This window comes from Mytilus galloprovincialis, chromosome 2 (genome assembly GCF_965363235.1).
Source record: "Mytilus galloprovincialis chromosome 2, xbMytGall1.hap1.1, whole genome shotgun sequence".
NCBI classification, from domain to species: domain Eukaryota; kingdom Metazoa; phylum Mollusca; class Bivalvia; order Mytilida; family Mytilidae; genus Mytilus; species Mytilus galloprovincialis.
Window position 1 is genome coordinate 78,132,943 of NC_134839.1, and position 72,089 is coordinate 78,205,031.

Here is a 72,089-nt window from a genome sequence, read left to right on the forward strand (position 1 = left end):
GCCATTTGTTATTATAGGGACTTTGTTTTGAATTTGTTTTTCTGTTATTTTACTTTTCTTTGTCAATGCATCTGAAAGTTTAATCACATAATTGTTTAAATCTCTTTCATATGATTGTTTGTAAATCAAAACCATCAGTGACTGTCTGTATATATTTAGCAATTTCTGTGTGAAATCGGGTACCTGTTGGAAAATACCTTTTGCCAATAAGTCTAGGAAGTAACAATATTTTTTTCTTTATTGTTACTTTTTGCAGGTAATCATAGCCAGTGCACAACACAAAAGCATACCTAGATATATATGTATCTGATGGAGTGCTAAATTTGACATGTTAATTGCAGTTCTCCTTTACCAAAATGATTTTCAGTATCAAAAGGTTACCTGATTGGAAAAACACCTTTTTGGAGTACATACTTATTTAATCCAAATTGTTTTAACAATAGAACACAGCAGAATTGCTACATTGACCTCATGATTAATATAGATATTGCTCCATACAGATTAGCTGTATTATAAAAAAAACATAATTGACAAGGGATATAACAAAACATGACAATTCTGAGAAGAGAACAAACAGATAACAGATATTCAATCTGTTAATTTGATTTATTCTTAAATACCATAGGAGCATATTTTTTCTTCTTTTTTCTCTGATTATACAGATATTGGCATATGGAAGTCATGTATTGTTTGGGATTTATATCACCATAACATGTATTTTAACCATTAGAGGGGACAAAACTTTCTTTAAATTGTATTTGTACCATTCTGACCCAAATAGCTACCATCATCCTGAGGAAGTAACTGGCAAGTTGGAAGAGGAATTGTTCAACATCTAACAAGAAAAAAAGTGTTTTCAAGGAGATAACTCTTATAAAGGTTTGGTCAGTATTTGAAACAGAACTGTTAATATCTGTATAAAACATTTTAACTGTTTACAACCTTTTCCAAAGTCCAATCAATTAAGTTTACTTCCAATTATGTTTTTACATAACAGTATTATTAACTGAAGAATCTTCTAAGTCATATGATATACACAAAGCATATGCATTTTTCATTATACACTGAACTAATTAAACAGGATTTAATACTTTTATTTTGAAATCGAAAATAAATAATTATCAACACTATAAAATATGTCCATTGATCTGGTTACTCTTTATTATCAGGATTTCAATCCATGAGTATTGTCCACTTGATGATCTTCTAAAACTTCAATGAAGAAAAGACTTCTGGATATTTCTCAAAGAATCCCTATAAAATTGAAAAGCATTTAATGAAACAATGAATTAACACTTATTTTTTTTTACTGACTTTTAAAAATTCATTGTATAATCTTTAAGTTTGACTATCCTATCACCTAATTAATAGCATAGTATTCAGAGCCTCGGAAAATAGGCAGAGCTGCTACCTCATAGCACCATTGGTTCAAATAACTGTTGATAGAAGAAAATTTGCTGATGCAAATCTGCAGTTCTAACAAAAAGTTTGTGTAATGTGTGGTACTAGCCCTGTATAATATGTTATCCTATGAAAAGGTCTGTCATAAAATTTTCCCTTATTTAAGAATCAAGACTAATATTTATAGAATGATACTTTTTTTATTAACCATACATAATTGACTATCCAATTTAGGATAAAGACATTATCACCTGATAGGAGATGAAGGCATGAAAGTGATATTCAACTGTGTCATACAAAATATGAAATGTGAAATGTATTCAATACATTTTTATTAATTTTTCTATAATTTAATACAAAATCTTCTTACTTACCTTATACAAACAGATAGCTTGAGATACACTTGAAGTACAGCACATCTCTCTTATAGAGTGCATACTTAGTTGTGGGGCACCAATGTCTATTGTTGGTATTCCTAGTTTAGCTGACATGATTGGTCCAATTGTAGATCCACATGGTGAGTCATTCCTTACAACAAAATCCTGTAAAAAATATAATTGTACAATGAAATAATAGAATAATGACAAAAAAAACAAACAAAATTTGTTTCTTTTAACAAATTATAATAACTCAGATTTAAGAAAGATTAATTTATAGTTTATATTATCTTTGTATCTTTGTATGCTTGTATGAATATTTTAAGTGAGCGTTTCATTAGCATCTAAAGACTAACTTATTTAGTATACTTTTGCTGAGGTATCAAATTGTAATTGTGGTATTAAGTTATGTATATTGTATCAGGATGCTCTACAAAATTGAATAAATCTAACGTTTTGTATAAATTAGAAATATGTATTATCTATCCAAGCAGCCTTTGTCTTGCAATCATATTCTGCAATGTGTCAAACTATTCAATAGCTGTCTATTAAATGTGATGCACATTTTCTGTCTTTATCTTATACTATGCATAAAAAGTGTATACCGTTAACTTACTTTGATGTTAATGTGCAAATAAAAAAAACTCATTATATAAAAAAGTTGGTCTTTCTCTATAAATTAACACTATTAACCTTGCATATTTTATTACTTTTTTTCTATCACAGTTTTTCCCTTGCACTTGCACTGGGAGGTTGTCAAAGTTCCATTTTAGCATAGAAAACATATTCAAGTTTTTGTTTTTTTGAATTTGAAATGTCATGACTTTCAATAGTCAAGCAATCATTACTTATCTAATTATGCTGTCAACCACTTATTCTGGCCTTGGCAAAAAGAACATACAAAAAAGTAGAACATAATAATGCATAGCTGTTACTTTGTAAATAAGTAAAATTTTGAGGTAATTTTGAATCAAATGATTATTTTAGAACCCTTGTTCAATTTCTTGTGAATAATAAAAAAAAATGAATTTGAAGAAGGGAATATTTTGCCTTCTTTGTAATATTAACGCTAACCTGTATTGCATGTTTTCCAGATTTTAGGTTTATGCAGTTTACAAGCCTTGTAAAAAATTGTTTCACACATTTGTACAGATCTTAATCTTTTTAATATTTTCCATTTGCACATACCTGTAACGGACATCCAGATTTGAATGCAATCTCTCTAAGTATAGTAGTAGTTATAGCTGTTGTAGCATACCTCTGGTTGGAATTAAATTTTAATACTATTCCCTACAATGAAATGATAACAATCATAGCCAGTGATTCAGTAATAACATAAATTATAATACTATTCCCTGTAATATATCTGCTAACCCTCTTGTTTCGAGCAGGAGTTTTCTGTGCAAACGACAAAATTCCAAAAATCTTTAGCTTTCAAATCCAATTCCACATGGGAGTTAAGAAACTCCCCTAGCTATCAAATATTTTTACCTTGAATGACCAGCTTTTGTAATTCTCTGGCTCTTTCTATACTTTTAGAAGAAATCAATAAATTGATTGATTGATTGTTGGTTGCTTTACGCTGCATTAGCACAAAAAGGCTATATCGCGGCGATAGCTAATTCGAATATTTTTACAATTTAAAGCATATTTTTAAAATAAGACAAAAAGTCCTTCAATATACTAAAATTCTAGACTAAAGCAAATGGATTATTTACAAATAAAAATCAACAGTAAGATAACGTGATAAAAATTAAAAATGACTTAAATATAATAACATTTTTATATTCTATAATAAATTCCAATTTCTTTTAAAAATGCAACAATATTTGTAAATGGAACATCATTATATAAATCATACATATTATTGACATTGAAATGCTTCTTACGAATAATCAGCAAAGTCAATACAATTAATTAAAACATGTTTAATAGTATACTTTCAGTTGCAAGGTACACATTGTGGTTCATCTTCATTTTTTAAAAGATACTCGTGTGTTATTCTAGTATGACCAATACGACATCTAGAAATAACACACTGATCTTTTCTGCACATAAAACTATTAAAAGGTTTGCCTTAATTAGGTTTAATTTCATGTAATTTACTATCATCTTTTACTCCATTCATTTTTCAATATATTAAAAACATATTCTCTAATATTAGATTTAAAATCAGTACATGGTATATCACAGTTAGATAAAGGGTCACCCAGGGCATTCTTTGCCTCAAGGTCTACAGCTGTGTTCCAAGGATTCCAACATGACTCGGAACCCATAGAAATATTATTTCTTTCAGAAGAATTTTTAAATTCCTCATTACATATAAAATTTTGAGAATTGTTTGGTTTTTAATTTTAGTATTTTGTATAGCTTGTAAGCATGAAAGTGAATCAGAACATATAGTAAATTTGGATTTATCTGAAGAAGCAATAAATTTCAAAGCCAAAATTATTGCTTCTGCTTCAGCAGTAAAGGTGGATGCATTAGATGGCAAACGGAGAGTTGCAGCTCTGTCCCTGAAGACAGCAGCAGATGCAACTCTGTCACCATCTTTTGATCCATCAGTATAATCAGTTGAAAAACCTAGATAATCGGCTTTAATTTCAGCATAGTGTTAGAAATCAATAAACAATCAGCGACCATTAAAAAACTTTGGTCAGTATTTTTTATGTTCAATATATAAGTTATCCAAATTCAGTTCTGCTATGTCAACTCCAGCAAGATAGATGTCTTTGTCTGGTCCAAATGGCAGTGTTATAAGAAGAAATGGATAACTGCAATTCGAAATGTCATGCAGATTTGAATGAAATATTTACAATTTTTACAACCAAGTTCACTTGGCATTAAATGAATCTTTTTGTACATTATGTTCAATCAACTTTATGGTTTCTTCTAGTTGTCTGTACAATGTTTGAAAGCATGCTAAGTGTAAGACTTATCAAAATATGGAATTATGAGTTATGAGACTTAGAGGTATTGAAAAAGGCTACCGTACACCACATAGTATAGATCCTAACCATGATTTGAAGAAATAAAGGGTATAAATCAAAATAGTGATATAAGCTTCTTAGCTTAGCATGATGGAAAACAATTCTACATGATATCAGAGCTTTCTGCTAAATGGTTTAAGAGATGCGAGTTTACAATGTGTCATTCTCATTGCTATATTTTTTGGTAAAATACATAAAAAAGTGAACTCACAATTCCCCCAAAACTATCATATCAAACTGACAATATTGAATGGTCAATGGAATATCACAGCAATGTGTTTATGAAGAAGACAGAAGAAAGAAGCTGTTTCCATATCCTCTGAGACAATACTGAACATGTTATGAAGAAACTGTAATTTGGTCTAATCAAATGTTAAACATAGGAGATTTAGAACTGACAAATGAGTCATACCACATAAATCATTCTGATCAAAATATGAATTTTAAAGTGAAATGCAGAACGTTTTTCTTTGGCAACTTATCCTTCTGCAGACATGAAAAGTTCATGTGTTTGCTAATCCCAATGAGAAAAAATGACAATGTACAATGTTTTAGTCCGAGCAAAAATGAAGTAAGGGTGCACAATTACATGTGGCATAACACTGACAAGTTTAATCATATTCAAATGTGTCAACTGTAGGAGATTTATGAAAGACAAAAAACCAGGCCAACAGATAAATGTTAAGAAAAGAGCCAACTAATATGTCATCATAGAGACAGTAAATACTAAAATTATTGACTGCATTTATTATAGCTATTTTTGAAAAATCGACAAGAATGATAGATTAATCATTTCAATTTAAGAAAAAGCTGTATACATATATATATTTCGCAAATTTTTTTTTTTTTGTTCTTCCCTCGACGGGATTCTAACCCATGCTACTGAGATATGGTGACACCAAATCGCCTGCACTGTAGCCGTCTAGCTAGACCACACGACCACCTGGGCTTCACTAAAATCAATTATCAGGATACTCATCCAGTTGAAATATTCACATCAATAAAAACCTTGCAATAATTTCTGAATTCACAATACATAATTCTAAGATTCTATACAAACCTTGTGAAGTGTTGCTTGATGATTAGTTTCATGTTTGTCCCTGTATAAAAAAAAAAAGAATTTCAACAAAGCTTGACAATAAGCAAAAATAAAATAAACCGATTTCTCAATGACAGATACAAGATTAGAAATTGAAACTATAATGTTGAGAAGCAGGTTCCTGTTGAAACTTTTAAATTGATGGGCTATAATATTAAACAAAGATTTGCCAGAGGTCTCATTTTTTCTTTGCAAACAGTTCTTCAGCTGGTATCTAAGATATCTTCACTTAATAGTTTGCACACACAAATAAAATGTTCGTTTGTCATAAATCTGGGCTAATAATTTTCAATATTTGTTGCTGTTCGCTATTACATCTCATGCAACAACAAAAATGAAAGAACATGATTTATTTATCGATTGATGTTTGCTTAATTTACAGTGGCAAATAGAACATGCATGTTTAAAAGGACAATGTATATGGAGATCTAATTAATACTATGGTTGTAAAATGTGTGTTGAACATTTCTACTTTCAACTCTCATGAATCAACCTTTATCAATGCATACCATACCATACCTCACAGCTCAGTCATTTTTCTATTTAACTTGGTCAACTTGCTGAGAGAATAAGCAATATTCAGGCTTTCTTGAAGGCCGCACAATGACCTATTGATGTTAATTTATGTGTCATTTGGTCTCTTGTGGAGAGTTGTCTCAAATGGCAATCATAAGAGATCTTTTTTTCATATTTGATCAAAGTTTAAGTTACGATTATGGATTTTGATTGAAGTTTTTATCAACATAAGTAAACAGCTGATAACAATCAAGTCATTACTAAAATTTCCATGTGAATGCAATAAATAGATCTGAGATTTATTCCTGTCCTTTAGTGAATAAAAAAATTTGATTCAAATAAACAGTGTATTGATATGTATTGAATAAACTAACGAGTAATTAGGATGAACAGCATGAGCCTGATCAGCACTAATCATGTAAGACTTTGGAATGGCTTCTTCAAAAGCTGTCTGACTGCCACCACTACTCAGACGACGTAATACAAGTTCCTGTAAAGTTGATGCTGCACCCTGGGCACTCTGTGATCCAACCTGTTCAAAAAATTGTTTTACCCCTTAAAATTTATTTAGCAATAATACATATCAAATGATAACAACTGTTTGTTTAGTTCTCTTATGTCTATGATATAGCTGAATTAGTCCTTGAAGATATGAACATAGTGCTATGAAATAAGAATACTTTTTGAAGGCTTTGGAAAAATATTTAATGTGCTAGTCACAATATGAACAGGTTTTTAATTTTTTTTTCTAACATCTAGTATAAATGATAAATGGTAATACAAGGCAAGAATAGCAGAGAAGCCTCTATTAAGCCAAATATACTAACCTCTTCATTATCAAACAAACATATTAGTCTGATGTTAGGGTCTGACTTTAAACTACTATCAGTTTCTATCAACGCCTGGAATGAAAAAAAAAATCTTAAATTTGACTGTTATGAATGAAGGACAATGTTTGTAAAAGGACCTCACCATTTATGTCATACTATGAATTGAAGAATTGATGTCTCCTTCCCGTATCCTCATGAATTACAATTTTCGTGAGAATTGTTCCTTTTTGTCTAACTTTATAGGGTTATTGTTATTCACTCTGTGATTAAGACCTTCAAAAACTGATGATAGGAAGAACAACAATCAAAGAAACAGTTTCATCAGTAGTCATAAACCACAAGAGCTTAAAAAATAATGAACTAATATTGGATGTAATTTCAACCATAGGAGTACAATGCCAGTTTGTTTATTAATCAAACTGGGATAAATGAAATATTGTAAACATGTGCTTTCAATTGAATTTTTAGTCCAATATGATAAAATTAAAAGCAGCACCTAGTCAGGCTTTTACTTCATCTCCTCGAACATAAGCAACAATTTATGTGGATTAAACGACTAATTTACCAGGTTATAATTTAAAATGATACTAAACACATGTGTTTTGCCAATAGCTGACATGCTTTTCTAATTCACAAACCTCTACTGCTGTGTAGGCATTAAGAAGATTGTCAAGTCTTGGAGCAAATATAAATTCATCTAATGCACCACCTATAGCCTGCAAAGTGAAAAGTACATTATAAAGAATAAAAAAAAACAATGGCAAAAAGAAACTAAAAACTAAGTATCAATTGCTTTTAATAAATAAAATTAAAAATCATTAAACAAAAATAATATGCAATTTTAGAAAGTAAATTTGATGAGGCCTTCCACAAGTGTAAGCAATATTATTTGCTTAGAGTAAAAATAAGTCAAAAATAGCAATTCAAATCTCAATGAAATGACTGAAACCATTTCCGTAAAAAGAAACTTTGTGACCTAAATCCCAATCTACCATTTAGGTCATGAACTTGCAGATTAGGTCATTTCTGGCAAGTGTGTCTGTTTCAAGATCATGTGATGTGTTTTGTTTGCCAGTAAGTACCTTTGCCATCCAAAAAATCTAATTCAATACACCAATAGGCTGACATTAGGAAGAAACACCAAATAACTTGTTTAACAAATGTTTGAACTGACAATTAGCCTATTCAAGAGTTTTCTAATGACTTCTAATAGGAACACATGAAGCAGGAGGACTGATTTCCGATATTTTACTCTTAACTAAAATTAACAATGTTTTTTGCTTACAGAATAAAGTATTATTATAATTCCAAATAACTCTCTAAATGTTGGTCCACGGATCACCAAGTTTAGCTAATGTCTTCCTTTTCCAGCACTTTTATTAAGATATTGTTTATAGCATCACATAAATGTTTATTTCAACTTCACCTTAAACATTGTTTTTTGGAGTGGAATCAAAATGCAAGATTCATTTATTTTGGAACAATTAAACATTTTTTGCAACCAGAGGAGGTAGAAAATTTTGAGACTAAATGTTTCTATTAATTATGATAGATAAATTGGCCTTCCTGTATGACAAAATATCCAGTTGAATAATCCTTTCCTGTACTTACAGCTGGTTGAGTATCTGCTACACAAAGTTCAAAGTCCATCATCTGATCAGGGGAAATTTTCAGTTCATCACATATTAGCTTTACTAAGGCAGGCTGGTGTTTATCACACTGAAATAATTCAAATGTTATGTATGGTATTGAAATAACATGTTATAAAATTTTGGACATTGAGTTTTTTGGTAATTTAGCGATTTGGTCCAGTTAAAGACGGTAAAAAACAAGAATATGTCCAAAAGTACATGGATGCCCTGCTTGCAACATAATTTTTTATGTTCAGTGAAATGTTAAATTGGGGCCATAACTCTAATTTGGGATTAAAATTTGAAAGATCATATCATAGGGAACATGTGAGTTTCAAGTTGATTGGACTTCAACTTCATCAAAATCTACCTTGACAAAAAACTTTAACCTTAAGTGGGACAAACGGACAGACAGACAGACAAATAGACAAACCGACAAATGGACGTAGGCACAGACTGAAAAACACAATGCCCCTAGGTGAGGTATAATGACATAGGGGCATAATGAGTACTGTATGTCTGAAGCTGTCAATCTGAGAATTGTCCATATTTAACTAAGAGCTGGTAGACATTTCTATAATTTTGACATTGTTTGTCCCATTAGACCTTTTCAACAACTCTCGACACAAACTATTGACACCTACAGTTTACAGGAGAAACAGAGGGGTCCTATCAAAGATAAAAATCATTCATGTATAACATGCATGTAACAGAAACATACATTGTAGTACATGTGTACTACATATTCTATTTAACGATATTATAAAAAAAAAAAAACTATTTTGCAAACAGCTTTTCTTGATTATCTGTGGTTTCCCCTTTTTCATATAATACTTATCATATGTTACAAAAATTAGCTAGCATTTAACCTTCAAGTTAAAAAGAAAATCCATTCACATCCCAAACTATTGCATCTCTGATAATACGATTATCAATATCCAATTGTACAAGTTTTCAATGCCGGAAGCCTGCTTCCCTTGCCAATAGATGTCAGCTCATTTTTCGATTAATATCTTATATGACAAGTAAATACATTTCATCATCTCCAAAGTAACAAAGTTACGGATAGAAAATTTTAACGGGACCATCTGACCCTTTTCTTTTCTCTATTTTTGTGCCTGATTCTATAGTATTGGTCCATTTATGTCTATTCTGTAAACCCCATCTAGACTCTTATTCATTCTCAATCCAAAAATAAAACAATATTGTTATGATAAATAAAAAAAGAAACATGTTTGTTTTCCCCCCTTTCAATTCAATAATTGATCAATGACAATAAAATACAACCATTAGTAGAGACGACCACTTACATTTTACCTGTTGTAGTTGTTGTCAGCTGTAGGCGTAGAAAATTGTTGAAAAGGTCTAATAGTAGAACACTACACTGTAAAACCTTTTAAGATGTAGTAGGTGTGATTTTTTAAATTTGAATTTATTGTCGAAACAAAATGCACTACGCAATAGCTACATACCTGGGCAATATGTTTTAAAGCTAGAATTTTAGAAACTATACTATAATGCCTTGGCAAATGACCTTCTAGACCTTTTTTTTGCCTTTTTTATAATAACAAATCAATTTACTAGGGATGTCAAAAGATCTAAAAATTAATACTCGGATACTCGGTCATGATACTCGAGTACTTGCGAGTACTCGGATGAATCTTAAACATCTACTCAAAAGTTTAGAATTTAGATGGGATTCAGTGTTTTTATTATTCCCTTTCATAAACATATGAACAAAAGACAAAGTACTGTAAAAATAGCTTGGTCCTCTTTTTTTGTTTCCATTAAACAATGAACTACCGACCGGCGTTTCTACAAATAACCTATCATAATAGCAATTATTGTTTGTGCACATGTTCAAATTCCAATAAAATCATAAATATTTGCATATAAAGTTCGACAAAGTAGACAATATATGTATCATCTGTTCCTGAGGATTTGGTATTTTTTATAATACGACCATTAATTTGTCAGCAATACTTTTAGGCTTTTTCGTGTTGCTCAGTCTTACTTTTCTGTGTGTTTTTTTTTTTGCAGTATCGTTTGTCTGATTTTCTGTTTTTTTTTAGACATGACGTTGTCAGTTTATTTTGGACTTATTGGTTTGAATGTGGCTCTCTTACTTTCGCCTATCTTTAAATTGTAAATTAAACAATTATAGTTAAGTTTCAAATACAGAGTAATTGAATTAATTCAAATGTACATCTCATACCCATCACCTTTACATAGAAGTCTTGATTAACAAACAAAGGTAAGTTTTTACGGCTTGTGATGAGTTAATTATTAATCAATGAAAGTGTTGATCCTTTTCAAACACGGTTACAAATGTCTGTAATCAGTTGTATAGGGTTCACTGCAGGTCACTTTGATTTTGTTCTTGTTTAGAAATATGATCTGGTCAACAAGTTCAGACAAAAGACTGTTCGACTTTCTATTTTTTTTCCGACGTAGTCGGTATAGTTTCGGTTTGTGCCCTTTGAACTTAAGGACGCTTAACTATGGCAACAGAATACGCATGCTCGAAAATCCTTTCTGTGATTGGACAAAATGCTGTCATGGTGGGTGATTTGGTTGTGTTTGAAACAACGTCTCGTTAATTATATCGTGATGGAAAGCAAGTGAAAAACTATAAATATTTGACTAGATCTTACAAAGATTTATATTTTTATTAAAATAATTGTTTCTTCAATAGCTCTTTGCATCCGTGACAGCTGTTGTCGGGACAATCAATTTTTAATGTAAACATTGTTGTACGAACGTACATGACTTTTAGAAAGCACCTACGCATGCGAGATTTCCGCGGGGTTTTGGTGAATGTAAACAAAAAGATACGAGGACCGAGAATACTGAACACAAACAGAGAAAACGTTATTTAAATGGTATCTTTGTGCTTCTGAAGGTTATCGAAATGATAATTTTAAACATATACACAAATTTAAATACGTCGGATATCTTTTTTAAAGATAGTTCTTGTTTACAAGTAGTTCACATGAAAACTTTCCCTCAGAAGGAAAGGATGTTGCTGGTACTACTATAACAAATAGTAGCCTCAGGATAAACACATTTATGTTATTAATTGATTTTATTTAGTAATATGAAGGGAATATTTAACGGAAAAATGAGTGAAAATGTGAGGAGAAATATCTCAAGATGTATAACAGGCAAATGAGTATCCAGGTACTAAAACTGTACTCGAGTACTCTGCCTTCCGTACGAGTACCCGAGTACTAGTGTACTTGTTTCCATCCCTACAATTTACATTTATAAAAAGTAAAAATAAATCTTTGCTATAATATATATGGAGAAGTATGCAGGTATTACAACTTTAAGAATGAATTCTATGAAACCTTACAATACCATACAAATATATGGTGACATAAAACATAATTATCTACCTGTTTTTCGTGACTTTCAGGTTTCTTATCCTCTTCCTGTTTGCTACCTTGTAACTCTAACTGTACTGTTGTAGCTAGTACTGGACATCTACAAAATATTACAAACAAAAACAATAAAAACTTGATGCATTGACTATGTTTAGGTAAACAATCAATGTCTTTATTAATGTATCATTGGGTTACAGATTCATTGACATGAACCCAACATATCTTTGCATTCAGTATAGGTAAAACAATTGCTAACAAGTGATGCAAAGACCAAAGACTCAAATGGCCATGATGCAATAAATATGGTTTGTTTTAGAAAAGCTACCTAAATGGTAGTGAGACTAATATTTGATATAGTAGTGAGGATATATACTGATTTCTGCAAATAAGAAAACCTAAACAAAACAGTCTCCTATGGCTATACTAGAAATAACAAAAAAAATGTATACATAAATTGAGATGTACATCTTCAATATGCATATAAACATGTCTGTGGCCTTTTATAGCTGACAATACAGTATGGGTTTTTCTCATTGTTGATGGCTGTATGGTGGCCTAAAATTGCTTACTATCACTTCATATAGTTGTCTCAATGGCAATCATACCACATCTCCTTATTTTTAAATTACATGAAAAAATTTGCCCAATACATTAATGATTTAAACATACACTTGTGACTCTTTGTTTGGTCCAAACTTTTCATTATGGTCTCTCATCAAATGGATAGCTATATGTGGTACCCTAAGTATAGGTTTCTGTATATGAACCAAACGATGTTCTATACTTCCATTGTTCTGAAGAGAGAAAACAAATATTTGTAGAATAAAACACAACTGAAATTTAAAGTTATGTAGACATTGCTCTTTAGTAAACATATTATCAAATTCAATTATTTTTTAATGAATTGAAAATATTTGGTACAAAGGAGTAGGTTCAGTAAGACCCCTTTTTGGCCCCAAAATATAACAGTTTTACAAAATTGTTAAAATGTAAACCTTTAGTTATTTATTGGACAGTAGAATGCTTCTGCTACATAAATATGGGCTGTTTTTGACAATACAATGCACATATATCCGGTACTAGCACCATTAAGTCATGCTAAATTACTGAAATCCTTATAATTCTAGCATTTTAGTTAAATTTTAGACGGTTTTCGTGTAAAACGAAAGTGGCCGCATTCGTGTTCATCCTTAATATTGAAATGTAAGTTGTATTTTATGATAATACATAACATATATAAAGGTTGAGGATGAACATGGATGCGGCCACTTTCATTTTTACCAAAAACCATCTGAAAAGTTACATTTTTCGGCATATCAGGTAGATTTTTCATATTTGAGCTTGAATCGGATCGTTTTTAATGACTAAATCTGTTAAAATCTTTCACATAAACTAATTAATTCAAATAAAATAGACACTTAAGTGTTTAAAAAGAGGTCAAAATCTTTCGTCAGATAAACCTGAAATTTGAGGCCAAAATCGGTCCTTACTGGACCTACTCCTTTGTATTTTCAAGCTTATATTTAAATAGATCAATACACTTACTTATAAATTCAGAATGCAAATCACTTGATAAAAAGTTCTGTTAAACAGATAAAATGTTGCTAATTTGAGAATAAAGAAATGAATCAGTCTTTAAGTTTTGATACATATTTAATCCTACTAAACTTAACTTAAAACAGATAATTGCACTCCCTTATATTTTTAAAATATGTATCATAGGTCAAAATAAAGAAATTCTATCCATACCTTAACTAGAACTCTACCTCCAACAGTCAAGTCTCTGTCAAACCATGTATGCCAAATACCACCTCCATAACATTCCACACCGACCATGGCATAACCAGATTTGTTGGTCTTAGATTTAGGTTTTACCTATCAGTTTTAAAAAAAAACCACTATATGTTAAAGATAAAACTTTTAAATATCTGATGATGTAATCTTATTACATTGGTTGCAATGAATTACATTGATTTCCCAGTTAAATAAAAACCGATAATTTCACATGTGAAATAAACGTGGTTATTTCACTCTCTGACGTCATACAACAATAGGCGTTGTCAAGACGTCGATAACGTCGGATCAAAACAAATTGTCAATGCGTAGGAAAAAGATATAGTTCCTTACATTTTCTACATTAATTTCATAAAAAAAAGCCATTTGCCAATGTAATAAAAAGAATAACTAATCGCCGTATTTAAATATAAAAAATAAGACAACTTGTGACCGAACGCTCACGCGTTGTCTTATTTTTGATATCCAAATACGGCGATTAGTTATACTATAAATAATGACATAAGTTCTGCATTCCTTGTTTAAAGGTAAGAATCATGTTAAAAATTCTTACTTATTTTTAAGTAAAAACTACACAATTGTTTAATTCATACATAAAAAAAGCATAAAGAGAGAAGAACTTTGTATATATGCTAAATGATTCATGCCAATCATGTCAATCTCATATACATGTACCACAAATAATTTTATCACAAAACATGCTACTGCTCACTCATGATACCCCTGTCCAAATACTTGCCAGTTAACAGAAAGTTGTCGAGTGATTTATCAGAAAACATATCATACGGTTTAAATGAGTCAAATAAACACTGAAACCAAATTTCAGAAATCCTTGTAATGTAGTTCCTGAGAAAAATGTGCAGAAAATTTTCAACTTGAATGTCATGTGTAAAATGATGTAAGTGTTCAATAAAGAGGGAGTTGTTGAGTAATGAATCTGAAAATTGTGACGAAAAATATTCATGTGTCAGATGGACAGACAAAGGTGAATCAGTATACACCCACTTTTGAATTTTCAAAATTGGGGTATATTAAATTAGGAAACACTTCTGCTATCATAATTTCATGCTCAAGACATACAGTAAAAGGACAGAAAGTCACAGCACAAAAAGTCACAGACACCATGAAGCCATTTTTAGTTCTAAGCCACTTTAACAAATTGTTTTCCAATCAATTATTGGATCATTATTGGGGGGTTTTGTTTACGAAATATATTTTGTTAACCAAGTTGCTAAATATATATTAACATGATTAAAGTTCTAAGAAAAATATAAAAATGTTTTAAAAAATAAGTCTTGTCCTTTTTACAGAAAAATAATCTTGAAAACTGAATTGTGATTTTGTTTTGTCCTGTGACTTTCAGCTCTTACTTTTAGTCCTGTTTTTTTCTGTCCTACACATAGAGAATTACAACACACTCATCATAATATGAAGTTTAAGTATAGCAGACAGTTTTTAAAAGAAATAACACACCCAACTCACTATCACACACAAAATGTGTGCAGCAAAACTAAAATTTCTTAACATAAATGTATGATAAACTAGTGGTAACATTTATCTGTACAAGTTCTTTTACTACATTAAATTCTAATTTATACAAACCTTTAGACAAGGACTATCTGTATGAGCCCCAACAATACTAAACCCATTTCCTGGTTTGAAATTTCCTCCAACAGCAAAGGCAATTATGGTGGATTGATTTCTTGTCAGGAAATACTGAAATTTATTTATTTAAAAAGAAAATCATGTTAAAAAGTGTTTTTTTATTGAAATTTACAAATAAAATGTCATACCGTAATTGTATTGACATGGAAATTTGGTATGGACTGCAACTCTTTGATGTTTACTGTTAAATTTATTTATTGTATAGACACCTGTCTACTTATAAATAATAAGATGTGGTATGACTGCCAATCATGAGTGAATGAGACAACTCATACAAATATAATTTCTTAAAGAAAAGTGATTTGGATCAAATTAGGTACAAAACAAGAATGTGTCCATAGTAAACGGATGCCCCACTAGCACTATCATTTTCTATGTTCAGTGGACCTTGAAATTGGGGTCAAATTCTTATTTGGCATTAAAATTAGAAAGATCATATCAAGGGGACCATGTGCACTAATTTCAATCTGAATAGACAAACTACCTTGACCAAAAACTTCAACTTGAAGTGCGACAGACTGACAGACAAGCAGATGAATGAATGAACAAACAACAAATGAACAGATGCACAGAATGGAAATCATAATGCCCTATATCGGGCATTTAGTAATGTTAAATTTATGATGTCTGGCACTTTTTTTTAACTTGGAAAATACCGGTACAATTTTAATATAGTTAATATTTCTCCAGTGTTTCAGAAAGTTTTTACAAACAACTGTGTTTGTTATACAATAAAATAATTTTGGTTTGTTATATACCTTATCTAGAGGTTGTATTGCCCATGGTGTTTGTTATACTATAAAGAAATGTTGGTTTTGGTATATACCTTATCTAGAGGTTGTATTGCCCATGGTGTTTGTTATACTATAAAGTAATGTTGGTTTTGGTATATACCTTATCTAGAGGTTGTATTGCCCATGGTGTTTGTTATACTATAAAGTAATGTTGGTTTTGGTATATACCTTATCTAGAGGTTGTATTGCCCATGGTGTTTGTTATACAATAAAGTAATGTTGGTTTTGGTATATACCTTATCTAGAAGTTGTATTGCCCATGGTGTTTGTTATACTATAAAGAAATGTTGGTTTTGGTATATACCTTATCTAGAGGTTGTATTGCCCATGGTGTTTGTTATACTATAAAGTAATGTTGGTTTTGGTATATACCTTATCTAGAGGTTGTATTGCCCATGTTGTTTGTTATACTATAAAGTAATGTTGGTTTTGGTATATACCTTATCTAGAGGTTGTATTGCCCATGGTGTTTGTTATACTATAAAAAAATGTTGGTTTTGGTATATACCTTATCTAGAGGTTGTATTGCCCATGGTGTTTGTTATACTATAAAGAAATGTTGGTTTTGGTATATACCTTATCTAGAGGTTGTATTGCCCATGGTGTTTGTTATACTATAAAGAAATGTTGGTTTTGGTATATACCTTATCTAGAGGTTGTATTGCCCATGGTGTTTGTTATACAATAAAATAATGTTGGTTTTGGTATATACCTTATCTAGAGGTTGTATTGCCCATGGTGTTTGTTATACAATAAAGTAATGTTGGTTTTGGTATATACCTTATCTAGAGGTTGTATTGCCCATGGCTCTGTCTCCCTCAGTTCCTTGTAACCAGCAGCTACCAAAAGTTTCTTCGTCTCATCAACAACTGTTAAAAGATGTGTTACATTATTTCTCAAATTCTCAAATGGATATGGGGTAACCATTCATGACACAAAGTCAGTACATGCAGAGCAAAAAAAACACACAAAAAGTAAAAGAGCTGCATTTTTATTGCTGATCTTCACCTCAAAGTCACAGTCCATCATTAAGATTCATATATAATGTTGTATTTGATGATTTAATAAATTCAGAGTTACAAATTTATATCTTTATTTTTAACCACGGCAAAAATCATGAGAGGTTAATATAAAGATTAGGAACAGTGTCCTTGTACCCAAATATAGATTTTCCAAGGCATTTTCAACGTCAATGATGTAGGTTTGTAACGTAAAGTTAATAACCTGTTTCTTCTTTTTTCTTCTTGTTTTCAGTGTTTTTTCTCCTCTACTTTTTTAGTAAACTTTATTGAAAATTTCGACTTAAGAAAAATTCTGAAAATTAGCAACTGCAAAAGCACATGATATACATATGTATATAGTATAAAACAGGGAGCAGTTTTAACAGTATCTTGAGCAAATACTAGAAATATACAGAAGGATAAAAAGTCATATAATAAAGCAATTGTTGACTTTTGATATCAGTTGATACAACAAATACAAAAAATGTATGCCATTCACCCTTGCCCGTTGGCCTCGGTGAATATCTTATCGTTGGGATTTATAAAGCATTGTATCAACCTCATCAAAAGTCAATAATTGTATAATGTTAACCAGACACCTTGATATGCTAGAACAACTTACCATGAAATGGTGATGGGCACTTGTTAACAAAGGAAATAAACTGTTTGGCTGCTCCCAATACCTTGTCAGTGGCTGCCTGATGATTAAAGAAGTAGAAAATATAATTGTAATTAATGACTAGCAAAGATTTTATTAGTTCAACATGTATATTTATTGATAGATTTTCATAAACTTAAGCTGGATTTTTAATAGAAGTATTTCATCATGTCAAGTTCATTGGTGTAAAGATAAGAACAGGACAAAACAATTTTCTTCTGTTTTTGCATCTTAGTTGTACATGTTGTAATATTTTGAGTAGTTGCATGACATATGTACATGCTTCCTATTGTCTATTTGAATATCAGTATACATGCATGACAAGTAGACACAGTTTCTAACAAAAATGTAATTGAAAAAAAAATAATCGATTTAATATTTTAATGCAAGTGTGCCACATTGTCATTTCTAGATTGGTTGATTTTAGGTTACATGAATCTGGTGGCATTGAAAAGACAATGTTATGGAAAAGCCCAATATGTCGATTATAGTTTGTTGAGAGATTTCATTTGCTTTCAGCAGTTTATTCCTCTATTAAACCAGGTGATTTGACTTGTGCTGTTTAGTTTCAATTGCTGGATAGTGGGACAAGAGTGAAAAGAAAACCTGTAAATCAACCATAAAACATTTATGGCCAACTATTAAGAGTTGAATCAGCAAAATATTTGGTAGCAAACATACACCATTTATAATCTTAACAGCATATATACGGCAACGCACATAGACTAAGTGGTGAGGAAAACCAACAACACAAGGATTTTCTTGCAGAGAAATATCTTTTAGTGCTAAGCAAGATCAAGGAACTCTGCTATAAGATCCTTGTCAGAACCTAGATGGAGTTATCATATCTGAGTAGATGAACTCTTTGAGAGATTTTAATTATAAATTTTAGTGTTTTTCTTAAATTGCACTTTAAAAATTGTTTGATTGCACCAAGCATAAGTTTGATAATAGGTCAGATAGTTGACTGAACTGTTTAAGGAAAAAGAGAAAAAGAGTGGACTTTACAACCTTAGAACTGTTTATCTGTACTTTATGTGAAATTACTTTTCTACATCTACATAATACTTCTTAACTTCAATATGTTGAAGATTACAAGAAGGTACATACTACAATGTACTAGGGGGGAATTTGAAATCTGAACACATTTACAAAAATTCAAATTTGTTAATTTTTTCAAATTTTGTTTTTGTATATATACAGATATACATGTACCGTTAGATATGTTGATCTAGCAATGTATATATGTGGTTTAGCACCAGACTTAATAATTTCAGATTAGTGTGTTGTTGATTTAAATGATTTTAGTTCACAAATATGTGATACATGGTTTAGGTGTGGTAAATACTGAGTGAAACTAATTATTTTGTGCTTCAGCCTGATCTTGAGGGTTTGTTTTTGTTATACATCATTGTACATGTATATAAATACCATTTACCTTTTTAGTGGTGACACACCTACATGTATGTTTTCACTTTTCTGGTTTTTTTTAAAAATGACAAAATTTTCTTTCTAACATTAGCATCTTTCAGTTCACTGTCTTCAATTAAAATATTTTCTATATAGTTCCAGTATGATGTTCTTAGATTTTGTTTCACGTGATGTTTTGATGATTTGTTTTTTGATAATATGATTTATTCTCTGTTTTTTGTTGACTTAATTTTCGTATACAGTCCGTCTCCTTTTCTTCATAGTCTATTTATTTCTTTTTTTAACTAGCATGACTAGCCAATGAATATTTTGTTTTAGATTCAATATTTTGGATGGAATATTTTTGTCTGTTATTTGTTGTATTTTGATTTTGATCAGCAGCCACTTTTCTTCTGTGGTGTTGTAGGTGTCAGACCACCAATTACTCCCTCCAATTTAGAACGTATGTAAAAGTAGCCCTACTCTGACATAAAATAGTGCTTTTGATGTCCTTGTTTACTTAAACTAACCAACAAATTTGCAGAAACGAAACTTTTGGTGAAAGAGAAATATATCTAGACCATTTTGAGCCAAAATTTACTTGTCTATGAGTTTGCATTAAAAATTGAGGATTAATGCGCTCCATAGTATACTAATTTAAGATTTCCAGAAAACCAGGGTTTAGTTTTGGAGTACCTCTGTTTGAAGGTCAGTTGTTTTGTTAGAAGGCTTTGAAGGTATGCTGAAAATTGGCATGTAGAAAGCTGATACATGTACAATTCAGGATATACCTGGTTTGTATGAAGTTAAACTTAAGGTAAAATTTTTAGAGAGCTGTGAAAATTTCAAAATTTGGTTGAACAGACATGACAGATAGGGATTTTTAATTGGTGGTTTGACACCTGTAGGTTAGTTTCAGAGAAAAGTATTCATCTTTGAAATTTTTCACTTCTGTGCCTAATTTTCCCAATCTACTTTTTTGTATTGATTTATTTTTCTTTGTGTCTTAATTTTTCTACCCATTGTTATGTTCATTTTTTGAAAAATAATGTCATGATCTGATGTTCCAACACTAAGTTAAGTGTTTCTGTTTTGTACAAGTTGTAAGTGCAGGCTGCTTTCGATAAACAGACTATTGTGTTTTCCTGTCTTGTTGGTATACATGGTATATTTTATGTACAACCTGTTCAAGATTATGGTCATTCATGACATAAAAAAAGTTAGCAGTAATTTTGGTGCATGACGATAACATGTACTACCCTCATATTAAGGTTCCTCATAACCTATGACTGTAGATATAATTTATTATTGGGACGAAGTCCCCTATAACAGTAGAAAATTCAATAAAAAAAAAAAAAAAATCAGGGAAATCTGAAATTTTCATTGTACTATATAATGAACTCAAAATCGTTTAATTTTTTTATGTCATGTTTTGAATTCCCGCATCTGCGCAGCAATCTACAATTTACTTCCATTTTCCGTTCTCGTTTGTATGAACATGATGAAACTTTGACTAAAATATATATATTTATCAGTCTAGTATAAAATAGGAAGGAACGCAATACCAATTTCATTTTTAATAATTCCTTGATATGAAAAAACGTTACCTGATGATAGTGTTTCTTTGTTTACATTGCATATGACGTCATATCTTAAATAACGTCACAACTAAAATCCCTAACAGAACCAAAATCGGAAACGTTAAGGTATTTCCGCTTCATTTTTTAACAAATATTTAAGTTACAAAAAAAATAATTCATACAGACTTCGTCCCCATTGACAGGTAATGCCTGCCTCATATTAATATGGATAGTCGACCTTCCAAATGGATAGAAACGAGTGACTGTGGAAGAGCCAGATATAATTTAGGCACTGGCTACGGTTACATGGAAATGTAACAATAATAAAAATATTATTGTTACTGTTACATTGGAGACTAATTGCCGGAATGCAAAGTTGGTTATGGAACTGATTAATTACGAATGTAACAATAATTATTGAGGCTACGGTTACATTGCGTTATTGTTACATGAAAAACAGCAATGTATATGCTAGATTTATTAAACTTAAATCTTCTATAGTTTTTTTTGCTTATTTTTTTCATATGTACTAAATAATACTTGTAATAATGATAAAAAATAAATATTACTATTCAACAAATGGTGTTTAAATAGTTTTATGGTTTTGATGTCCTTAAATATACTACTTCAGATTAGTAGTGCCAAAGGCGAAACAATATAGTTCAATGGTTTGTTGTTGAGAACTCTGACTGAGAAACATGAGAAAAGTGTTCACTTTTAAGTATCTAACTGCACACCTAAATAAAGTGTTCACTTTTAAGTATCTAACTGCACACCTAAAGTCTATTACTGTCATTATACTTTGAATAAAGTTGAGAGTGGAAATGGATGAAGATATTCCTATTACCAATTTTGTTTTGGGTGAAAAATTTTAAACTTGGGATGCGTTTAAAATTGAAACTGAAACAATATCAAGGCACACATTTCATACAAACGCAGTTCTAAAAATGATACACCAAAAGCAAAACTTATGTATACATGTATCCATGGAGGACGTTATATAAAAAAAATTAAAAAATTGTATGTAATACCTGTATATGTATTGTAAATATAGAATAAATGTCTTCAACTTTTATTATTTAGTTAGTCCCATCGTACATTGCTGATTTTCATGTAAGAATAATGCAATGTAACCGTAGCCTCAACAATTATTGTTACATTCGTAGTTAATCAGGTCCTTACCCAACCATGCATACACCTTATCACTATTTGTCCGCCATTGCTGGAAATCACACAGGTTCCCGTAAAATTTTGACATCATAAAACAAAATATCTGACGCCACAATGGAAAAGTGATTGTTGTTGACGTCAAAAGTTCAAGCGGCCGGGTCAGCCGGGATTAGCGATAAGGTGTATTCCGGCATTTAGTCTCCAATGTAACAATAATATTTTTCTTATAGTTACATTTCCATGTAACCGTAGCCAGTGCCTATAATTTACCTGTTTACTGTGTGTGTTTCCAAATTCTAGTTACTTTTAACTGAGACACTATATCATGTCCCAAATTCAATAAATCTTTATTTTTTTGGTTGACTTCAAGAATAAATGAATGGAATTTGGTGTCTTTTGGTTTACATTTTTAAAATGAAATATTTGTAAACTCACCATGGTCTACTTTCTGTTTGTTTTAACCGTTTATGGTTTTGTTTTTATAATTTAAAATTAAAGCGCTCAGAAGATAAAGATTAAAGCATTTTTGTGTTTTTTGTTCCCATGCATTTTTGAAAATTCTGGAAATGGAACTTTCCCATTATTCTCTGTTATTTTACGGATTATTATCAGTTGTGACAACATCAAAAGACTGTTTCCCACCAGAATGTACGACAATCATACATTGAACACATTTATTGTCATTTACTAAATCTTCCTCTAGTTTCAGTTTTAATGATTTTGCAAATTTTATACAAAATGAAATATTTCAGTGACTATAGTATAATACAATATACATGTAACAAAACTACAATTTTATATAAGCAGTCATAAATTTTTAAGAACAATTTCCACTTGGAATACACTACCAGACAATCACGTATGTGTCAAGTCAATAGAGAGCTTAAAACTTTGGTTACTCTGAACACAGCCACAGGGGCGCGTATCATACATGATTTTGGGCTGAAATATATACAAATCGTCTGGAATGGGTCATACATTGTGTTGGTTTGCTATTAACACAATATAAAATGTGAACCAGTCGACTGGCATATATATTTCAGCCCCAAATTATCTTGATGCGTGCCCTGTGCTCACACAGGGTCTCTTTTTCTTTAACATTAATGCCTTATACTGTCCCTGCAACATATTATATATGATATATGTGCATATATTCCGATTCAGATCAGAAACAAAAATAAGCTTTACCCATAAAACTCTGTTTTATATTGTATTACTAAAGAGCATATGACTCCTCCAGGACTCGAAACGGAACCCTGGACCTCTGTTATAAGGTATTTCTCTAATTGGCTGAGCTAAAGAATTACCTCTTTATCTCAAACCCTTACAGCTGGTTAAGTATCTACTACATGAACTAAAGGAAGCAATAACTTCACAATTTTATAATAATGCAAATTAACATCTGAGCTATCTAGTCCTGAGACTACTATCATGACTATAACACTATGTGTTAAAGTAGTCTCAGGCTAGCCTAAATAATTATGACGTCTTGAAAAGCTATTATACTTTTTTGCTTTGACGCCTTTAATACAGCGATGTTACGTGTCAAAGCAACTAAATATAATAGCCTTTTAAGACATCTCAATTATTTGGACTTCCTCTGTCATGTCTGTCACAGTCTGAGCAAAGTTAAAACTGCGTAAGTACAAAAAATGTAATAATATGAAATAAAGTCAAACACTCAAAGTCAATCCTACATTGTACATTTACATGATTTACATTGATTTAAGGATTAGGTAATTAATAATATCAATAAAATTGAGAATGGAAATTAAAAATATCTCAAGGAGACAACAACCTGACCATAGAGCAGACAACAGCTGAAGGCCACCAAGCTAATGGGTCTTCAACACAGCGAGAAAATCCCACACCTGAAGGTGGGCCTCAGCTAGCCTTAATAAAACATATTATTTGTCAAACAGTAAAATATTTGTTATTTTATAATAATTTTGTTTCCATTTAGTGATTAATTGTAATGCTGGCATCTCTTTCCCACCTCTTAGAATAAAACTAACAAGACTAAGGTATTTGTAATTGAGTGTTACATTTTGTACATGTACATTTAGAAAGCTTTCCTTGTCTGTCTAAAGAAGCCCTGGCCTTATGAAGGACACATACACTGGACACATATATACAATGATATACATGTACCTTTAGCACGGTCTACAGCCACTTGACATATATGTCCTTATTTAAGTTGGTAAAGAGTTAAACAAATCTTTAGGACTGGACCAATCTTGAATGGATAATTATAACTACATGTAAACAACCTGTATGTGTTATAACTGTTAAGCACAGTAAAGCATAAAGGGGCACTAGCTACGAGATAAAAAATCTAAAATAGGATTGTCTTGGTTCAATCATCAATAAAAGTGAAATAGTGAAATAATATTTAGATTTAGTACAGTACACACAGAGAGGACATAATCTCATACTCCCAGCACAGATTCTGGTGTACCACAATGTCACATTGTGAAACACAGATTTCTCTCCCAAAAAACACCAAGTAATTACTCCCATCTGGGAGGGTTTTATGACCAGGTTGATTGCAGGTAAATAAATAATGATCAACAAAGCATGACTATGGTCTGACACTGACAGGTAAAAAATGTATGTTTCAATTTTGACAAAATAGGAGAGCTAAGAAACAATGAAGATTAATTATTCACTTGCAAATGAATAATTGGACCTCATTGAATTCGTAGTTATGTGAACTACAATTTAATCCCTTAGCTAGAGATGGATAACACATGAATCATGCATGGTCATTCTTTTAATGGAAAAGAATGTCGAAAATGGAAAGTAAAACTAAGGGCAATCATTGTATTGACTGATTCGATCAACAAAAAATAATTCTTATGCATGTAAAAACAATGATTAACATATTTTTAATCTATAAATTATAGTCTAGTCTAGTATTATTATCAGGCATGTAAGGATATGAAATTAAATAGACCTGCAGTACGGATAGGCACTTATTTTTATGGATGTCTTAATCCGTCTAGATGTCAGACTGGTCGGACAGTTGTCCCAGTGTAATAAACACCTGCTGTGCAATATCCAAGTGGAAGGTCGTAAAAATCAATCTGTACCAGCTTGATTAGAATTAAATTTTACCTGTACAAATATATTAGTATTTATGGAGGATAGATAAATGTAAAATATTGTTTTGTATTCAAAGAGAAAGAATTAAAATTAAAATTAAATATAAGAAATAAAATTAAATTTAATATAAGAATTAAAATTAAAATTAAATATAATTTTTTTTTTTTTTTTATAATTTGAAAATGAAATAAAGACGATTTTTAACAATATATTGTGTTGCCAATTATTTCAATAGTTTTGTGCCAATAAACTATTTTGTATTTGTATTTGTAAACCGTAAATATTTCATCTAATTCAAAATAATAAGCCTAATAACAACCAATAGTTTAAATCATATTATTGAGACTTCAATCCCGTAAATTATACGAGTTTTCGTTGATGGTTATATTATTTCCCCCTTTTAACGTCCTGTTCCTTTATATGTTATTATTAGAAACTCAATTTTAAGTATAAGGCCAACATATCGTATTTATAAAATATGTATAGGCATTGTGAATTAAGTTATTTTCCTTTTGATACAACTTTCCCCGTCGGAGCCTCTACATCTATTCACAACTGTCAATCATTTCTCGCAAGTGAAACATTTTGGTCAGACAGATCACTCGTGCTTTGTATTTAGACATATTTCCCGTTAATCTCTTTGAAAGTCAAACAATTAGTTTCTTTTGATACAATATTTATAACGCCGAGATCATATTTCGATTCCTATTTTTTTTTTTTTTTTTTTAAATTGTTGACACTCGAGATATAATGCCTTTCTATTTTCATGTCTGAAATTTTTTATGAAAATCGCCGGTGTTATAAACATATTTTACAAATTGTATCAAATCTATACACGAAAATCAAAGTTTAACCTTATATAGTTTATTGCACAAATGCACATTTATACCCCAATGGGGTTGAAGGCTAGTCGTACTAGTCGTGATCAGCTGTCTTTACTTTTTCGTCGTACTTCTAGTCATTCTAAACTCGCGCAGTCAGTATGATTTTTTAAATCGATGTTGTATTATTTCCGAAGTTTAAAGGAGGTCTTCAAATAGATTATTTAAATGGGAATCCGGGAAATGACTGATAAAAATAAAACAAAAAATAGTTAAAGAAGACTAAATCCTGTTTTGATTATACAATAGACAATAGACAATATTTTATTCGCACAAACACATTTACATTAAATGGTTATGGCATACAAAATTAAGACAATAAACTGACAATAGTTAAATTGATTATAATTATATTAGAGTGACATGTATGTAAATCGATTAAATTTCTATTCTGGTAAATCGATCAAGAGCCTCAAAACTAAAGCACAATACTGTCAATCATTCCACATCAAATTTAATCATGAATGGATTTTCCCACGGTCGTTCAGTAAGGTCACCTGTGTTTACTGTTACGACATTTCCCGCCATATAAAAATCTTGTGCAGTGGACAAAATCGATCTTTAAGTGCCAGTCTGCCTGATTCTCAGGCAGTGGTGAAAACATAAGCAAAAAAAACCCACCCAATTTGACATTGATTTCAGTTCATAATATGTAGTTATGCACAAAAATAACATTCATTTCCATTTTCTGTTCTGGTAATAGAAGATACAATTTGGTTGAAATGCACTAGAAAATAACGAATAAAGGGAGATAACTCTGTAATTTGCTATCATTCTAACCAATTTTCTAACCAAATTATTTGATATTACCAGACACACACAAAAGAAAGACTAACACTTTTCAACTCAGGATGATGATTAGTATTAAATAGCATGATTAACTCGGTGGGTTTTTTCTAATCATGTTTTAATTTTTACCTAAATTGCAGATCAATTATATTAATTTAGCATAATGAACAAACACGGAAATCTTAAAATAAACTTATGCCCGGAAAAAATCATTATTTTCTTCTAGTGTAATTATTTGCGTTCTATTTTAGTTATACATCTCCAACTTTCGGACAATATTTGTTTACAGTAAAAAGTAAAAACTACAAAGAATCATCAAGCTACTAATAATATACAAGTATTGCTCACTGTAATTATTTTTATCTCGGAACTGACCCAACACAGACTGAATATTAAATACAAATTATAGAAATATTTTGCATGTGACCGCGTCAAACTAAAACGTATGCAGCAGCACTTGAGACAGCATTCTGCTAATCAATGGATTTACGTGGAAAATAAATTAGTAAAACAAAAATAACCGTAAGCTTCAAGAAATAGAATACATGTAAAAATATATATGTTTAAAAAATTTATGCAAACAAATAAGAAAAAGATACAAAAAAAAACAAAACGAAAAGGAACATAAAATAAAAATAATTTTTAGGAACAAAGAAAATAAATAGCAGTTGAAATATAAAACCATAATTAACAAAAATAGGCTATTTTTATTAAAACAAGGTTTTCTCCAGTACTTCACCTGTAAAAATATTTTATGTCAAATACGATGTAGAACTAATATAATCAATAAAGTGACTGAGAGGTTAAAATTACAGGTAACCTGATTCTGAAATCAGTGAACCGTAATTCTAGCAACAGGGATTAAGATGAAAGGACCATTCACACCTGGATCTGTTGATTAATGACCATACTACCTACCATAAAAATGTCGGATTATTCATATCCGACTAGACGGATTAAGACATCCATAAAAATAAGTCCCTACCCGTACTGTAGAAAAATCCCAATGTGGCATGAATTTGCTTAATCTATGTATATCTATATTGATGTTTTTATATATATACTTTATATGGTTATCAGAGGTTTTATGAGGTCAACACAAAAGTTTATTAGATGGCGACTAGACTAAAATACACATAAAAAGAAGCTACATATTATCAAGCCCATGCTCTGTAAATTGTTTATTTTACATTGTTATTCATCAAATATGTGAATTTGAGTCACATCGGAACACATGAATTTGACAGCTAGTGCACCTTTAAAGAATATATCACTTGCAAATCGAATCAATTGAAATAGACTCTGAAGTGTTTAAAAAGTGTCCAAAATCTTTCGTTAGATGAACCTGAAGTTTGAGGCCAAAATCGGCCCTTACCGGACTTACTCCTTTATGATTTTAAAAAGACTAACCTGCATGCTTAATTTATGTACATTGTATCTGGAACAGCCATTTACAGACAATGTATAAATGATGACACTTTTCAATATAATAAGTTAACATACTATTTACAAAGATATTCTATCATGTCTATACATCATTATTTTTTCAGGCTTTATCATAAGTAAAGATGCACAAACAAGTACCATCTCAGTGAAAAATTCATCCTGGACAGTATTTTGTTATGAGGGAAAACCAGAAAGCCCTTTCTTGCTATGGTCTAATCCTGTGGTAATTATATATGTTGACTATTATTTTTCATGTCTGCAACAGTCAGGATCATACTCATACAAGTGTCGACTCGACTCGTTTATTTACTAATCTATGACAGGTCAATATATTTTGTTCACTTACAATGTACCATGCTTACTGTAAATTCACAAATTATTGCTTGCATTTATTATTGCATTTTTGTCATTTTGTTCACATTATTCATAAATATATATTAATATCATGACTTAAAAAAACACCACTCCATTCCTCTTAACATATCTTTAAAAAGCAAAGATTGAACAACATAGCCCATGTATGAACTCAAGGGGTGTTTCAAAACGATTGGTTTTTTTATAATGCCTACTGACACCTTCCTTTGATAAATTTCATTTCATAATCTTGGTTTGACTTTTGTAGTTAAAATTATCTACAAGCAATGGAACTGCAGAATCTTTCCAGTTTATATGTGCTGAAAGTCCTGACCAGGTGGAGGAAAAGAAAGAAAGCGCTATGCAGTTACCCCAAATCTTACAGAACCTTAGGTTTATGTTCAACGTGGAACTGAAGGATATGTCATTTTCACCTTTCAACCAGAGCTGTATTGGTATCCATAGCAATCAACAATACACTGCTGATTTTAAGTATAAAAGTAGGTTTTTGGGAATTCCATTTGGATATAGGTTTATTGTGACATTCTTCTTTGATTTTGCGGAGAGGACATACTCACCATTTAAATACAACTGTATTGGTATTCATGGTAAACAACAATATGATGTGTTCTTTGTAAATAAGAGTAAGTGAAATTTATGTTGTAATAATTGAGTCTCACAAATTTTCCTTAGAAGCTGGTAGCTGAGTAAATGACCTTGTTCTTCCCAAAAGACAATGTTCACTTTAGGCAAAATACGGCCATGATTTATCAACTTTATCATAACATTTCAAAATGGATGTAATTTAGTTCTTAAAAGGATATATATAGTTCTTTTTATGCCCCACCTACGATAGTAGAGGGGCATTATGTTTTCTGGTCTGTGCGTCTGTCCGTCTGTCCGTTCGTTCGTCCGTCTGTTCGTTCGTCCTTCTGTCCCGCTTCAGGTTAAAGTTTTTGGTCAAGGTAGTTTTTGATGAAGTTGAAGTCCAATCAACTTGAAACTTAGTACACATGTTCCTTATGATATGATCTTTCTAATTTTAAAGCCAAATTAAACTTTTGACCCCAATTTCACAGTCCACTGAACATAGAAAATGAAAGTGCCATTTCAGGTTAAAGTTTTTGGTCAAGGTAGTTTTTGATGAAGTTGAAGTCCAATCAACTTGAAACTTAGTACACATGTTCCCTATGATATTATCTTTCTAATTTTAATGCCTAATTATATTTTTTATCCAATTTCGTGGTCCATTGAACATGGAAAATGATAGTGCGAGTGGGGCATCTGTGTACTTTAGACACATTCTTGTTTTGCTCCAAAATCAGCACATTTTAGATATAAATAATTTTCAAAATACGATGATTTTGTGCATTTTTTGGACTTAAAGCTTGGGGAAAAATCAGGGATGGGGTAATCGTAATCTGTAATCGTAATCGATTGTAATTGATTACATTTTTTCAAGTAATCGACAGTAATCTGTAATCGAAGACATTTTCGATTACATGTAATCGTAATTTAATCGATTACAGCAAAAATTTGGATGTAATCATCGATTACTTTTCGATTACATTTCGATTACTTTAGTAAAATATTTTGATGAAAAATAACCTATTTCAGAGGAAAATATGTATATTATTTCTTTGTAGTACAGATAAAATATTATGCATCAACAATACTTGAGAGTTAAGCAACTGCCTTATTTCTATCTTATCTATTGTCTCAAGCTGCATTATGCGCAACCAGATCCCCTACCTAAATTTAATTTATATCTAGCTTTTGAAACAAATGGATGTATGTGCTTGTCAATAATTCAAGAGCTTTAATATTAAAATAAGAAAATAGATTTGAAATAATAAAATAGATCTAAAATAAGGAATGTGTCCGTCTTTTGTTAAGTTCTGTAGTACATTTTTAAAAGTAGTAAGCTTATTTGTATTAAATTTCCTGAAAACATCATTTTCAATCAGAGTTGAAATTAAAGCTTAGAATAGATAAACAGTTGATTTCTTAAATGTTATGATATACATGTATATAAGTTAAATTAAAAAAGAACACAAAATCCTTTTAACAATGAACCAATGGCAATGCATTGCAATTCTTTTTTAGAAATAGATACATGTATCCCTTTGACACTATAGATATATTTTGTATATAATTTGATTGGAGAAGTTAACAAATCTTAACAACATTCTTGCCTTTACTAATGAGATGATCAAAGTCTTCTAATCAATAACAAACATACTTTGTTTTTATTTCAATTATCTTATGTCTAATTAAGAAGGAAATTTACAATATTTAGCCCCAGGTTATAAATTGTACTCCAATGGCAGTTTAATAATCTGTAATTAGGATGGTTATCCAAACAAAAGGTTTAAATCATGCATGTCATTATAATTTTAATAATTTTGATCTTAAAAATTAGCTGAACTGATTAATTATTCTACTTTTTTTTTATATTTCCTTAAACATTATATTTAACTATGCATAAACAATTTTTTTTTTAAGAGTAAAAACAAAAAAAGCTAACGTTAGTCAGTAAGAAAGCAAAATTTTTTAAAAACAATTAGTTATGAATAAGTGATTGTTGCAATGCGATGACATCTTACATTTATGTTGAAAGTCAAAATTTCAAGATTTTTTAAATATTTCTAATCTTCATTAAGCATGTTAAGAGATTTGATCTAAACAACAGCTATTAACTTCTAATATAGAAACAATGCTTTAAATGATGTATTTGGTAAAGTTCTTAATTTCCACTATACAAATGTTGAGCAATATAATTGTGTTTTACTCAGGCATGTTATTTTTTTGTTGAAATGTTGAAGCATGTAATTGACAGTAATCGAAAAGTAATGTAATTACTTTTGATAAAGTAATCGATTGTAATCGATTACATACTAAAATTTGAGTAATCAATTATTAATCGATTGCACAAAAATCCTTCATGTAATCGATTATTCATCGATTACATTTATCAGTAATCGTGCCCATCCCTTTGGGAAATCCTTGGCCACAAACCAGGATCCAAAAAGTTCTGTAACTAAGACTTGCCAATGATGATATTGAATTCGTTGACACAAAAACTTTCTGGATCTTGGGTGGCAGCCAAAGTTAATTATGCTAAAATCTAAAAAATAATTTTAAAATTTGACAATATTACAACTCAAATAAAGCATACTTAAAATGTCAATAATTCATAATTTTAACATGATGTTCCAAAATGATTTTATTTTGTATTGTAATATCATAATAATTTATATGTAAAACTAGTAGTATTATGACAAAAAAAAACAATCAAAATCATGGGGCCAATTTTAACCCTTCTTTAACAAACACCTTTGTCTACTTTTTGTGGCTTATAAAAATTATTCATGAAAACTTTGCATCTTAAGTACACTTCTATTTTTTCCGCTCATTTGTTATTGTTTGCACAATGATATTGAAAAAACAAGATGATATTTCTGAGGGCCTCAGGGAAGATTAGCTTTATAGCTAACTGTGTAACCCTCTTTAAATAAAAAATTATTATTATTATATTATTATTATTATTAATCAACGAGAGTTAATTTGAGAATCATATGAAGCAATCAACAACCATATATCATGAATGTTCAGGAACACACTAAAATGTTACATTTATTTTGAATATTGGTTAATTATTTGAATTATTAGGATTACAAGCTTATAAATGTTGGTCATATCAATGATTATTTTTTACATTACAGACATTTTGTTTTTGAAAGTTTTAATTGCATAGCAATACTTCATCAATGGACTTGAAGATTGTTCAGTGATTTTTTTTGGAAAAAAGATTTGCATTACTATTCATTTAATGTTATAGTACAAAAAGCAATAACCGAATGCAATCAAATGCACAGGCCTATTCTCTAGGAACAGACTGGAACTACGCTACTAAACACACTATTTAAAATCAGGAATAACAAACCAATATGGCCATCATGGCTAAAACATAACACTAGTTAGAAAGTCGGGGATAAATTATTTCCTGAATTTAAATTACCTTCTATAAAATATGTGAAGATCACTTTGGGAAACAATATTCTAAAAATAATATTGTAAATATATGATTTTAATAAATAAAAAAAACCTGCTTTGGAAACTGATCAAATAAAAGTAAAATTATTTTTTATTTTCATATCAGGAATAGAGTTATGGTATGTGGCTTACCTGTTTCTTGGATTGTTAATCTTTTTGTATGCCAGACACCTTAGCCAGTAAGTATGTAAAAAAAGTAAGAAGATGGGGTAGGATTGCCAATTCACAATGAGACAGAATGACATAGAATGTGATATCTACAGGTCATTCCTCCCGGCTTTCAACAATGAGCAAAACCCATACGACATAGTCATCTATAAAAGGCCTTGAAATGACCGATGTGAATAATTTAAAATGATAAAATTAATGGCTTGATTTATGTACAAAAAAATGAACGAAAAACAAATATGATTTACAGCAACAAACAACAATCACTGTATTACAGGCTTATGACTTGGGACCAACATATACAGAATGTTGCAAGATTATACAAGTTTACGGATGACAAACCCTCTCACAAAGTGGGACAGCAGTGTTACAGCTCAACATATGAACATATATAAAAGTCAGTTGAAAAGGTCTTAACAATCTTAAAATTGAGAATGAAAATGGAGCATTTGTCAAAGAGACTTTAGTATATTAATTATTTTGTTCATATTGATGAGGCCCCTCATGGGGGGGTCCTAGTAATCACATAATCACCATTTTTTTGCCAATATAATCACATAATCATTAAATATTTGCTTATCTTTAGTAATCAAATAATCATAAACTAAAAATACAGTCCTAGGTAATCAAATAATCATGAAATATTTGGCTTAATAATCAAATAATCATTAAAAAAAACGGCCAAGTAATCACATAATCAAAAACCCCATGAGGGCCCTCATTGATAGGATAAGCATTATTGTAATTTAATCATCAATTGAACATGAATATATTCTGTTTTTTTCACACTTTTAATTTCACTTCTAGCATGTCTAGATTATTATATAAAATTACTATCTAGTATCTTGATTATCACAGCATATTCAATGTAACAGTTAGATTGATTTGAGTACCGGTACAGAAATATGGTTTTCTGCACGTGTCCAGCTAAATAAAAGACTTAATCTTAGGTCCAGGGGTAGTCTATCGGATAGATTTGATAAACTTTACATAACTACATTATGTGTAATCTCCTGTGCTTTATATTAGACCCTTATTACCAATTTTCAAAACATATTTTAGGCACTGCCTTTAACTTAGTTTTATTTTGAAGCTATGCAAACATGAAAAGTACAGATTTGAAGAAGAAAAAAATGTTTTTTTCTCAATTATAATTTGTTCTGTTTGCTATAAGAAACATCTTGATTGTTTGTTATGACAACTATTGATCCTTAATGTTTATTTTGAAAAGACTGAATATGTTTTCATATTATAATTTCAGGAATGTTAATTTACAATACGGATCTGGTGTATCACTTGGTATTATAGCATCTTTACTCATTCTGATGATAATTCTCCACAGAGTATTCCCACAGGTAATTATTTCTCTATTGATGTAATTTGACAGTTGTACATAGACCACAGTCTAGACAGTGTAAGTCTGGAAGCCTGTAATTGTATGCATACAACATATTGGGTGTGGGATTTTCTCGCTACATTGAAGACCCATTGGTGGCCTTCGGCTGTTGACTGCTCTATGGTCGGGTTGTTGTCTCTTTGACACATTCCCCATTTCTTTTCTCAATTTTATAAGCTAATAATTTTGTCTTATTGTAAATATTATATGTGACATGAAAATACTGACCTGAATATGAATGTAATATTTGTTTCTTTGTATTGAACATTCTGGAGCAATGTATAACAGATAGAAGAACTTTAAGCAAAGTTGACAGAACCTTAGGTGGCCTTTCTTCTCCAACTTGAATAGCGATTGCAATGTCCATGTTTGCAGTGGGATACCCAAAAGCAGTCTGTGCCAAACTGTTTTAGGGTTTGTCTGACCAAAGAAAAAAAATCTTCTATATATTCAACCAAAAAATCATAAAAATTGTGTCTGACAGATTGATTTTTTTGTCTGACATTTTGTCGATAAGACAGAGTTTTGGGATACACTGCAAAAGTGATTCCTAACCCTTACCATGCAGGGACCGTAATATTAAAATCTCGAAAATTCTGTTATTTGACTCTAATGGCTATTTTTACATTTAGACTCTAATAATGGGGATGATAAGGGAATCAATTAAAATTATCTAGGTATTTAAATTAAAATTTAAATAATAAAATGTAACTTACTTTCTTTTGTGATAATGCATATATATATCGTCAATGACAGTCAGCAGAGTTTAAGAACGTCAGTTGTTCGTCCTGTTAGTCAAATGCGTTTTGTTAAAATGTATTTTTTCACTCTTTTGGTCTTTTGGAAAATGTTGTTTGTGCTGTAATTGGTTCAAGCACACATATAAAATTTGTGGTTTTTATTCAACACAATCATAGGTTTGAACGTTGTTTTCAATTTAGACTTGTATATATATATATATATATATATATATATATGCAGGTCTTTTTCTATTTGATAGAATATAACCAACATGACAGTTGTAAGTAAATGTAACATTTCTTCAAAAACACAAAAGGTGAATTAATCTAATATCGTGCACTTACCACAGCACTGTCAAAAAATCCTGGGGAGACCACTGTAAAGAGGTCAACTATACAACATTAAATAAATGTTGTGCAGCCTAGCCACAATCAGATGTACATTTTGTGTTTCACATGAAGTCAAAATGAAGATCACATCAGGAAAAAACCCTTTTGATATTTTGGTACAGAAATGGTTTAAATTATGAACAATAGCCGTCATAAGGCTAACACTTGAAGCATCTAAATAATTACATGCAGTTTTTGGAAGAAATATTCAATATTTTTATTAGATACACATGTATAAAAACAGTGTAATTTTCTTGCGGACAAGACAAATATGTATAATCAAAAGAAATAATTGTGATTATATTTATGTTGATAATACTGAGTTTTAATTTGTACAAAGAGCTTTCATCACCTATAATCTAGATTTAAGTTCCAAAGTAGACTAATAATTGAATTTAATACTTGTTATGTACAAGTGTCTTGTCTGTAGACACTTCCTCATCTGCTGGTAATCCTGAAACTTCACTTTGCTGTATATCCAACTTGGATGGCATGTGTCTCAAGGTAGGGTACTGCAATATTAATATATGAGGTAGTTGTTGGTAATTTATATACAAGAAGAGAAAACAAAACACATAATTGCATAAAATGTCATTTATTTTTCACTTGTATCACTACAATGAACAATATGAAAACAAAAATACAAAATTGCATAACGAACCTATAATATTCCACTTTTTATCATAACTTTGTAACCCCTGAAGATTATTTATTGCAACAACCTGCAAAAGGAAGATGAATAAATTATCTATAACAGTGAACCAATAATGTACAGTAGTACAAATTGGGTTCACTTGTTAACTATCAATTGATAAAAACTGTCATTTTAAATGAAACAACGTGAAATGAAATTTTGTCCATTTTTATCGTGTATTTTAGTGGGGTTTTTTTTCAGACAGTCACACAAATAAATGATATTTGATATGCATTGTGTGAAGCTCTATATTCTCTTCTTCAGTTCAAAAATGTAGTGTAGCCTGCCTAATCCGACACCTGAGTATTCCAGCATCCTGCTTTAAACAACACATTATCATAGTCTCAATATATGCCTATCCTTGCAGAAAAAACACGAGTATTCAGACACCCTGCTTTATCTGAAATATTTTTCTGGTCCCCTTAAGTGTTGGATAACACAGGTTACACTGTAATATTTAAATTAAGTCCATCTTCATACCTATAGAAGTCTATAACATAGACCTAATATGAAATGTACATCTGATTGTGGCTAGGCCGGAAGTTTATACATGTTACATCAACCTTAAGCTATTTATTGTCATGTTTCTCAGGTTTAGTGTTCATTTTGAGCTATATAAGCTCCAAAAATTGATCTGATAAAACTTGTATTTTTTGGAGGGGTGGGCTTCCTTTTGATGTCTGACACAAGCAGTTCAGAAGCCTGAAACTTCCATACTGTCATCTGGGGGCATAAACTGATCTTGCTATTATTGAAATATGCCTAGGAAATTACTACTTCCAGCTGCATGTCTAGTTTAAGTCAAAAATATGAAAAATTGGGAAATTTCCGCCATAGTGGGGGGAGGGGGTGTCATTAAGTTTACCCTTGTCCATTTGTAGGTACCAGTCTTGTATTACAACTCCAGTTTCCGGTGCATGTCAAAACATGGATGTAAATAAAATAGTCCCTTTTTTCTGGACTAAAATTTTTCTGTTTGATTAAAAGTTTATGCTGAATTGAAACATATATATATAGATTTTTAAAAAATCTTGCATCTTTTCGGGGATATCAATCCTGGAAAGTGGAAGGATATCATGTTTATTGAAAGTGGTGTGGCCTAGTAAAAACAGCAAACAGAAAGTATAAAAAAAATAGTTTTGACTTCAGGGTTACGTTACATTTTATTCTTCTTGACATTACCCACTTTTCTCCCGATTAAATCACAATTCACACGTATGAACATGAATTTTTTTTCTATGTAGCATTTTTTATTTTTTTATTTTCAAAGATCAGCTGTTTTGCATGTAAGCCTATAGAGAAGTCAATTACATAACTGCAACCTGTATGTCCGTACATCCCAAAGATAGTTTCCGTTCCCTTACTTTAGATTATCTTCATCAAATGTTATGAAAATTATACACAATTCTTTATACCACAAAATACAGATCAAGTTTGAAATTTGGTGGTGTCACTTTAACCGTTCTAGAGTTATGCTTCTTTACAAATGAAACCAGATGCTCCGCAGGGCACAGCTTAATATGACCGCAGAGGTCGATCCCTAAACAGTTGGGTCTAGTATGGACACAACATTCAAGCTGGATACAGATCTGAATTTGGATTGTGATTAAATAGTTGACACAGCATAGGGTTCTGACACAGAATGAATTTGATCTAATGAACTTAATTTTTTTTTTGATTTTGAGCAATTCACAATGCTGTTGAATATTATCCTCTCAAAAAAAAAAATATTTGAAGAAATTTTCTTTTTAATTTCTGAAATCTGAAATGAGAAAAAATTACCCCCCCCCCCCCCCCCCCCCCCCACAATTTTTTTCACCTCCTCCTTTCCCTTATTCCAAAAATGATCTCAATTCAAATTTCTAATGGAGTTTGCAACAATAACTACTCATTTAAATACATCATAAAATATTAGAATATTAAATGTCATACAGTCATGGTTAAAAATTAATATTAATTAATAGTTACTTTTAAAAACATAAATGGGGAATGTGTCCAAGGGGACACAGATGATGCCTTCCCTAGCATATAACATTATAAAGGGACATGACTCAAGAACTGTAAAAGTGAAGCTGCTAAAAATTGAACTTCAACTGAGTTTAGGGGTAATAAGCATTATATACACATTTCATCAAATTTAGTTGAGACAAACTTAAGTTAAAGTCATAAGAAACCTCAAATTAAAAAAAAATAATGCATATGTTTTTTTTTATAACTCAATGGATAGTTTTCATTCTAAAACTTATGTACATATACTTTTTCTCAAGAAAATTCTTTAATATGTTTATATTTAGAAGAAGTTTACTTTATTTTAATTGCTTCCTTCCAGGAAGCAATTCCCCGACATATTTTCCGTATGCAAAGTGACCTCAGTGTGACCCATCTCGTAAAAACCCGGTGCTTGCAATACGCATGGCTGTCCTTAAAATAAACTATTATCTAATTGTACATGTTAAACACGTCTCAATAGCCATACCTTTTTGGGTTTTTTTTTTTTTTTGACAAACAGGTGACAATCCTTAAACTTTTGCTACAAAACACGAACTTTAATTACCTGCCATATTTTCCCAACAACAGTGATTGATTGAAAAAAAAATTGACATTATACGAAATTTAGTCCAAATAAATAATAAAATCGTGCACAGAAGACTAAGTTTATGATGTTTGTATGCATTGGTTCAAGAATTAGAATAACATTATTTTTCACCGGTCACGCGTTTATTATAACTTTAAGAGAACAAAAAGGAAAAAAAAACTTCAATTTTTCCACTTTTAAAGGGGCATAACTTTGAATGGTAATCAAAGTACTTGTAATCACTGAATGGTAAAGATTGGTTTTATTTATCAGTTGGTAGTTAAAGTGAATATTGCAATGTATATTTTATATAGTATTGATTTAAGTTGATTCAACTACTATTCTGGACAAAGAAAGATAACTCCAATTTTCAAAGAGGATTTCATCAAGCATTGGTTTTAGGTGATTCAACAACCATTCTGGACAAAAAAAGATAACTCAAATTTATTGTCTTGAAACAACAAAAATGCTTGTTTTTTGGCCCTTTATTCCTAGACTGTTTGCCCCATAACCCTTAAAATAAATCCCCTTCTACTTATGGTATTTAACATTGTGGTACAATTTCAGAACAATTGAAATACTTATACACAACTTATAGTCCTGACACTAGATAAATGCTTGTTTTGGGCCCCTTTGGGCCCCTAATTCCTAAACCTTAGGGATCATAACCCCCAAAATCAATCCCAAGCATCCTTTTGTGGTTATAAAAATTATGTTAAAATTTTATTGATTTCTTTTTACCTATCCTAAAGTTATTATCTGGAAACCATCCGTCTTCGGGTGACGTTGACAATGATGACATGATACCAATATACGACCCTAAATTTTTTTGCGGCCGTATAAAAATTGCTGAGTTTATTGTTTTTGTTTCCATTTTCTTACTTAGTCTGCCTCTACCAAATGCTACGAAACATAATACACAATGCTCATAACCACAAATTTCACATCAACTTTGAATTTTGGGGTGTCACTTTTATTGTTCTAGAGTTATGCCCCTTTACAAATGGAAAAATTGCAGATTTTTTGGTTTTTGTTCTCTAACTTCAGTTTGCCTCAACCAAATGCTATGTAACTTATACACAATGATAATTACCACAAAATACAGATCATGTCAAAATTCTGGTAGTGTCACTTTAACAGTTCAAGAGTTATACTCCGTTACAAATGGAAAAATTGATGATTTTTTGTTAAAATTCTCTAACTAAAGTTATCCATGTTATCCTCAACCAAATGTTATGAAACCTTTAAACAATGCTTATTACTACTAAATACAGATCAAGTTTTTCAGGGTGTCACTTTAACAGTTCCAGAGTTATGCTCTTTTGCAAATGGAATGAAATACTTCGCTGAGTGCAGCCTGATAAGACCGCAGAGGTCAAACCCTGAACAATTGGTGCAAGTTTGTCATACAACTTGGGAAAAAAGGGAGGGTTTTGTCCACGGACAAAGACAAACTTAGCATAATATAAATATTGTAATCTTTTATATTTCAGAGCCTGAAGAAACTTGGATATTTGATGGTTTTATCCAGCTGTTGTGCATCAATGTATTTTTGGCAACTTTTTGCCACCTCATTTTCTTCAACAATTATGTCATATTGGAAATGGATCTTAGGATACATTGCTGTTACTGGATTTCTAAGTTTTGGTGCATGTTATAAATATGGACCAATCACAGACAAGAAAAGCCTTAATATTTTACAGTGGTTAATTCAGACTTTAGGTCTCTTAATGATATATCAAGGAACTCAAATACCTAAGATTTCTGTAGCTATAATAATGGTGATATTGACAATGTATAATTTACCTAAAGGATTATATAGTAATAAACTAACGAGATATTTCAGGTAAGAACTAATATTTGGTATATTTATAATTGTGTATAATGATGACTAATAGGCTTTATTTGCAATAAGTTTCTGTTTTAAAACACCAAACAATAAGACTGCAGACAGGGGCATTCATTATTATACCAACACATCTAGTTTAAAAGGGGTTTATATAAAATGTCTCAGATATATTGAAATTTACAGGAACATAAATCCTCAACATTTGGACCTTCTTTGCTAACTTGTCATTTATTATATCAATTTGTAATCATGTTATTTTGATTGATGAATGGTTGCTAGATTTCATAAGAACTTTTAATATTTAAAAAAGTATATTATATAAGGGATTGCAGAACAAACAGTGGCAACATTTTCCATTTCTTCAATTCTGGACCACCTTATTTTCATGATTTCTATAGTACGCCAGTAAATTCTTGTACTGGAAGAAGGGAGTGTCTTATGTGAAGTCATACCTAAGACCCAGCTTTTTAAACAGATTTTTATCTCATCGTTCCAAAGGAACTGTGAGCTTTAGCTATCACTGGCGTTCGTTGTCTTCCGTCTGGTGTAAACTATTTCACACATCTTCTCCTCTGAAACTACTAAACCTATTCCAACCAAACTTAAGCTGAATGATCCTTAGGGTATCTAGAATAAAGTTTATGTTTTATTTTCTGTTTCGTCAAAAAACATGGCCGCCATGGCTAAAAATAGAACATAGAGGTAAAATAAAGTTTTTGGCTTATATTTCAAACACCAAAGCAGTTAGAGCAAATCTAACAGGGGAAAAGTGTTTATAAGGTAAAGTTATATCAGCCCTGAAATTTTCAAATGAATATTATAACCCATTGATGGGTTGCTGCCACTAAATTGGTAATTTTAAGGATGTTTTGCAGTTTTTTATTATTATCTTGAATAGTATTAATGATAAATTTAAGCTGTAAACTGCAAATATGTTCAGCAAAGTAAGATCTACAAATAAGTTCATATGACCAAAATTGTCAATTACCCCTTAAAGAGTTATTGCCCTTTAAGGACAATTTTACACAATTTGTTTATCATGTTTTCTAACACTTATTAATTTACATTAAACCCAAAAAACAAACTACGATGAAATTGGTCTCTTAAACTCTTAAACAAAAGATAAATGTCAAAAAATCGAGGTGAGCAATTCAGGCTCTTGAGAGCCTCTTGTTTAGTCATAAATACTATGCAGGTTTATAACATATATTTGCTGATTAGCTCATTTCTTTATGATGAATCTGATTGAGAGATTTTCTTTGACTTTTTAGATATAAATTATTCAAACCTACAGTTAGATTATTAACAGAAGAAGAATACCAAAAACAAGGGTATGAAGAAACAAAGAAGGCTTTGGAAGATTTACGAAAGTTTTGCAAGAGTCCTGAATGTAAACCATGGAAAGTTATCAGTAAACTCAAAAGTCCTGATAGGTAAACATTTTATTGTTGAATCAGGTATTTTTTTTATACGACCACAAAAATTATAAAAAAAATTGTATATTGGTATCACGCCGTTGTCTGCATTGTCGTCAGCTTCGTCCAAACACAGATGATTTTTGGATAATAACTTTAGTATAAGTAAATAGAAATCAATAAAATTTTAACACAAGGTTTATAACCACTAAAAGAAAGGTTGGGATTGATTTTGGGGGTTTTGGTCCCAACAGTTTATAGGGATTAGGGTCCAAAAGGGTCCAAAATTAAACTTTGTTTGATTTCATCAAAAATTTAATTATTGGGGTTCTTTGATATGCTGATTCTAACTGTATTTAGAGTCTTAATTTTTGGTCCTGTTTTCAAATTGGTCTACATCATGTACATTACAGTTCAAAGGGTCCAAAATTAAACTTAGTTTGTTATTATCAAAAATTGAATTCTTGAGGTTCTTTGATATGCTGAATCTAAACATGTACTTATTTATTTTATTATGGGCCCAGTTTTCAATTTGGTCCTAATCGGGGTCCAAAATTAAACTTTGTTTGATTTCAACAAAAATAGAATATATGGGGTTCTTTGATATACTGAATCTAACCATGTATTTAGATTTTGGATATTGGACAGTAATGTGTAAATGTCAAATTTAATTTTTTTTAGTTCTTAGACCACATTTATTCTGTGTCAGAAACCTATTTTCTGTCAACTGCTTAATCACAATCCAAATTCAGAGCTCTATCAAGCTTGAATGTTGTGTCCATATTTGCACCAACTGTTCAGGGTTAGACCTCTGCAGTCGTATCAAGCTATGCCATGTGGAGCATCTGGTTTGTCATCTATTCTCAAGTATTGCAGTCAAATGGTGTTTTTGGTGGAAGAAGACGTCAAGTCTTCTGAAGACCTATGGGACCGACTGTAAACTCATTGAGCCTCCGTATGCCGCATTCGTTTCTGTGTATTACAATTTCATAACAACTTAGATTCCTGACACCGATTTTTACACATGATTAAGCATCTGAATCATTTAATTTGTAAATTAGGATTGAAAAACAATCACTATCGTAAATATGACCTTTTTATTTATGTAAATTAATAGATTTCATCTCATCCACATGAAATCCATGAACGTTATTTGTTTACTTGTAACCGGATTTTTTTACTGTAGATATTTGTAGTACGCATGCGTGAATTTGGTATCGGGACAACTCGCCCTGTTTACAAGTACGCCCTTGAAGTTACGAATTTGCAATCTTGCAGACAAGAAGATTTTGTTTTTAATAAATAAAAAGGATCTATTTCTTATTAAATTGGTGTCTTTATTCATTGTTTTCCTTGTCATGTGAATTAGATGCCTTTCTACTTCAAATGGTTTGAATCTATTTATAAAATTATTCAAGACTCAGTTGACAAGAGCAGTACGTTACTGTTGGGAGAATTTGATTAAACTCTAAATGCTCATAGAATAAGAAATATAATTGAAACTGGATGTACCTCCTTCTGAATAATTTATTGCAATATAAATATAAATCCCTTTTGACAAGAGAAATCTGACTTTTGTCAGAAATATTTTTTTCACATGTGCAAAGGTAATCACGTGTGGCGGCCATATTGGTTTGTTTACAAATATGTGACATAAGACATAAAGCTTTATTTAGAGTCGGTATAAGCAAGCAATTACAAACATAAGCTCTGAAGAGCTTTTAAAACCGACATAACAACAAATAAAACAAAACATACATATCGAGTCATGCACACACATTAAACATATAAAGCAAGAGTTCAATCAGTATATAAACATGCAGCACAAAAGTTCTTTAAGCATCTTACAAAAAAAAAAAAAAAAAAAAAAAAAAAAGCAGAGATTAACTGGTTTTGCAGGCAAAGCATTGGCATGAGCTGCCAGACCAAGAATTTATCAAGTTCTTGAATTGATTTAAAGATGATTGCTTACGAAGCTCATCTGGCAGCTCATTCCAAAGCCTAGCACCTGCATACCTGAAAGATTGTAGGCCATATGCAGTTGTTCTTACATGTGGTAGATCTGCTGTATTCTGGTATCTGAAAGAGTAAGTGTTTTCCTTTAAGTGAATCAAATCATGGAGATAAACAGGACAATCTTTATTTATAATTTTGAAAACTTCAATCGCCAAAGATCGCATTCTTCTTACTTTTAAAGATGGTAATTTTGATTTGCAGAGTAGATCTTCATAACTTGCTGAATGGTCTTCGTAGATAAACCTTAGTGCTCTCTCTTGGATTTTCTCTATCTTTTTTGTATTTACCTCCCCACAAAAGTGCCAAACTAGTGGGCAGTAATTAAAGTTGGACATTATGAAAGAATAATAAATTGTTAATTTTCCGAGTTTAGTCAGGTGTTTACCTATTCTTTTTAATACATTTAATTGTTTGGATGCTTTTTTACATATTATAGAGACATGTTCATTGAAATTTAGTTTAAAATCTATTGTTACACCTAGCAGTTTAACGTTATCTTCACACTCTATTTCATTACCTTCTAATTTAAATTTTAGGTTTTTGTCTTTAGTTTTTTTACCTACAGCTATTGCCTGAAATTTTTCTGGATTTGCTTTCATTTTATTTATTGAGAACCAGTTTATCAAAATTTTACTTTCTTCTTCTAAAGTTTTAATTAATTTATCTAAATCGTTATCTGCGTATGAAAGGGTGTTGTCATCTGCATAATTATAGAGTTCACTTTTATGAATAAAATAGAAAATGTCATTTAAAAAAATATTAAATAATGTTGGCCCTAATATTGACCCTTGTGGCACCCCTTTAAACATTGTTTGCCAATAGCTTGAATTAGTACCTACTTTAACACACTGTTTTCTATTAGTTAAATAGCTTTCCAAAAGTTTAAGAGATGTGGCAGACACACCATAAGATTTTAATTTTAGTAGGAGGAGGTCATGGGGTAGGCAGTCAAAAGCCTTGGACAAGTCCATTAATATAGCTGCTACATATTTATTCTGATCTAAAGCCTTTTTCCAATCTTCAATTATTTTTAATAAAGCGGTTTGGCATACATATCCTTTTCGAAAAGCTGACAGAAAAATGTGGAAAAATGAATTAAAATATTCAACAAGTTGATTTTCTATAGACCTCTCAAAAATTTTTGAAATCATGGGCAATATACTTACAGGTCTATAGTTTCCTTTATCAAGAGTGTTTGATTTTTTATGCAGGGGTATTACTTGTGCTTCTTTTAATTTATCTGGGAAAACAGCTGATTCAAATGATTTATTTATTATTTTAGAAATTGGATTGGATATTTCAGATTCGGATAATTTTAGTATTTTTGAAGATATTCCATCTTTTCCTGTTGCCTTTTTGATGTTAATTTTATTGATTTGTTTTTTAACAAACTCTGGATCTACTGGGCTAAAATTTAGTTCTTCTTTTTCTGGTTTATTTTCTTTTATAATTTTAATACTTGGATGATGTTCATCTATTACAGTATCTATTGAGCCGATATCTTTGGCAACATTTATAAAAAAATTATTAAATAATTCAGCTACTTCATTTTGATTGTTAATTATCTTATTTTCTTCACAAAGGATTAGGTCTTTTGAAAAATGTGAACCTTTGTTTGTTAGGAAAGGCTTGATTGTTGGCCAAAAATCTTTGCTGTTAGGTCCTCCTATGCATCTTTCCATGAAATAGTTTCTGATGGATTTCTTTTTAATTTTATTTACTAGATTTCTTTGTTTTCTGTAGCATTCCCAATTTGTTTTATTTTTAAAATTCTGAAATTTGTTGTATGCCATTCTTTTTTTATATATTTCCCTTCGTAAAGTTTGATTCATGAATGGTGCTGGTTTGTTGATGGCTTTCTTTTTTTTCATAGGTATGTGTTTGTCTATAACCTCCATGAAAGTAGTTTCGAATGTTTCATATGCTTTATTTACATCTGCTGATTTTTCTATTATATCAGTTAAGTTTTTTCCATTTAAATCTGTCAAAAAAAGTTCATGATCAAAGTGTTTGAAACTTCTGTAATTTATGAAACCTTTATTAATTTTTGGTAGTTTGCCTTTAATTTGAGTGGAAATAATGTTATGAACATCACTCAGACCACAGTTGAAATTTAAAACATTTTGACAATAAGTTGTTTGGTTTGTAAGAATAACATCATTTAATGTGGCAGGGGCATGTTTTGTGAAACAAGTTGGTTTTTTTACCAAATTTGTGAAATCAAAAATATCACAGATGTCAATTAAGGGGGTACATTTTTGCTGTGAGAGCATGTTATAATTTAAGTCACCAAGTAGAAGAAAATTATCATACATAGTTGATAATTTATCACATGTACATATAAATTCATTTTTAAAAGTATCATCTTTAATTGAAGGAGGTCTTCTTCTTCTTTATGTAAATCCCTCCAGTGTTGGAGCACACACAGCTAGCTGTGTTTCCTTAACGGATTAGTTTTTAAAAATGTTATAATATCCACAAGTTATTCCAAATTGTAATGAAATCCTCCACCAGAACGTTGCACATGCACAAAATTTATTTACAGAAATGTACATATTATATACACGGATTACCCATTCATTATCCAGGTTCTGTTTTGTTCAGGTAGATTCCTCCGTTATCCAGGATGTAGATACGGTGATAAAAGTAATGTCTAGTTAAATAAGATCAATTAACTATTTTGGCTGTTGAATTCACTGGATAGAGTTAATGAATTAAAAGGTCTTCATTCATATGGGAGCCAAGAAGTGCAAGCTAAAATACTATGCATTTAGAGGATGCTACAGATGGTTATTTTCTATCTAATGTTGATATCTTTGTTAATAAGCAATGATATAGTCTATAAAGTCCTGCAATTAACCATTTTCTATTATTAATATGCATTTCTACCATAATCGATTCAGTAAATTTAAGTTCAAATTTGTCTTTTCTGTCGCATGCTATGTCAGATCTAACATACATAACTAGTCCACCGCCATGAGATGTTCGGTCTTTCCTCCAGAATTGGAAATTATCGACTTTAAATAAAGCGTCTGGAAAAGAGTCATCTATTTTTGTTTCTGCTATAATTAGCATATCTACGGTATTTTTACATAGAAGTTCTTTAATGGAACAGAATTTGTACCTTAGGCTGTTGATATTAAGGTATGCACACGAAAATGTATCAGGGTGTTTCCTTCGTGCCTCATTCAGTTCTGAAAAGATATCATACTGATGTTCACCTCCCGAGTCACTGTTTACAATATTTATTGTCCCATTTTGTGAACTCCCGGATAGGTTAAAACTGGTACTACAGCTCTGGCTAAAGGTGTCATTAAAAAACGATTCCGTAAAGTTTGGAAGTCGCTGGCTGCATTCATAGCAATAAAATGTATCATCTGAAGAAGCTAGCTTGTAGAACCATGACCTAAACATAAATAGTCTCTGAAAGCGTAAACTTTATGCAATACTATTTTATCAATCATGATTATTTTCATAAATTTAAATTTGATTATTTAAAGAAATAAAATTATAACAATTACGATTTTAGATAAGAGATTCTACTCAGACATGCTGTGATCTATTTATAGCCAAATTAGTTTACCTGTGTGAAAATGTAAATAATTTGTTTACTAAACAAGTAAAGACAAACTATGGATGGAAGATAATAATTTACATAAATATTTCAGGACATTTGATTGATTTTAATAAATATAGGATTTAAAAACTGCAAGTGGAAACAAATTTAATCATTAGCTACATAATCAGCTGATAATTTTTCTCGCAAACATGCAAACATCGTGGTGATGTAACTGATAAAAATCACTCCATCATTCCTCCACCCCTTTCACATATTAAGCAATAGATCTACTTATTGTTGTAGAATATTCATTGAATATACCAGAGACATATAATACAATTGTATTATATGTCTCTGAATATACATTCATCGTCTAATTGAATATATCGGGTAATCGGATATTTTTAGCTGAAATTTTGGGTATCCGATTGTCCGGAGTCTACTGTACTACCATAAACATGATAAAGATAGTAAATAGTATTTTTTTTCACTAATTTATTGACATAATACTGGTTGTAACATATTTTATTTTTGTATTCAGGTTGGACCCCCCCCCCCCCCCCCCCCCCCCCCCAATAATGAGTGGTGTCCCTTAAATGAGAGACTGTTCCTAAAACAAGGGGTCATTTTACTGTTGAAAAAAAAGAAAGAACATTTTTAAAATTTTTATTAAACTCAAAAGTGGGAAAATTCTTATATTTGGAACAACTTTTCTAAATGAGGGGTCAAGTTAATAAAGAAGATATAAGTTTAGAAACAACAGAAAATTCTTTTGACATATTTTGACCATTTAGTACTTAATAGATGCATAGTTCTTGGGGGAAAGTTTCATCAAATAATATGAATAAAAATGTGCTCATTTTTTACAGTTGGTTGTAATGTTCTTCCAATAAGGTTACCCCTCATTTGGAGTGTTGTTCCCAACCTGTTTAAGGTCCATCTTTGTGTGCATAATTCAAAATTGGAAATTTCAACAAGCATCTAATATTCTTACGCAAGAAAATAAACACTGATCTGCTAGCTTCATCTCTTCTACCGATTTAATAACTAGAATCATGCAAACAGACTTAAGAAAAAGGCATGCAGGCCTGTAGCCAGGAATTTCCAAAGGGGGGTTCGTTGGACTCATGAACTCGACTTAAACAGTCACAATTTGAACAAAACGTTGACTTTAACAGTGCTTATTTGATTTCAAGGGGGGGGTTCGTCCGAACCCCCGTCCCCCCCCCCCTGGCTACGGGTATGGCATGTAAGTTCATCATACAAATATGACACTTTTTCTAGACAATCCAGATCGTGCAAAATACTTCGCTTAAAATTGTAACCTTAAAATTGTTGTTGTTCACTAAAAACCCCTATGGGAAGTTTCAAAAGTTGGCGGGTATGTAACAAGCCTTACTATTTTTATGCTCCATTTATGGGCATTATGTTTTCTGGTCTGTCCGTTCGTCCTGCTTCTGGTTATAAAGTTTATGGTCGAGGTAGTTTTTGATGAAGTTGAAATCCAATTAACTTGAAACTTAGTGCACATGTGTTCCTTATGATATGATCTTCTTAATTTTACTGCCAATTTAAAGATTTTACCTAATTTTCACAGTCCACTGAACATAGAAAATGATTGTACGGATGGGAAATCCATGTACTTATGACCTTTTCTTGTTTGAAGAAAAAAAAATACATCATAACGATAATGGATCAAAGCAGCCTTGGTAAGTGGGGCTGCTTTTGTGGTAATTCAGGTTACCTTTTATTCACCTTCTTCCACCTCAGAGCTATCAGCTCTTTGATTAAGATACTTGATTGCATGATTTTCACAAATTCTGCAATGCAGTTTAACTTATTCCAATGCCTTAATTTTGTCTTGTTTAAGCTAGATAACAATGGACAAGGAATTCATTTTGCCCTTAATGAACTTGTTAAAAGGAAATGATATCTTTTTTTTTTAGAAAACTCTATACATGTATAAATAATTGAAAACATAAAAAGATTTGAAGTACACCTGTACCCACCATATCAAAGAAAAGAATGTCACAAATAGTAATGTTTGAAACCCAACTAGAATCTTAGAGGATAGTAGGTGAAGCTTAGCTATGGTACAATATGTAGAACCACATGAAAAACACTAATTTTAGAAGGATGAAATAGATAGCATTATAGGACTCGCCAATCTTCTATTGTTTTTTTTTTCCCAAAAATATATTTTTTTGTATTTTTTAAACAGGTTTGCTAGTTTTATTGAAGGAGACTCTTGGCATGTGAATGATCAAGAACTATTAGAATATGACAGTTTTAATGATGAGGAATTACACACAGAAAATGAAGAAGATGAGGAAGAAAACATCATCTCAGAAGATGAAAACCCAGAATGATGGAGGAAGAATGTCAAATGGGTTTCAATCATATCAAAAAGATAGATTTAACAATCTGTAATAAAAACCTCCATGTTATGTGGTTTTTAACAGAAGATGACAGTGCTAGCATCGAAGTACTTTTTTACATCCTCACTGAACTAACAATTGACTGCTGTTTTCATTACCATCATTTACCTCTTTATCTAAAATAACAGTCAGTATTAAAGATAGTCTGTCTGCCATCCTGTGCTTGTTTCTGTGTATGCCTGTCATAGATGTCTGTGTTTCTGTCCACACATCAAACATCCTAGTTAGGATTAAACTTCATTAAACTTGTATGAAATGGTTTGAATTGTTGATAGAAAGCTCCTTTTCCATTTCAAAAATTGTTCTGTTGGTCTTTCTAGGGTTATGAGACAGACCTCCAAATATTCAACAATTTTCATGTGATACACTAGCTAGAGCAAGCTTGGATACGTTTATTTTAAAATGTAAGGTGTTGTTACTAGCACAAGTGTATAGTTCTTGCCATATGTTTATGAAATTCATAACATTAGAGGTTAACATCAGCAAAGTCTCAGATAAGTACCAAAATCAGCACTTATCAATTATTTTTACAGGAGTTATGTCCCAAAGAAATGTTATTTCTAAAGATAATTGAAATACCTGACAAATTTTCAAATCTCCTTGGGCTATTATAAGTGCAGGAAACATTACTTGCTCCTCTAATTTTGTCATATGTGTTTATAATCTACTACATTGTAATACATTGTTTTAATTTGGGTGTATATGCTTTAATACTCTTTTAATTGTGTTCAGTTTATATAATAAAGAATTTCAACATTCAGGTCAATACCACTCATGGGGGATATCCCCCGTAAATCAAGAAAGTTGGCCAATTTGAACTTTGCATTGTTAGTGCTATCAAGTGTACAGTATTTGCCAGATAGTTATGGTTAACCTCAGCAATGTGTTGGATTAGTTTGAAATCAGAGCAGATCGATTATTTTTACAGAATTTTTGTCCTGTAGAAATGTATATTCTACCAGTATACCAATGCACGATGCACACTCTCAAGTGTAAAATTCTGGCCAGATATTTATGAAATTTAAATCAAAGTTTATTTTAGCAATGTCTCAGGAGTATGAGTGACCTCCACAATCTTAGATTGTAAAACAGAAAAACACAATAAGAATTTTCATTTAAATGAACAAATTTATGTGATCTTAAGTTATGATTACTCAAATGGTACTCATATCTTGACAAAAGTAGAATATTTTGCTTGTTTTTAATATTTTAAACATTGCATATTAAGTAAGGAGAGGTAATTCAGAAAAAAGAATCTTTAGGAAATTTTTCTATTTTATGTTATAGCAGGGGAAAAAACCTATGCCACGGAGACTCCACTTTTTCTTTTGATATTGTGAAAAAATTTTATAAGAGCTATTTTCTCATATTTTATTCCAATTATTTAGTTTACCTTCTTATCACATTATAATGTTTTTTCTCTGTATAGTCTATAATAAATGTGTAATATTTTCACAATCTGAAGCTTGAAAACAAGCTGGGTGACCTATCATTTTATTAGATTTTTTAATATATTACAAATTTGCGACCTATATACTTTAAATTTGAACATAATCTTTGGAAATGCATAAAATCAAGAAATATAAACTTATATGTAATTGGAGAGTTGTCTCATTGACAATAACACTACATCTTTATTTTAGATTTATTTATACACCACTTTTGAGTTTGTTATAATTCTGTCAAAAACTTTGGTTTTAGTGACCATCATTTTTATGTGTATAGGGATCGGCATTTCCTTCCTATGTTGAGCGAGCGGTTAAAAAATATGATGCTGTATTGCAAGAATTTTAGGCAAATTTTATCTAATATCTGTTCTAAAAATATCAAAGATGTTATTGTTAAAGTTATCTTTTAAATTCAGAGTTATGTTCCTTTGTCCACCAACCATTGCTTTATGCAATGAAATGTTTTATTTTACTTCCCGCTGATAAATTCAAGCAATCTTTACCATTCAGTGCTTTCATGCACTTTGTTCAAGTTATACTTATAAAAATAATATATTTAAGAAATAATTGATGCAAGCTATACTTTATTGTAGTTTTGACATGGGTAGGCATTATATTCGTGATTTTTTTTGCCCGAGCGATAGTGAGGGCTAAAATAACACGAATATAATGCATACCCAAGTTAAAACTACAATAAAGTATAGCTTGCATCAATTATTTCGATTCTGATTAGGACAATTAAGGTACAATTTCTATGTCTGATGTGTGTAAAGCGATTGTGTAGGCTCTTCCATGAACCACCCTTTTTTGTTTGTAAAGAAACAAACAGCTGACACTGTGATTTTTCAGAGGGAGGAGTTTTTGAACAGCCAGCATGAACGGTTGTCGTATCTAGGTCAAATTTGTCAATTTTGGAATGCAACACATTATAGCCATAATAAATGAATTAGTAACAACATGTACATCATTTAAGAGTTTGGGAGTGTTTTAAGTTAATGAAATATATTAAATGCATGCCAATTTGATGAAATTCATTATTTTGCAGTAGTCAATATAATATAAAAAAGAAGATGTGGTATGATTGCCAATGAGACAACTATCCACAAAAGACCAAAATGACACAGACATTAACAACTATAGGTCACCTTACGGCCTTCAACAATGAGCAAAGCCCATACCGCATAGTCAGCATGTGCAAAATAAAATTATTGGATTTAGAGCATGTGTGTTTATTCATAAAATGAAAGAAGCACGTCATATTAGAATAAGCAATAATAGATTTACTTGAAAACAACAAAAGTTTTTACAAATATTTCCTTTTAATACAAGCTAAGGCTGACCTGTTAATTGGTGGTTAATGGCTCTTCTCATTTTCTGATAACCAACAAATCTGTGTGTGGAAAAAATACATAATTTCAAAAGGTTATTATTACAAAATGTACTGAATAAAAAGAAATAAATATCTTTTCCTATCATATCATGTTGAGGTTCTCTTATATCACAATAAAATGTTTTACTAACTCATGTTTTGTACATTTGCTAACTGAATTAAAAATAGTTTTTCAAAATGGTTTTTTTTTGTATATTTTCTATCAATAAAAGATTTTAGTGTATTATATATGTTAACAAAAAAACACTAAAATTGTTAATACATATGTTGATGCCATTTTTTAGCTTACCTAGCCCAATTGGCCAAGTGATCTTTTTTCATCTTGTTAACTTTTACAAAAATCTTCTCCTCTTAAACCAAACTTGGCCACAATCATCATTAGGGTTTCAAAAATGTGCCATATGACGAGGCCAACCAACCGAGATGGCCTTCATGTCTGAAAATAGAACATATGGGTAAAATGCAGTTTTTATGCCCCACCTACGACAGTAGAGGGGCATTATGTTTTCTGGTCTGTGCCTCCGTTCGTCCGTCCGTCCGTCCGTCTGTCTGTGGTTCCATTCGTCCGTCCAGGTTAAAGTTTTTGGTCAAGGTAGTTTTTGGTGAAGCTGAAGTCCAATCAACTTGAAACTTAGTACACTTGTTGCTTATGAGATGATCTTTCTAATTTTTAAGCCAAATTAGACTTTTGACCCCAATTTCACGGTCCACTGAACATAGAAAATGAAAGTGGGAGTTTCAGGTTAAAGTTTTTGGTCAAGGTAGTTTTTGATGAAGCTGAAGTCCAATCAACTTGAAACTTAGTACACTTGTTGCTTATGATATGATCTTTCTAATTTTAATGCCAAATTAGATAATTACCCAATTTCACGGTCCATGGAACATGGAAAAGGATAGTGCGAGTGTGGCATCCGTGTACTTTGGACACATTCTTGTTGGATTATATCTCTGTAACCAAAGCATTAAGAGCAAATCTGACAGAGTAAAAATATTAAACAGGTTGAGATCTATCTGCCCTGAAATTTTCAGATAAATCAGACAACCGATTCTTGGGTTGCTGCCCCTGAGTTAGTAATTCTCCTCTGAAACTACTGAGACAAAAAAGAAATTTGGCCACAATCAGGACATTTAGTTTTAAATATGTGTCTGATGACCCCACCTGCGAACCAAGATGGCCCACTTGGTGTCAGGCAGCGTCTGGCGTCGGCATTGGCCTAGGCATTGGCATTGTCCATTAACTTTTACAAAAATCTTCTCCTCTGAAACTACTGGGCCAAATAAAACCAAACTTGGCCTAAATCATCCTTAGGGTATCTAGTTTAATAATGTATCTATGACCCTGCCCATAAACCAAGATGGCCACCATGGCTAATAATAGAACAAGAGGGGTCAAATGCAGTTTTTGTCGAGCCTTCGACTTTAGTCGAAAAAGCGAGACTAAGCGATCCTACATTCCGTCGGCGTCGGCGTCGTCGTCGTCGGCGGCGTCCACAAATATTCACTCTGTGGTTAAAGTTTTTGAAATTTTAATAACTTTCTTAAACTATACTGAATTTCTACCAAACTTGGACAGAAGCTTGTTTATGATCATAAGAAAGTATCTAGAAGTAAATTTTGTAAAAATAAAATTCCATTTTTTCCGTATTTTACTTATAAATGGACTTTGTTTTTCTGCAAGGAAACATTACATTCACTCTGTGGTTAAAGTTTTTAAAATTTTAATAACTTTCATAAACTATCCTTGATTTGTACCAAACTTGGACAGAAGCTTGTTTATAATCATAAGATAGTATCAAGAAGAAAATTTTGTAAAAATAAATTTCCACTTTTCCGTATTTTACTTATAAATGGACTTAGTTTTTCTGCGAGGAAACATTACATTCACTCTGTGGTTAAAGTTTTTAAAATTTTAATAACTTTCATAAACTATCCTTGATTTGTACCAAACTTGGACAGAAGCTTGTTTATAATCATAAGATAGTATCAAGAAGAAAATTTTGTAAAAATAAATTTCCACTTTTCCGTATTTTACTTATAAATGGATTTAGTTTTTTTGCCAGAAACAAAACATTCACTCTGTGGTTTAAGTTTTTAAAATTTTTATAATGTTCTTAAACTATCCTGGATTTCTACCAAACTTAGACAGAAGCTTGTTTCTGATCATAAGATATTATTCAGAAGTAAATTTTGTAAAAAAAAAATTCACTTTTTCCGTATTTTACTTATCAATGGACTTAGTTTTTCCTCCAGTTAACATTACATACAGTCTGCAGTTAAAGTTTATACAACATTTATTAGATTCATAAACTATCCTGGATTTTTTACCAAACTTCTTTCAATCAAAAGACAGTATCGAGAGGGAAATTTTTATTGATGTTTTTCCTCATTTTTTGAGTCTGCGATTAACAGCAAAAGTAGGCGAGACACTGGGTTCCGCGGAACCCTTACAAATTTTTGACTTATATCTCTAAAACTAAAGCATTAAGAGCAAATCTAACGGGGTAAAAATGTTCATCAGGTGAAGATCTATTGGTGCAAAAATTTTCAGATGCATCAGACAACCTGCTGTTGGGTTGCTGCCCCTGAATGAGTAATTTTAAGGAAATTTTGCAGTTTTTATATACGACTGCAAAAAAAGGGCCCAAATAAGAATTTTTCTAGTTTCCAACCAATACCCAGTGGAATGTTGTATGAATTTCTCTGAAATTATACAACAAATTTCCATACCACAAAGGGATGGTTAGGATTGACATTGGGAAGTTATGGCTCAAACAGTTTAGGAATAAGGGGCAGAAAAGGGGAAATAACAAGGGTTTCCTGGCTAAAGGACAATTAAAAATAATTTAAAAACAGTGCAAGGGAGGTACTCCAAACACATTAAAGTATAATGTTGTGTAAGTTTGGATTACCTCTCTTACACTGCTTTTAAATTATGTATAAAGAAATGTTGTATTGCAGGTGATAAGCTGTCAATTGAATATTCACTTCATGCCAGAAGAAGACCAAAGTTACCATATGATTATGCCTCAGACACCCTTAGGTGCTGTGACCTAAAAAGCTTAATTTAAAATAATATATACTTTGCTACTACTTCAAGATGAGGTGAGTTGTTGGATTTCAATGAGCTATAATAATTTCATTACAGAAATTTTTCCATCAGCAAAATTGATATCATAAATTGGTCAAACCTTTTGCTAGTTTTGGTCACAAATAAAGAGGATTATTGGGGAAGTATAATCCACAGACAGGAACTAATATAAATATAAAGTATTTTGTAGTATCCAGGAAGAATTGTAACTTTTTTTTCATAACCCCAACAATATGTTTATTGGCTATATTAACAGCTTCATCTATACAACTGCTTTCTTTTTCTTACTTCAAAATTTTTGTGAAAAAATAGATGGGGAGATGATTTTAGTGAAATAAGAAGTACATATAAACATAAGGAAATGTGGTATGCTTGCCAAAAACAACATTCCACTAAAGTTTAAATGATGTGGATATATGCAATTGTAGGCAACGGGATGGCCTTCAACAATGAGAAAAACCTATACCGTATAGTCACCTATTAAAGTCCCCGACATGAAAAATATGAAGCAAATCAATAGAGAAAAAGACCAGCCTAATTTATAACAAAACCATTTACGAAAAACAATTATGGATGAAATAAACTAACTACAGGCTCTTCACTTGGGACAGGCACATAAAGAATGTGACAGGGTTAAACATGTTTTCAACACTCAACCTAGTACTCAATACAGTTGCAGACCCAGGGGTATTCCGGGGTTTGGAACCCCCTTCTTTTCAAGATAAATGCAATTGAATTAGGATATATGGTTGGACAGACCCACCCCCATATTTTTTTCTGGGTTTAGAACTTTCCTTTTTAAAATGGTGAATTTCACTTGGTAATTTAAATTCGATTTAGATAAAAATTGCAGATTAAAAATCCTAATGAGTTGACCTCTGTGGTCACTTTTACCTAGCCTGCAGAAACTAAGGGTAACTGATTTATATGCCCTTTATGAAAAAAAATCGAATTTAACCTGCTTAATTTCAGTCAATTTCAAAAAGGTTCTCTAGGATCTGGCTACCACAAAATTTGAACAATCAAGTACAGTAACTCTGGAACTGTAAAAGTGGAAACGACCAGAATCGACTTTTAGTAGTCAAATATATTCCATTTTAAGTTACATTAGGGTTCTAAATTTTTCATCTAAAAACTACCAAAAAATTTTATTTGTCGAGCAGGGGCTATACATACAAACAAACAAAAGAATCATCAGTGGACTTGTCATTTTTATTTTGACATTTTATGTACAATGTTATTTTTGACAAATTTATGTCTTGAGGGGAGAATGCACTTTTGTTCTTCCTGGTTTTGAAGATACAATGTACCAACAAATATTTACTAAGCGTTACATTTTACAAGGTTATGGTTTTCTTGAAAATCAAATCCTTTTTCTCATGGACTCGGTTAGCAGATTAAAATTTTGATTATCAATGTTTTCCAATCTTTTTTCGTATTTCCCGTCTATTTGTATTACATCATTATTTTTTTAACGTTGGTAACATTTTTTTTCCTAGCAATGTGCAGTTTACAATCCATATCCGTATACTGAAAAATAACAGTTAAAGAATATTGTTCATATAGTATTTTTTCGTTTTCTGTTCAAGCAGGAACATACATGTATGTATACGGTTCAAATTTATCATTTCGCAGGTGCCAGTATACTATTCAAAGTCCGGTGACTCGGAATATATACTAGTTATCAACGTTACTCTATCCATGCAAATATTGGTGCAAGCCAAAATTGGTAATTTTGAGAATAGATAGGCAATACGAAAAAAACAAATTAAATTAAAACTTCAATGATTTTAAAACAAATAAATATCCGCTAACCCGATCTAGAGTCCCTTAAAATAAGAGAAGAGAACAGCAAATTGTAAAGAATGTCGCATGCAAAAAAAGAAAAGTTGAAATATAGAAAAAGAAGAAGAAAACCCAATTATGAACACAAACAGAAAAGGGGCCATGCCAAAAACGTTGTGTTGGAAGTACTTTTAAATATATGTGCAATATATCGTGAATGCCGAAGAGTGTTACATATATAAACAGATCGAGACATATTTCCACGATATCCGAGATAACGTGTCTATGTCTCTTTTGGTATGTATGTTGTCCCTGATGTAACCAGATTTTACGTATATGTAGTTGGGATAGGATATTTTTTTAGCCCTCCCCCTTTTTTCTAAATTCCGATAATTTTTATTTTTTTTATTTCAATTATTATCGTGTTTTTCAATTGACTATTAATTCCTAGTTTAACGCACGGTTGTAATGATACTATATACTAAAAGAAAATTAAAAAAATAAATAATGGAGTCTAAATAAAAGGGGGCTAAAATAATAAAAGTCTACAATAAAGTGTCCTGTACACAAGCACCTATAAAATACCAGAGACATATATACACATATGTCTCTGAAAATACCTAATTACCAGACCTTGTTCCTAAACAAAACCTGTTGATAAAAACAGACTTATAATACAATTTTATTTGTGATCTATTATATCAGAGACATATAATATATATCTCTGATAAAAACAAAAAACATGTGAATGAGGCAATATAATCCAAATGCAATTACACAAATAGGGATGGATATTTTTATTAGTACATGTTGTACAAGTACTTATTTAGTTCGAGCTTATTACGATCAATACCTCGCAAGCACGTGGCGTGAAATTTTATCAATAAACATTATCACGTGACTGGTCAGTTATCGGTTTGGCGTAACGGACGAATTGATTTTTAGGACGGGTTTAAACTAAAGTTGTTTTCGGCTTTGCAAGTGAATGAGGTGATCACTTTTGCAACATATTTTATTGAATCACAAAAATGACAACCTAGACTGTATCAACACAAAGTTCTCATGCACTTTTGATATATTTTTTGTCTCAAATATCATCGCCAAAAGTAACAATAGGAAATCGATAGCCCCAAAGAAAAAAGTGGACTCGTCTGATTATGAAGGATGGACAAGGCCGAAGTTTGTAATGACGTAACTGTTCAATGTTTATAGAAAAAATATTGAAATTTTAAACCATGGCGGAAAGTGATTTTTGTGAATTTCCTCCTGGAATGGATCCGCATATAATGGCACAGTTGCAGCATTTTTCACAGAGAACAGGCGCAGAAAACTTTGGTAAGCTAGGTCACGATAACCAGATGGGTCAGTTTTTGTTGACCTTGGTCAGTACACATAGTGGCCATCTTGTAGAAATTTACACATCATTATGTAACACCATATAAGACGTGTTAATACCCGCTAAACTGTTGTTACAGTTACACTCAAATAATGTTTAAAATATCCCAAAACGCGAAACTTGTTAAACGATACAAATTATTATTATACATAATCATTTGTCAATTTTTCCTTCTATAAAACTACGAATTTATTAAAAAAAAAGTATTTTTTATTGATGCATGAATTATAAATACAATTTGATATTTTTGTCCAAACAAACTTCCACATATTATAATAGATTCAAACAACACTTATGATTACAAATATTCAGAAAAATGCATGGGATCTGTTGATTTTACAATATGTGTATGTCAAGTTACTCTGTCAATTTGATATTTTGTTTTTTTAAGAAATGGTTTATATTAAAAGTTTATTTATAATTTTTTATTAACTTTTTATCACATAGTTTTATTTTGATGAGAGATTCTTACAATTTTTAGGTTTTTTTTTCTTCAGAAACTTCATAATAAAAACCTTTATCATTTTTAAAACCTTTTGTATATATCGACACAGTGAAAGCAAATACCATTCAATCATTCATATTTAAAAAAAGACTGTTTAAGAGGGGGCCTCTTCGGTGATTCCCTATATAATCCAAAAATTTTCCCAGAAAATGGGGAGAGGGGGGGGCATGGTCCCCCTGTCCTCCCCCCCCCCCTAAATCTGACTCTGGGAATGCCATCATATTGAACCTATTGTAAAGGATAATTATTTTACTACATAGTAACATAGGGTAAAATGATGTTTACTTAACTATGCTTGTATAATGGATGGTGAGACATTAATAAATTATTATTGTATTTATATGCCTCACTCTGGTTTTGTGGTTTTTCCCAAGCATCTATGCAGACTTGAGGGAAGGGGGTTTCCAATGCAGGATAAAAAACAATATGTCCCCATTCAGTAGCATTGACTGTCAAAAAAGGGGGGTTCAAACCACCAGATCCCATCACCCCACCCATCATTAGTCTAGGATCACCTATGAGTCTTGTCTAAAATGTAAGTGTAATACACAAATGTATAAGAACACAGGTACATTCATGAAGTGCTGTGATATAAATAAAAAAAAAAGTCAAGCTGTAAAGTAAGGTGTTTGTCAAATTGTGTATAGTTATTAAAAAGTTATTTTTTGTGTCGAAAATGTTTTGCATACCAACAATAATTGACAAAGGAAGATAACTCTAACTCAAATAATGACAAAATATGTTCTATAGATATAGGAAGATGTGGGTGCCAATGAGACAACTCTTCATCCAAATAACAATATATAAAAGTTAACCATTATAGGTCAATGCCTTCAACATGGAGCCTTGGCTCACACCGAACAACAAGCTATAAAGGGTCTCAAAATTACTAGTGTAAAACCATTCAAGCGGGAAAATCAACAGTCTCTGCTTTTAAAATACAATGCAGATTACAAAATGAACCTTGCAAAATAGAAATCTCTGCAAGTTTTCTGCAGGTCATTTTACTGCCTGGAAAGTATGCAATCTTATATATACACCATATGCTCATATCATGATGTATCTATTGCTCTGGCAAAGCTGTATATTTAGGTTCTAAAGTTCTTTGTAGTTTGTATACATGAAGATACATAGGCACTTGTCTCTGAATTTTTTTTTTTTTTACACTATATATATTGTACTTTAATATTACACAAGTTATTGCTATTTTATGAAATTTTCATTTGATCTTGCTGACTGATAATTTTCTTTCTCAGCGGAGTCAAATGATTTGAAAATTATCCCTAGAAACTAAGGACACATATGCCCAATGTCATGAAATTAACAATGTCATCATAGGTAAAATAGGATAAACAGATTATCATTGGTCATCTCAACTCGATTGCCGTACCAGCTCAAGCGAGAAAATCAATCCAGTTGAGATGATATACGATAATCTATAAATACCTACAAAATGTTACTTCTATTATTGAGAAATGTCATCCTGAAACATTCATTAAATTTTCTTTATGTACATGTACATTGTGGCTTACTATCCAATTGAAACTTGATATACATGTACATGTATTTTGATATATTGTAATTTTGTAATCTACAACAATGTACATTTAGTTATCTACAAAACCGTGTATAAAAAGTCTATTTATGTTGTCATGATCAGAATAATTAGAAGCAAGCCTTTTGAAGTACATGTTCCTCAACCCTATATTATTTCATTTTCACAGACAAATCTCCTAGTGAGACAATAGCATGTGTATAGATACTCGAAAAAAAGTAGATTACTCAAAATATTTTTTTTCTAATCAACCTTATATGTTTATATACATGTATATAGCCGATATGGAAATAAGAGCTTGAGAAGGGATGCAACAAACACCATGCACTCTTAGATAACCATTTATTCATGTACACCTCTTGTTTGTTTCAGGAAATGATGGGAAAGCTGCTGGATTTTACATGGACAGCTACAATACCGCTGATATTGGTAATTTACCTCACAACATGGCTGGTCATTCACAAGACAACAGTGTTTCCATGGGAACTACAGCAAGCACAGCAACTGCTGGGCTGTATGAACCACATCCTGTTAATTACGCAATGAAACAAGAAAAAAATTTACCTCCAACTCCACCAGGTATGGAGTTGACTACCAAAAATATTTCAAAAATTACTAAACACAGAATGAACCCCCAGAATGAACCACACATGTTATAATCGCAAAATAAAATAATTATGAACCTATATGAAATGATTGATTTCAAAAGTACTGCTGGTGATTTTTAGCTGTAAATAAGTTTGCTTTAAACATTTAAAATGTGTACTTTTGATTAATTGATATTGTCATATTTACCATATTTAGGTCAAATTTACTGTAAATGAATCAGCTAATGATCATTATCTTTATGGTCACTTTTGGTGTAATAGCTACTAAATACAATGCTTATACATATTTACATATACCTGCTGTCATTCCAATATTTGTGGTTGAAAGTTCCTGACGAAGGCATGAAAGGAAATTCTAGAAAAAGTTTTTTTTTTAAAATTTTTAATGATACACTTAAATAGTATTTAAATTATAAACATGTTATTTTCATTTACAGGCAGCCCAGACCGACCAAAACAAATGAGAAATCCTGCTGTTACAGTACACCATAGAAGTAACATGGATACCATTGAACCATCCTTACATCATGACTCGTCATTACAAAACTACCTTGCCAAACCAGTTGCCATGAGACGATTGTCTGAAAAAAGTATTTCTCATGCTCGGTCATCATTAACTAGTCCAGATGCAGTATTAGAATCTATGTATAACCCAGGTCAGTATTTTATCTTACCTTATTGACTATAACTGAACATATATCATTTATGTACAAATGTATGCCATTCAGCTGTATCAGGTATAAACTTACAAAAAAAATGTACTTCAGTATTTCAGACCACTTGAGTCAGGTGACCAGACTTCCCCAATGCCTATCTGGCGGCTCCATGAATGTTGACCTGATTTGCATCTTATCTCTTAAACTATATAACAAGTGCAGAAACTAGCTGCACTTATGTCATGTATGTTTTTCTGGGTGTATGGTATATTTTTATTCAGCACTGTTGTTTTATTATTATCAGTTCTAAATCTGATGATGTGAAAAGCAGAGCAAATATTAGATAAATGAATTAAAATTTTATGGCCTTGTTGTTTATATGTCATGTTCTATGACCAAATACCGTTTAAGTTTTACCCTAGCTTGTCCGTATAATGTACATCCCAAAATTGGTTTCCGTTCTCCAACTTTAGTTTGCCTCAATCAAATAATATGAAACTTATCAACAATTCTTATTGCCACAGAACACATATAAAGTTTGTATTTTGGTGGCAATACTTTTACTGTTCTAGAGTCATGCCCCTTTATAAATGGAAAAAATGCTGAACTATTTGTTTCTGTTCTCTTAACTTTAGTTTGCCTCAAACAAATGTTATGAAACTTATGTACCATGCTAATTACCACAAAACACTGTTTAAGTGGGAATTTGGGTGGTGTCACTTTTGTCATTCTAGAGTTATGCCCCTTTATAAATGGAAAAAATGCCGAATTTTTCATATCATTCTGTAGCTTTAGTTTTCCTCAACCAAATGTTATGAAACTTATCAACAATGCTTATTATAAAAAAAAGAATTTTGGAAGCATCTCTTTTTCTGTTTTAGAGTTTAATGTACATGTATGCCCTTTTACAAAAGGAAAAACTGCTTAATTTTTCGTTTCCATTCTCTAACTTGAGTTTGTCTCAAACAAATGTTATGAAACTTATGCACAATGCTAATTACCACAAAATACAGATCAAGTTTGAATTTTGGTGGCGTCACTTGTACAGTTGTGGAGTTATGCTTCTTTACAAATGGTAAAAAATGCTGAATTTTTATTACTCTTACTTAAGTTTGCCTCAACTAAATGTTATGAAACTTATGAACAATGCTTATAACAACAAACCGTAAATCAAGAACCAATGTGGGCAGTGTCAATTTACAGTTCTTGAGTTATGTCCCTTTATGATATTATTTGCAAGCGGTGACAACATTTGTGTCCCATGGCCTCAATCCCCATTTATTTTGATCCTATATTTAACTGAATTATGGACTCAATACTATGATACTTGTGAACATGAATTACCATATTAGCACTGCACTATTATTGGAATAGTAGAACAGAATGATATACAAATGAATGAAAATTATATATAACTGTTATATACACTTATTGATATATTGATATGATATATAACAACAAAGCAGACTATATTGATTTGTATCCCTTTAATATAATACAGATATAGTTATTATGGTGAGGTTTAGTTTAAACATTTTATTTGCTGAATTAAAGCAAAATGGATTAGACACAAGTAAATCATACTTATGAAGTCTTCTCCATATGGTGAGGTTGAATTCCCTGTCATTTATTCATCATCCTTAAACAAACTTGACTCAGAAAAAAAATATTTATTATGTATCTTAACCTCATTTTCAGTTATAGAGATGTGATTTTATTTTCTTAGACAAGTGCTTTTGATCATCCCATGTTCAGTACTTCAGTACTTTGATTATGCACTGTTAAAGTAATCTTTAAAATTGGAGTTATCTTCCTTTTCCCATATTTGTAGCTGATGCATGATTCAAAGGTTAATGCAGTTTACTTCACACTGATAATTTAAAGCAATCTTTACCTTTCAGTGCTATTAAGAACTTTGCCATTGGATTTGAAATAGCTCTGTTTCCCTATATTCATAACACTTTATAAAACATAAAAATTATTCAGACAACACCATGGCAATTTTTTTTCTAGATACCAGTTAGCTTTTCCTGCTATTGCCAACTGCAATTTCAGGGCTAGCTTGCATTGGTTCCTATGGAAGTTTGACACCTTTCATAGCTGGTATACAAACTGAATGGTCTTTGGTTTCAACGTATAGAGGCTGGAGAATTAACATTTTGAGTTTGGATTTTTTCCACATTCAGGTTTATACTTTTCTACATTGAACTGTAGAAACTAAGGCTAATGTTACTTCAAAATAAACATGATATGAAAAAGACTTTTCTTACAGTTATAGCAATCTGTTTTATTACTTGTGTGTGATGAGAAATATTGCTTCCAGTCAGATGGAACTAGTAGGGACAATCTGACCTTCATCAATTTGACGCTAACGGTAGACGAAAATGGCCTGACAGTAAAGGGCATTACTACCCTCATTAATGTATGCTAAGTTTTCATGGTAACAGGTTATGTTGGTTTCTGAAATACTATATCAAGGAAAAAGTCAACTATATTTGGTGCATATGTCTGACCTTGATCCAAATATCATGGATCACTGACTTTAAAGTTGTTTTTGTGTTACATGTACTTTCAAAGAATTACAATTATGATCAGTAAAGCAGGCGATACATTTCAGAATGTATACTCATGGTTTTCAAATGTGATTTGCAACTTAAAGAAAATCAAAAGTGATTGTAAAATTGATGTTATAAGAAAAAAGAGATTTACATGTGCTTAGAAATTTTCTTGAGAGAAAAAAATAGTTATCTCCCATGACATCAGGGATCTCAGTTTAGAATCCTCGTTATCCCCCTTAATTTATGTTTTTCTAATGTGTTTCTCTCATTATATGTGAAAAGAAAGTCATTATGTTTTGGTCTAAAAGATTATATAATTGCTAGTTCATGCAGTCTGAAAAACATTTTCCCAGAGGTGGAACTATACTTGTAAGAAATAATGTAGAAAAGGTCCTTTAACTGGTCAGTGAATTCTAATTTGGATATGATTGAATGGTCAAACTTTACATGAAGAACACTTAAAGCACTGCTCCTTGGATTTAATATTTGTAAATTGTGCTTATGAATGTTTTGTCTTCATCATATTTCTTGTTTTTTTCATTTACCAGTGAACCAAACATCCTCTCTAAATGATTTGTCTATATTGACAGAATAGCAAAACATGGTGGTGAATTATAATCATGTTGTTATATTGAATCTTTTATAGTCTTTCTATAGTTAATAGTTTGTCTTTTGGTCTCTCTATTTATCCAAAAATTTGTATTAGCAGCTGCACCATCACTCCTAAAATATGCTGTGGGATGCATTCAACAAAAAAGTTATACTGAAATGTTCATAACTTACAAGTATTTTTAGTTAAATCAGTCACTGTAGATTTCCCACATTTATCATGAATATGTTTGTCATTTTTCTGGATTTTTGGATTAGTGATCCTAAGTCCTTATATATTGCATTTTTATTACCTTACACTTTTTATTTTTAGACATAAAGCTTAGTCCAATTTTTAAATTGAAGCACTTCTGTTGAATTTCTTTTAATTTTTTTTTTTTCAAAAACGTTTATATTTTTTTAAATTATTTTTGATGAATAATTTTTAATTTTCTTATATTGAGTCTTTTTTTTTTCTTTTTTTTTACGGTTTCTATTTTGATTTTATTTTAAATTTGTTTATATGTACTTGTTTCATTGTTTTTTATGCATTGTAAAAAGCTTAGAGTAAATGGTTATTTAGATAAGCACTGTAAATAATAATAATAACATATGGTATATTTTAACCTAAAAACTTAGAAAATGACAGCAACTGATGAAATTAAGAGTCTGTTTTTTGCCAAGGATAACCTGCATATCAGTTATCTAGTTGATTTGCTTAACAAGATTTTGTGAGGTAACCAAACCTTGTTTCAAACAATCAGATTCTGCACGTTATATTGTTTTAATCTAGAATTTACCAGCAAACTTTAAGTGAATGATATCGATGATATGATTCAAAATACCTTAAAATACCTTCAAACAAATTTCCAACACTGCACCTTACTAGAAAGAAGATTGAAAAATCAATGAAACAATCTTCAATGTCTTGTATCATTTAACTCTCTTTTGGCTGATCAGAAATGAGGGTACAATTCATATTTGTCGAGTCTGTAACTTTTGTCGCAGAAAGCTTGACAAAGGGATAATGATCCAGCGGAAGCGTTACCTAACTTCTTAAAAGCGTTATATTTTAGAAGGTGGAAGACCTGGATGCTTTAATCTTTGTATATAGATGCCTTGTGTTCAATATGAAGTTTCTGTCTGTCACTTGTTCATTTTCCTTGACCTTATTTTCATGGTTCTATGACTAATTGAAAAAAGTTCAGATTTTTTGTATTGTGAATTTCTGTCAGACTTATTATGAGTAATATTAATAGGATAACTATATTTGGTATGTACGTATCTTGCGAGGTCCCCATGCCCGTCAGACAGTTTTCACTTGACCTCGACATCATTTCATGGATCAGTGAACAAGGTTAAGTTTTGGTATATATCCGGTACTATAAGCAATTAATACATCCAATATTTTCATTGTATGGAAGAACTGTAAGGTGTACATATCCAACTGGCAGGTGTCATCTGACCTTGACCTCATTTTCGTGGTTCAGTGGTTATAGTTATTTTTTTTATTTTTTTTTGTTCTGATTTTCATATACTGTATGCAATAGGTCTACTATATTTGGTGTATGGAATGATTGTAAGATGTAATTGTCTAGCTAGTAGATGTCATCTGACCTTGACCTCATTATATGGTTCAGTGGTCAAAGTTAAGTTTTTGAGTTTTTGTTTTTTTTTTCTTTTACTGGGTTGGGATTAAGTTAGGGGTCAATTGCCATTAACATGTAGGAATAAGTACCAAAAAAGAGCCAAAAGAAGCAATTTTCTAGTTTCAAGACAATAACTTTGGTTTATGTGTACGGATCTCTCTGAAATTGTACTGCAAGGTTTCATACTACAAAGGAAAGGCTCCGATGGAGTTTTGGGGTTATTGCTTTAAGGGGTTTCAATAAGTTGGGGTTGGTGGGGGGTATTTTTTGGTTTACAATTTTTTTAAGGGATTCATAATTATTTTCAAAAATTTTCAAATTTCAGATTTTTGAAAACTTTCAAGATGAAATCTTCATTTGCACACTGACAGTATTGGGCAATAGATTTGTAAGATCTTTGACCACATTTATTTTGTGTCAGAAACCTATATCATGTCAAAAATTTGATCATAATCCAAATTCAGACAGTATCAAGCTTAAATAATGTGTCCAAATTTGCCCCAACTGTTCAGGGTTTGACCTCTACAGTCCTATCAGGCTGTGCTGTTTTGGTCTGCTTTTCTTAAACTATAAGCAATAGGTCAACTTCATTTATTGTGCGGAAGGATTGCAAGCTGTAGATGTCTGCCAGGCATGGTTCATCTGACCTTGACCTCATTTTCATGGTTCATTGGCCAATCATTAGTTTTCTTGATTTAGTCTGTTTCTTATAAGAAATTTTAAGCAATAGGTCAACTTTATTTACTGTATTGAATGATTGTAAGGTGCACATGTATTTTTAGCTTGATTTATATGACCTTGACCTCATTTTCTTGGATCATGTAAAAATTATGTGATAGTTGTAGTAAAGCTATATTAATTTTATGATTATCACCATATAATAGCTACCAGGCGACTTGGGCGAAGAAGTCGCCTTCCCGACCGTCACTTCGCTTTCCCCGACCCCCAAAAGCGAAATCAAGTCGCCCTGTTCTTGACGATACTCGCTTTCAGTCGCTTCCGTCATCGGACATTTTCAATTTTTACCAAGTTGATGAAACATCATTTTTTTATTGATAATTAAAGAAATTCAGACATAAACGATTCAATATATTTAGAAAAGAGGTTGAAGCATTGTCTTCGCAGTGTGTAGCAGGTTATTTGATAAAAATACAACTTTTTATCACTTCATGCATTTTCGCAAGTTCCGGACCGGTGCTTGTTACTCGAAAACGTACATCAACCTAAATTTCGGCGGCAAAATAAGTTTGTTACTTCATTTAAACGTGATAAAAGTTGCCTCCAGTAAATGTTTAATCCATTTATTGCATTAAAAACGTCATGTTCCTTTCCAAATAAGTTGTCAAACATCGTTTATTTTTGTAAATTTTCTTGCATTCGTCCGCCATTGACCGATTTCTAAACTACGGATCTGAACCGGACCAGCTATGACCGAAATCCGTACTTTTACAATAATTACTACGGACGCACGGATGGAACAGCTGACAGAAGAATATTGATCCCAAAGGGAAAAATTACGCATTCCACACACATTAAGAGACTTTTGTTAACATCTAATTAATTGGTGTATATAATTCCCTATATTTTTTATGGATTGTTTCAAACTATTGATTAAAGTTGCTATCATACTAATATCAATATATTATGGCCCAGCTTAATAACTTTTACATTTTTTTATGAGAAACACTGAATTTCATACACAAGATAATTTTTAATTAAATTGTAATTGATATATTATAATTTCTTTACATTTTTTAAAATAATTGTTTTTTTTTTTAGTGCTAGATATTTAGTCGGTAGTTTCTCACAACATGCACAAGAACCTTAGTAAAACTTAAACAACTTTTTATTTCAAATGTTACTTTAATTGTATTTATTTTTACTCAGATATGAATTGAACAATATAAAAAGAACATTATTTACATATGGCCCTTTATACTATTGTAAAATCCAAACATTGTAGCGCACCACGCGAATGAGCACTTCTCTTTCAAATCTCACCACTTCTCCCTATCAGTTTCAAAAAGAGAAGTCACTTCTCCCTATAATTCTGAAGTAGTGTGAGCCCTGCAATGGTAAGTAAAGAAGGCGAGACATTTCAGTGTTTGCACTCTTGTTATGTTTTGTAAAAGACTTGAAAGTGCAAACTATGGAGATTTTCTAAAATATAATTATCTTATACTGTAAGTAAGAATTTGGGAGAAAATAAGATGGAGCATGTGCGCTTTAATGTATACATACAATGTATAATAAAATATTTAAGGACATTCAACCTGTAGTGCATTAACTAGAATGTGTATTGAAGTGACAGTCATAGTAATTAATATTGGGGTATTATGTGTATTAAGATGACATGTGGTGTAATTAATATACAGGTATTATGTGTATTAGTATGACATGTAATCTTTTTATGTCATCAATGTTCTGTTTATAGGAATATGGAGGTGTTGACTTGGGGTTCTTTGTATTGTGCTGGGGAAATGGTTTTACCAAATATAAAAAACATTTATTGATATTAAAACTTTTTGGCAAATTGACAACTAATAATTTGTAAGATGTAATTTAATTAAATAATTAAGTCTAGATTCATTTATGGCACCACTAAATATTTCAACAGAAATTTAGTTATCCCTTATTTCAGTAACTGCATTGAGCTAAAGGTATTGCTTAATATTGTACCACTTGGCTAACCAGTCAGGAAAATTAGATAGTCATCTAATTCTCATATCAATTATTTAATATAGTAAGTTAATCCATAATTAGTTCAAACATGAGTGATCTACCTTTATTTCAACTTCATTTCACTTAAATGTAAGATATACAAATCCTTGGTTAAACCATGTCATCTAATTTTGTGATTGTATTGCTTTCTTCTTTTTTTTAATGGGTTTTGGGTTTTAGTATTTTCAATGAAATACATCAGAAAGAATCTTCAGTATTTTTAATCTAGAAAAACATTTACTGTTTATTGGATCTTGAACAAAAAAAAATCACTTGTTCGAATGATATAGTGACATCTTCATAACATAAGAATCACCCTTTGAAGATTTTCTTTTTTTTAGCTATCTGACGTATAAAGTTTACTATAAACCAGAGAACATTAATACATGTATATATAAAAAAGAAGATGTAGTGTGATTGCCAATGAGACAACTCTCCACAGGAGACCAAAATTACACAGAAATTAACAACTATAGGTCAGCGTATGGCCTTCAACAATGAGCAATTTGTTGGTCAAGACACCTTGTTGAAACTTTTGATCTAATATAGATATCATTTTAATATCTTATATTTTGGTCTCATACTAATTAAGAAATGACATAACATTTTAAAACGCTAATCAAAGATCAGAGTATATCATGACGTTGCTAATTGTTTGCAACAAAGCAAAACGTGAACATTTCTTCAAATAATTCTTTTTTGAAAATTTTAAGGAATTTTTTGTGTATACTGTTATCTATCAAATTTGTTGGAATTACAGAAATGATTCTTGAACTTATATTGGGCATTACAGTTTAATTGGAGGCATCAGTCCTTATTCATGCATTTTACCAAAACCAGCTTATTAAATAAGCTGTGGCATGATGCCATTTAAAGTAATTCTATATCCTGCTTTTCTGTTGTTTTTCATTGACCATTATGAGTTGTGTATGTCATACTTACATACTTGTGTACTAGTACTGGAGTTTGAAGATAAACATGCATCCCTATTTTGTCCCTCTAACTAAATACATGAATGATATGTAGATAGTGGTCACTTAATAAAACTTGGTCAGTAATGGCCAGAGGTATTAAACATCATAAATACTACAAGATGGATTATACCGTTTGTTGACCCACAACTGTTGTTGTTTCTTCATTTTTACTTTTAAAAGTTTTCTGGTAGCAAAATTCAAACAAGTGAATTACTGTAAACGGACTAACAAAACTGTGTTGTTAAAAGTGATAATGGAAGATATTTGTGATGATTCAGTGTTTGATGTCTTATTTTGTTGAATTTTGCAATTATAATTGGTATTGAAATTTATTGATGTTGCTCAGTAATTTTCAAGTAAAAAAAAAAACAAATTTTTAATGAAATTTATCCATTCAAGTTTTTTTTTTTGTGATAATAATAAATGTGTTTTCTGTAATTGTTAAAACACAATGAGTAATAAGAATTAATTAATTGTTGATATTAGTTTTAATTCCCAGTAAGCTTTAGTTGACCTTTATGATTTATTATGTAAGAAAAGATTTGTCAGACCATGTGTGTATTGTGAATTATGTCTGAATGTTGAATAATATTACAAAATTACAGTTCATTGATTGGTCAACTTCTAAGATTTAAATTTGGCTGCTTTTAAGGGAGTAGAACATAAATTTAATTTATTTCAAAAAATAAGAACAAAGTAAAAAAAAAACACGGAATGATGAATGGGAAGTAAATTGATTCATCATTAACAATTTAAGTGGATTAATATTAACTGACCAGGAATTACATCCTAACTATAACTGACCAGAAGTTACAAAATAGCTATAACTGACCAGAAGTTACAAAATAGCTATAACTGACCAGGAATTACATACAAGGATCTGATGAGGAAATTGTCAATAGGATATTGTATCAATAGAATTTTGAAGGTCAACAGATTTCGAACAATTTGCTGTGGAATCAATATTCAAAAGTTTTAAAGAAATTCCATTATTT

The 72,089-nt window shown here is 31.0% G+C and overlaps 3 protein-coding genes across 7 annotated transcripts in view; 2 read left to right on the forward strand and 1 right to left on the reverse strand.

Moving 5' to 3' along the window:
* Positions 1 to 1,078: 1,078 nt before the first annotated feature.
* Positions 1,079 to 22,831, reverse strand: LOC143064468 (aspartyl aminopeptidase-like). Of its 2 annotated transcripts, none has more exons than XM_076237308.1 (15): positions 22,738 to 22,831; positions 18,107 to 18,182; positions 17,264 to 17,352; positions 15,627 to 15,740; positions 13,980 to 14,105; positions 12,900 to 13,024; positions 12,243 to 12,330; positions 8,825 to 8,932; positions 7,852 to 7,929; positions 7,211 to 7,285; positions 6,758 to 6,915; positions 5,829 to 5,868; positions 2,967 to 3,068; positions 1,776 to 1,943; positions 1,079 to 1,254 (listed from the first exon to the last, which is right to left on the reverse strand). In XM_076237308.1, the coding sequence occupies exons 1-15, from the start codon at positions 22,738 to 22,740 to the stop codon at positions 1,207 to 1,209; spliced, it is 1,398 nt and encodes a 465-aa protein (XP_076093423.1). In that variant the 5' UTR covers positions 22,741 to 22,831; the 3' UTR covers positions 1,079 to 1,206. The 2 variants fall into 2 exon arrangements, with proteins under 2 accessions (XP_076093423.1, XP_076093422.1); XM_076237307.1 differs by lacking the exon at positions 22,738 to 22,831 and adding an exon at positions 21,315 to 21,344.
* Positions 22,806 to 50,328, forward strand: LOC143064469 (nuclear envelope integral membrane protein 1-like). 2 transcript variants are annotated; one of them, XM_076237309.1, is made up of 8 exons: positions 22,806 to 22,950; positions 28,628 to 28,746; positions 29,146 to 29,521; positions 33,040 to 33,112; positions 34,363 to 34,456; positions 40,390 to 40,742; positions 42,017 to 42,178; positions 49,957 to 50,328. In XM_076237309.1, exons 1-8 carry the CDS (start codon positions 22,869 to 22,871, stop codon positions 50,102 to 50,104), a joined length of 1,407 nt encoding a protein of 468 aa, XP_076093424.1. In that variant the 5' UTR covers positions 22,806 to 22,868; the 3' UTR covers positions 50,105 to 50,328. The 2 variants fall into 2 exon arrangements, with proteins under 2 accessions (XP_076093424.1, XP_076093425.1); XM_076237310.1 differs by having other exon boundaries at positions 29,146 to 29,377.
* Positions 50,329 to 58,853: 8,525 nt separating this feature from the next.
* The window catches only part of LOC143064470 (uncharacterized), a 21,740-nt gene continuing 8,504 nt past the window's right edge, over positions 58,854 to 72,089 (forward strand). Inside the window, exons 1-3 of one of the 3 annotated variants that reach the window (XM_076237313.1) lie at positions 58,854 to 59,219; positions 61,713 to 61,769; positions 62,386 to 62,604. In XM_076237313.1, coding sequence (XP_076093428.1) covers positions 59,120 to 59,219; positions 61,713 to 61,769; positions 62,386 to 62,604 — 376 coding nt within the window. In that variant the 5' untranslated portion in view covers positions 58,854 to 59,119. Of the gene's footprint in view, positions 59,220 to 61,712; positions 61,920 to 62,385; positions 62,605 to 72,089 lie in introns of all 3 variants that reach the window. The other 2 variants (XM_076237311.1, XM_076237312.1) reach the window with 2 other exon arrangements.

What these genes read in the sequence shown, in the direction of transcription:
- LOC143064468 (XM_076237307.1), bottom strand. An exon ending in CCAAACAAAGAGTCACAAGT is followed by an intron (nt 12,331 to 12,899) that starts GTATGTTTAAAT and finishes AATATTTTGTAG; the next exon opens with ATGTCCAGTACTAGCTACAA. An exon ending in ATGCCTACACAGCAGTAGAG is followed by an intron (nt 7,286 to 7,851) that starts GTTTGTGAATTA and finishes TTTTCATTCCAG; the next exon opens with GCGTTGATAGAAACTGATAG.
- LOC143064469 (XM_076237309.1), top strand. Translation starts at nt 22,869, where the DNA reads ATGGAACTTTCCCATTATTCTCTGTTATTTTACGGATTATTATCAGTT. An exon ending in TCCACAGAGTATTCCCACAG is followed by an intron (nt 34,457 to 40,389) that starts GTAATTATTTCT and finishes TTTATATTTCAG; the next exon opens with AGCCTGAAGAAACTTGGATA. An exon ending in AAACTAACGAGATATTTCAG is followed by an intron (nt 40,743 to 42,016) that starts GTAAGAACTAAT and finishes TTGACTTTTTAG; the next exon opens with ATATAAATTATTCAAACCTA.